At 34.1% G+C, this 71,248-nt stretch overlaps 4 protein-coding genes and 1 long non-coding RNA gene across 12 annotated transcripts; 1 reads left to right on the plus strand and 4 right to left on the minus strand.

Annotated features, from left to right (window-relative positions):
• Nucleotides 1-13,131: 13,131 nt before the first annotated feature.
• Nucleotides 13,132-14,643, minus strand: LOC126666752 (uncharacterized protein At4g14100-like). The gene is made up of 2 exons (XM_050359612.2): nucleotides 14,024-14,643; nucleotides 13,132-13,484 (listed from the first exon to the last, which is right to left on the minus strand). The coding sequence occupies exons 1-2, from the start codon at nucleotides 14,505-14,507 to the stop codon at nucleotides 13,369-13,371; spliced, it is 600 nt and encodes a 199-aa protein (XP_050215569.1). The 5' UTR covers nucleotides 14,508-14,643; the 3' UTR covers nucleotides 13,132-13,368.
• Nucleotides 14,644-17,150: 2,507 nt separating this feature from the next.
• On the plus strand, nucleotides 17,151-19,895 carry LOC126666839 (uncharacterized). 3 transcript variants are annotated; one of them, XM_050359716.2, is made up of 7 exons: nucleotides 17,151-17,308; nucleotides 17,440-17,583; nucleotides 17,694-17,834; nucleotides 18,577-18,689; nucleotides 18,785-18,889; nucleotides 19,027-19,126; nucleotides 19,651-19,895. In XM_050359716.2, the coding sequence occupies exons 2-7, from the start codon at nucleotides 17,500-17,502 to the stop codon at nucleotides 19,825-19,827; spliced, it is 720 nt and encodes a 239-aa protein (XP_050215673.1). In that variant the 5' UTR covers nucleotides 17,151-17,308; nucleotides 17,440-17,499; the 3' UTR covers nucleotides 19,828-19,895. The 3 variants fall into 3 exon arrangements, with proteins under 3 accessions (XP_050215673.1, XP_050215674.1, XP_050215672.1); XM_050359717.2 differs by having other exon boundaries at nucleotides 17,178-17,308; nucleotides 17,407-17,583; XM_050359715.2 differs by having other exon boundaries at nucleotides 17,179-17,308; nucleotides 17,410-17,583.
• A 793-nt stretch (nucleotides 19,896-20,688) lies between these two features.
• Nucleotides 20,689-25,647, minus strand: LOC126669706 (xylose isomerase). Its single transcript, XM_050363247.2, has 21 exons — nucleotides 25,524-25,647; nucleotides 24,765-24,849; nucleotides 24,549-24,656; nucleotides 24,297-24,371; nucleotides 24,091-24,220; nucleotides 23,906-23,997; nucleotides 23,685-23,735; nucleotides 23,472-23,548; nucleotides 23,327-23,381; nucleotides 23,115-23,216; nucleotides 22,919-22,970; nucleotides 22,633-22,678; nucleotides 22,504-22,559; nucleotides 22,286-22,337; nucleotides 22,101-22,180; nucleotides 21,919-21,989; nucleotides 21,784-21,824; nucleotides 21,578-21,677; nucleotides 21,394-21,465; nucleotides 21,237-21,314; nucleotides 20,689-20,977 (listed from the first exon to the last, which is right to left on the minus strand). The coding sequence occupies exons 2-21, from the start codon at nucleotides 24,840-24,842 to the stop codon at nucleotides 20,942-20,944; spliced, it is 1,452 nt and encodes a 483-aa protein (XP_050219204.1). The 5' UTR covers nucleotides 24,843-24,849; nucleotides 25,524-25,647; the 3' UTR covers nucleotides 20,689-20,941.
• Nucleotides 25,648-30,963: 5,316 nt separating this feature from the next.
• LOC126667906 (uncharacterized) lies at nucleotides 30,964-44,936 on the minus strand. 6 transcript variants are annotated; one of them, XR_007638308.1, is made up of 12 exons: nucleotides 44,461-44,936; nucleotides 41,432-41,499; nucleotides 40,879-40,949; nucleotides 40,511-40,786; nucleotides 39,946-40,109; nucleotides 39,795-39,850; nucleotides 39,594-39,688; nucleotides 39,399-39,519; nucleotides 38,067-38,164; nucleotides 32,669-32,756; nucleotides 32,125-32,245; nucleotides 30,964-31,372 (listed from the first exon to the last, which is right to left on the minus strand). XR_007638308.1 is itself a non-coding variant. In XM_050361040.1 (12 exons), exons 1-10 carry the CDS (start codon nucleotides 44,811-44,813, stop codon nucleotides 32,685-32,687), a joined length of 1,374 nt encoding a protein of 457 aa, XP_050216997.1. In that variant the 5' UTR covers nucleotides 44,814-44,936; the 3' UTR covers nucleotides 30,964-31,372; nucleotides 32,215-32,245; nucleotides 32,669-32,684. The 6 variants fall into 6 exon arrangements, 5 of the variants coding, with proteins under 5 accessions (XP_050216997.1, XP_050216998.1, XP_050216999.1 ...); XM_050361040.1 differs by having other exon boundaries at nucleotides 32,215-32,245; XM_050361041.1 differs by lacking the exon at nucleotides 32,125-32,245.
• A 6,348-nt stretch (nucleotides 44,937-51,284) lies between these two features.
• Nucleotides 51,285-54,254, minus strand: LOC126667217 (uncharacterized). The gene is made up of 5 exons (XR_008790137.1): nucleotides 54,170-54,254; nucleotides 53,607-53,682; nucleotides 53,406-53,507; nucleotides 51,957-52,152; nucleotides 51,285-51,726 (listed from the first exon to the last, which is right to left on the minus strand). It is a non-coding gene; the product is annotated as an uncharacterized LOC126667217 (long non-coding RNA).
• Between the last annotated feature and the right edge of the window lie 16,994 nt (nucleotides 54,255-71,248).

Raw genomic sequence — 71,248 nt, forward strand, 5'->3', positions numbered from 1 at the left:
GAGAACCAAACAAGAAACACTAAAGAGGAACAAACTAACAAAATCCCTCGCATACCATTTTCTCTCTTACAGCCTTAGCTTCCACATGTAAACTCTTAGCCATGGCCGAACTTGCTGTGACGACGATGTTCCTGTTTTTGAAATTTGTGTGGAGGATCCGTTAGACAATAGATCAGCTCCCTTTACCTAAAATCTTCCCAGATTCAGCAGTCTCTCGCGTTCATAGCGAGGCGAGATGATGACGAAGGCGATGGGTAGGCTAGGCGGAGGTCACACTGTAATACCCCAAAATATTTTAAGATAATTACGTCGTGCCACGTGTCGTGATTTCCGATAAATTAAATTAAGAAGAATTTAATTTAATTATATCGGGAAATTTGAATAAATTTTAATAAGTCAATTAGCGGGATTTGGGGATTTAACTTCAGAAATTAATATAAAATAATTTATAAATCCCGTAAGGAATTTTATTTCGCCAAAGTCCGCGAAATAATTTATAGTATTTATGGTAAAAGTTTCAAGTCAATCGGAGACTGTTTAAAATTTGGACGCGAATAGGTTTTGGACTAAATTGAAACTTTTGAAAAGTTTCAAGGATCAAAGTGCAAGTTAGCCAGATATATATATAAAAACCCTTCAGATGAAGGATCTAGACACTCCATTCCTTTCATTCCTTTCGCTCGTCAGTTCATCGCCGTTTCCGTCGCTCGATTCCGTTTCTCGTCCATTTTCGACGTTTAATAACTCGAATTGATCGTATTCACGAGGCGAATCACGGTAAGCTTGACGTTTTACCGTTTCGTTGATTATATTTTGAGTTATATTGATTCAAAGTTTTAGGCCACGAAACGATTTTATCGTTTATTCGATTATAGGATCGTATTTGGGTGTTTTGAAGTTAGAAATAGCGTTTTAGTTACGTTTTGAGCGTTTTGGCACGATGGAGCACGTCGGAAAACGATTTCCGGGCAAAAGCCCGTGGCTGTGCGTCCCACAGCCGAGCTGTGCGAACGCACAGCAGGACTGTGCGAACGCACAGTCAATGGACTGTGCGAACGCACAGTCAACTGTGCGAACGCACAGTCAGGTGACTGTGCGAACGCACAGTCATGGACTGTGCGAACGCACAGTCTGCTAGGACTGTGCGAACGCACAGTCACACCGTGCAGACGCACAGTCCCCTGTGCAATCGCACAGGCAGACGTGCGTACGCACAGTGTTTTCGTCTATCGACCTAGTTCTTCGAGAAATTTTATACGCGCATATCGAGACGTGAAATGGGTTAGTAATTGATTAATGTGAGACATTAACCTAATGAAGTTAAAAGTGATATTTTATCCATAAACGAGTTTGATACCGTTTATCGGGATAATCACGTGAGAGGCACGATGGTTAATAAAGCTCAGTGTGTCTAGTCTTGAGTCTAGAGTCAATCTTAGAATAGGATTCTGATGTCAGTCAAATGTTTTGAAATTTGTTTTAGATCCAGCAAGGCAAGAAGGAGCTGGACCAGGAGTTCGGGAAGCTTGACGTTCTAAAGCCCCGACGTATTTTTGGATAAGCGTTTTCTGTGAGTTTATACGATTTGCTTTTAAAGTATTTAAGCAATTATTTTATATTGCTTTGTGTTTGAATTTCATGTTTGGTATGCGAATTCTTTTTATGAATTGCATATGTTTGATTTGAAACCAGTATTGATCCGATGGAACGTGCTACCTATTGGGCGACAATAGGACTGTGTGATCACCAGTTTTGATATGACTCAGCTGGGAGCTGATGATGAATATGAAAGTTACGATTGGGTTATGATTTAGATACGCAGAGTGAACTCGGCTACGGTGTAGCCTGGAAGTCCCCGTATCTAGTGGCTGGGCCACCAGCGAGTTGGACTCGCAATTGATATTTATGATTGGATTGATAGATTGATTATTAGTATGTTTGAGGATTAAGGTTTCAATCGGATCTTATACTTGGCCGCATATGATTGATTGCGATTTTACGTTTTATTTGAATACTTATTAGTAAATGTATGAACTCACTCAGTATATCCCAATATACTGACCCCTCACAGATTTCCTTTCAGGATAAAGACGCTTTGAAGCAACGGACTTCTATCCTACTTCCAGAAGTCTGTATTTTTGAGTATGTAAAGAAACAGTACTTTACTCTTAGAGCTGCAGTAGATAAGTATTTTGTGAGTCAGCTGTAATATATAGTTTTCTGTAAATATTACTCTAACGTTTTAAAGTTTTAAACGTTTTACGCTTGCTGCGTTATTTATATGTGGTGACTGCCAGAGGATATGTGTGCCTGGCATGTGTGCTTCTGTATGACACGTGTTTGCTTATGTCATGCATGACGTTTACATTTATAATTGCGAAAAATTATTTTACGTTTTTAGGCTTGCTACGGGTTTCGGAGCAACCACTCCCATTCCCTAGCGCCGGTCTCGGCCCTGAGATTGGGTCGTGACAAAGTTGGTATCAGAGCATGGTCCAGTTACCATTGCTTATGTTAGAAGAGTGATTGATTTTCATAGGATTCTACTGCAGCACCTAGAACTCGAGTCTTGTCTTGTCTTTGTTACGTATTCGTTTGATTTTCAAACTTTTAGCTTTCCCTCTAGGATGTGAGTCTGTCTTACGTGTGTGTTCGCTTGTGATGAGATGCGCGTTTATTACGGTATGCGTTTGCAATAATATGCGGTTATGTGGCTAAATAACGCTGTTTGTCTTGGTCAGGATGTCTGACCAACGACAAGAACTAGAGCGAGCTGCCGCTGCAGCACGTAACGTTATAGAAGGGGCGCATGACGTCCATCCAGAAGCTCAAGATGAGTCTTCTGTTCAGGGAGGAGGTGGTGGCCAAGAGGCCCAGGCGCAGGCACCTGGAGTGCAAGCGCAAGCCCAGCAACCTAATGTTGTGGGTTTCGATCTGAATCAGTTTCTTACGGGAATTGCGGCTATGCAAGCCAATCAGGCTGAGGTACAGAATATGCATCGTGAGCAACTACAGCAGCAACAGTTACGCAATGTGGCTTTCACTGATCGAGATATCGTTTTGGCCTATATGCGCCTTAAGCCAACTAAGTTCGACAGTACAGGTGATGCTCTTGATTTCCTCGAAGAAGTAGAACGTAATGCTCGACGCCTGCAAGCTAATGAGAGACAGACCATCATTATGGTGGAAATGTCATTGAAAGGACCCGCGAAAGATTGGTTTCAGCAGCACATTTAGCCAACTATGGATACTATGACCTGGGCTGAATTTGCAAACCACTTTAGGGAATACTTTTTACCATATGCAGTGACAGAGAGTTATCGTAGCCAGTGGTTGACCCTGAGTAGAGGCAATCGGTCTGTGCAAGAGTATGTGACGGAGTTTACCAGGGTGAGTAGGTTTGCACCAGACCTGACTACAGACCCAGTCAGAGTGAACTCGAGGTTTGTAGAGGGTCTAGGAGCTGAATTTGTGAGTCTGACGTCTGATATCGGAAGAACCCTAGTGCAACTGATTGATAGTGCTAGGCAAATGGAAGTTTCTCTGATTCGTTTTGGAAGAATTCCTGACCCTTCCAATGTTGCACTTGTGAGAGATAATACGTTTCGTAGCGTACAGAGCGCACCTACCCGATCATATGCTGGGAATTATTCTCGACCTCCATCACGTCAGCAGAGAAATAAGAGAGCTCGATATGGAACTAGAGTCAGTACTTTAGGCACTGGATTTAGTGCCAGATCGATGAGTGACATGGGAGGCGGAGTTCCCATATGTCTGAACTGTAATAGGAGGCACTATGGCGCGTGTTACACTGCTAGTGGAGCATGTTTTAACTGTGGTCAACGGGGCCATTTTGCTAGAGATTGTCCAAGGCAGATGCCCCAAGGTTCGATGACTACTGTAGTACAGCCTTCCTATCAACAGCAGAGAACTGCGCAGCAGATAGCGTCAGGATATGATCAAACAGGAAGTACCTTCACTGGCCAGAGAGGCCGTGGCTATGGAAATCGTGGAGGAAGAAATGGCGGAGGACGCGGTACTGGTCAGACTTCGCAGGCTGGCGGGAGTCAGGCCAGAGTCTTTGCACTGAATCCTCAGGAGGCTCAGGCTTCCAATGCGGTGGTGCAAGGTACCTTTTCTATCGCTTCTCAAGACGCTCTAATTTTATTTGATCCGGGCGCTACGCATTCGTTTGTTTCACCTAGTTTTGCTAGTAAGTTAGGAGTGCAACCAGCGTATCTTAGGAACCCTTTATCTGTAGCTACCCCAGTTGGCGAGAGTGTGGAAGTTAGTATCGTTTATCCGTCCTGTCCTGTGAGAGTTCAAGGACGAGATTTGTTAGTTGACTTGATTTTACTCGAAGTATTAGCTTTTGATGTCATATTAGGAATGGATTGGCTAGCTCAGCACTACGCCAATGTGGATTGTCGAAAGAAGACGGTGACGTTTAACACGCCTGGAATTGAAGCAGTTTCAATTCAGGGTGATAGAATGGAATCTTCTGCAAGTATCATTTCAGCTATTAAAGCTTGTAGTATGTTGAAGAAGGGATGTCAAGGATTTTTAGCGATAGTACGAGACACAGAGAAGAAAAGTATAAATTTAAGTGACGTGCCAGTTGTGTCAGAGTATACAGACGTTTTTCCAGAAGAATTACCTGGATTACCCCCAGACCGCGAGATTGAGTTCTGTATCGAATTGGCTCCTGGCACGAAGCCAATATCGATACCACCTTATCGAATGGCGCCAGCAGAGCTCAAAGAACTTAAGGATCAATTAGAAGAATTGTTTGATCGTGGTTTTATCAGACCGAGTGTATCCCCATGGGGTGAACCAGTGCTATTTGTGAAAAAGAAGGATGGATCGCTTCGATTATGTATTGACTATCGACAACTGAACAAGGTGACGATTAAGAATAGGTATCCGTTACCTAGGATCGACGATTTGTTCGACCAGTTACAAGGAGCGAAATACTTTTCCAAGATTGATTTGAGATCAGGTTATCATCAGCTAAAGATTCGCGATGACGATGTTCAGAAGACTGCTTTCCGAACTCGATATGGACATTACGAATTCCTCGTTATGTCATTCGGATTGACGAACGCCCCAGCAGCCTTCATGGATTTGATGAATAGAATATTCAAACCGTACTTGGATCAGTTCGTGATCGTGTTCATCGACGACATTTTAATCTATTCGAGTACAAAAGAAGAGCACGCACAACATTTGCGGATGGTACTACAGACGCTAAGAGAGCATCAGCTTTACGCCAAATTCTCTAAATGTGAATTTTGGCTAACGGAAGTGGCTTTCTTAGGTCATGTGGTTTCACAAAGCGGCATTAAGGTTGACCCAAAAAAGATTGAAGCTGTGATAGAATGGAAACGACCTGAATCAGTTACGGAAGTTAGAAGCTTCCTTGGTTTAGCGGGATATTATAGACGATTTGTACAGGACTTTTCGAAGATCGTTGTACCTTTGACGAAGTTAACTCAGAAGAACGTGAAATTCAACTGGACGGACCAGTGTGAACTCAGTTTTCTGAAATTGAAGGAGTGTTTAACGACGGCACCAGTCCTAACGTTACCAGAAGGAACGGAAGGATTCACAGTTTACTGTGACGCGTCAAGAGTTGGGCTAGGATGTGTCCTTATGCAACACGGTCGAGTGATTGCATACGCTTCGCGACAGCTCAAGAAGCACGAAACGAACTATCCCACGCATGATCTAGAGCTAGCAGCGGTGATTTTTGCATTAAAGATTTGGAGACATTATTTGTACGGCGCTACGTGCGAAATCTTTACAGATCATAAGAGTCTCAAGTACATTTTTGACCAACGAGAGTTAAACCTCAGACAGCGGAGATGGATGGAGCTACTGAAAGATTACGACTGCACGATACAATACCATCCAGGCAAGGCCAACGTAGTGGCAGATGCCTTAAGCAGGAAGTCAGCTGGAAGTCTCGCGCACGTTACAACGACATGGCGGAGGCCATTAATCAACGAGATACATACGATGTCTAGCCAAGGAGTGGAGATCGAGATCTCATCTCTCGGAAACCTAATGGCTCAGTTAACGGTACGATCGACGTTGATTGATCAGATCAAAGAGTTGCAAGCAGACGACCCTCAATTGACGCATCTAATCGAGGAAGTTCAACAAGGAAAGAGTCAAGATTTCAGTATCGTCAACGGAATCTTGAAATACGGCAGTCGAATGTGCGTTCCAGATGTGGAAGACTTAAGACAGAAGATCATGGAAGAGACTCATGGAACGATTTATAGCGTTCATCCTGGTTCCACGAAGATGTACCATGACATCAAATCAACGTATTGGTGGAGCGGAATGAAGAAGGATATCGCAGAGTTCGTGGCGAAATGCCCGACTTGTCAACAAGTCAAGTTGGAGCATCAACGGCCTTACGGATTTCTTCAACCATTACCCATTCCGGAGTGGAAGTGGGAGCAGATCACGATGGATTTCATAATCGGACTACCCAAGACACAGAAAGGTTTTGACTCTATTTGGGTAATCGTGGATCGTTTGACGAAGTCAGCGCACTTCATTCCTATCAAGACGACTTATTCTGTAGCAAAGTTAGCGGAGATTTATATCACTAAGATTGTGAGCCTACACGGAGTTCCCGTGTCAATCGTTTCCGACAGAGGTTCCGTATTTACCTCTCATTTCTGGAAGAGCTTACAAGACGCGCTGGGAACGCGATTGAATTTCAGCACTGCGTTTCACCCTCAGACAGACGGTCAGTCTGAACGGACGATTCAAACGTTAGAAGATATGCTTCGACTTTGCGTATTAGACTTTGGAGGTAGTTGGGATACGTACCTACCCCTAGTCGAGTTTGCCTACAACAACAGCTATCATTCAAGCATCGAGATGGCTCCTTACGAAGCATTGTATGGGCGAAAATGTCGATCTCCTATTTGTTGGGACGAAGTCGGTGAACGAAAGCTCACTGGAGCAGAGATCATCCAGATTACGTCAGAGAAAGTTCCGTTGATAAAGCAGCGTTTGAATACTGCTTCCAGTCGACAGAAGAGTTACGCGGACCCCAAGAGGAAGGATATCGAATTTCAGCTCGGAGACTACGTGTTTCTTAAAGTGTCACCGATGAAGGGAATAATTCGTTTCGGAAAGAAGGGTAAATTGGCTCCGAGATATGTCGGACCATATCAGATCGTGGAGCGTATAGGCTCAGTTGCCTATAAGCTAGACTTGCCACAGGAGATGTCGCAAGTTCATCCTGTCTTTCATATTTCCATGCTTCGGAAATATGTACCAGATCCTTCTCGAATAATTCAACCGCAAGTGGTGGACGTGAGCAAGGAACTAACATACGAAGAACGACCAGTGCAGATTGTCGATACCCAGATACGACAACTGCGAACGAAGAGAATCCCTATGGTGAAAGTTCTTTGGAGAAGTCAATCTGTAGAAGAGTGCACGTGGGAGACAGAGGAGGATATGAGGCAAAAGTACCCATATCTATTTACGCAAGGTACGTGGCTAACTTTTAAATTCGAGGACGAATTTATTTTAAGGGGGGGTGAATGTAATACCCCAAAATATTTTAAGATAATTACGTCGTGCCACATGTCGTGATTTCCGATAAATTAAATTAAGAAGAATTTAATTTAATTATATCGGGAAATTTGAATAAATTTTAATAAGTCAATTAGCGGGATTTGGGGATTTAACTTCAGAAATTAATATAAAATAATTTATAAATCCCGTAAGGAATTTTATTTCGCCAAAGTCCGCGAAATAATTTATAGTATTTATGGTAAAAGTTTCAAGTCAATCGGAGACTGTTTAAAATTTGGACGCGAATAGGTTTTGGACTAAATTGAAACTTTTGAAAAGTTTCAAGGATCAAAGTGCAAGTTAGCCAGATATATATATAAAAACCCTTCAGATGAAGGATCTAGACACTCCATTCCTTTCATTCCTTTCGCTCGTCAGTTCATCGCCGTTTCCGTCGCTCGATTCCGTTTCTCGTCCATTTTCGACGTTTAATAACTCGAATTGATCGTATTCACGAGGCGAATCACGGTAAGCTTGACGTTTTACCGTTTCGTTGATTATATTTTGAGTTATATTGATTCAAAGTTTTAGGCCACGAAACGATTTTATCGTTTATTCGATTATAGGATCGTATTTGGGTGTTTTGAAGTTAGAAATAGCGTTTTAGTTACGTTTTGAGCGTTTTGGCACGATGGAGCACGTCGGAAAACGATTTCCGGGCAAAAGCCCGTGGCTGTGCGTCCCACAGCCGAGCTGTGCGAACGCACAGCAGGACTGTGCGAACGCACAGTCAATGGACTGTGCGAACGCACAGTCAACTGTGCGAACGCACAGTCAGGTGACTGTGCGAACGCACAGTCATGGACTGTGCGAACGCACAGTCTGCTAGGACTGTGCGAACGCACAGTCACACCGTGGAGACGCACAGTCCCCTGTGCAATCGCACAGGCAGACGTGCGTACGCACAGTGTTTTCGTCTATCGACCTAGTTCTTCGAGAAATTTTATACGCGCATATCGAGACGTGAAATGGGTTAGTAATTGATTAATGTGAGACATTAACCTAATGAAGTTAAAAGTGATATTTTATCCATAAACGAGTTTGATACCGTTTATCGGGATAATCACGTGAGAGGCACGATGGTTAATAAAGCTCAGTGTGTCTAGTCTTGAGTCTAGAGTCAATCTTAGAATAGGATTCTGATGTCAGTCAAATGTTTTGAAATTTGTTTTAGATCCAGCAAGGCAAGAAGGAGCTGGACCAGGAGTTCGGGAAGCTTGACGTTCTAAAGCCCCGACGTATTTTTGGATAAGCGTTTTCTGTGAGTTTATACGATTTGCTTTTAAAGTATTTAAGCAATTATTTTATATTGCTTTGTGTTTGAATTTCATGTTTGGTATGCGAATTCTTTTTATGAATTGCATATGTTTGATTTGAAACCAGTATTGATCCGATGGAACGTGCTACCTATTGGGCGACAATAGGACTGTGTGATCACCAGTTTTGATATGACTCAGCTGGGAGCTGATGATGAATATGAAAGTTACGATTGGGTTATGATTTAGATACGCAGAGTGAACTCGGCTACGGTGTAGCCTGGAAGTCCCCGTATCTAGTGGCTGGGCCACCAGCGAGTTGGACTCGCAATTGATATTTATGATTGGATTGATAGATTGATTATTAGTATGTTTGAGGATTAAGGTTTCAATCGGATCTTATACTTGGCCGCATATGATTGATTGCGATTTTACGTTTTATTTGAATACTTATTAGTAAATGTATGAACTCACTCAGTATATCCCAATATACTGACCCCTCACAGATTTCCTTTCAGGATAAAGACGCTTTGAAGCAACGGACTTCTATCCTACTTCCAGAAGTCTGTATTTTTGAGTATGTAAAGAAACAGTACTTTACTCTTAGAGCTGCAGTAGATAAGTATTTTGTGAGTCAGCTGTAATATATAGTTTTCTGTAAATATTACTCTAACGTTTTAAAGTTTTAAACGTTTTACGCTTGCTGCGTTATTTATATGTGGTGACTGCCAGAGGATATGTGTGCCTGGCATGTGTGCTTCTGTATGACACGTGTTTGCTTATGTCATGCATGACGTTTACATTTATAATTGCGAAAAATTATTTTACGTTTTTAGGCTTGCTACGGGTTTCGGAGCAACCACTCCCATTCCCTAGCGCCGGTCTCGGCCCTGAGATTGGGTCGTGACACACACGTTGATGGAGATGGATATGCGGTGAACGAAAATAAAAGTAAGTAGAGAGGTGCTTAATTAATGGCTTTTTTGGTCCTTTTTTATGCAAGGGCCTTTTTATGCGAGGTCTTTTTTTGGTTCTTTTTATGCTTTTCTCTTTATTGTATAGGACTCATGTATCAGACACGTGGTGAATTAAAAGGAAGGTGGTGTTGGTTGAAAAGTAAAATGGAAGTTGGTATTTTATGAAAAGAAAATTGTAATAAAGTAAACAAATCAATTAATATTGCATTATGTGAAATAGTGAGTCATTAATGTTGTTTTTTTGTTATTTTCTCAAAAAAATAATTATTATTTAAATATTCATCATTAAAAATTCCACATGACTAACGAATTATTAGTTTATTGCACGAATAATATTACACAACAGTTGCGTTATATAATTTTCCATTAGTGACGATATTTAAGAGTTGATACAATGCTTTGTACAATTTTCCATACTTCAATTTGATTAAAAGTAGTGATAAATACACAATTTTCATACTGCAATTTGGTAAAAAAGAAGTAAGAGTAAATTATTATGAGACTCCTAACATATGTCGTAATCTTCAATTTGGACCTACTCTTTAAAAATCAAACGATTTGCTGCCTTATTTTCAATTATGCAAACAACTATACACTTTTGTTAGATTTTTGTACTAAATCGTTAATAAAATTGAATATGAGGTACCAAATCGTTTGAATATGAGGTACCAAATTTTCAACGGAATTGAAAGTGAAGTACCAAGTTGTTTAACCAAATCATTAACAGAATTAGTAGAAGCCCTTAATTGTTAACGAAAGTGAAAGTGAGTTATTAAATCGTTTGATTTTTAAAAAAGAGGTACTAAATAATATGATTTTCAAACATGAGGTAAGAAATTATAACATATGCGAGGGACATTACAGTAATTTAGCAAAAAATAATAATCCACAAATTTTCATACTTTTAATTTAGTAAAAAGTTGTAATAGACAACTTTTCATACTTTGATTTAGTAAAACAAATGGTTAATTACTTTAAAACCCCCATTTTAGATTTTTTTTTGTTTATATCCTGACCTTATAAAACAGTCATTTGTACCCAATTTTGTGTTTTTATGTTAGGCTTTTTTACTCAAATAACCAACATTCAGATTTAATTTACTTTTATACTAATCCATATTTGACATTTCAAAACTAGCATGCAAGGAAGAATTTATTACTTTTATACCATTCATATAAATAGAATTCTAATAACACAAACTCTCATAATTATAATTATTTTCTCTCTCCTCAGATTTCTCTCTCCTTTCTCACTCTCAACTCACCTTTTGTTCTTCACACCAATCCGCCTCCGCCGTTCCGTTTCTATCGTTTCGCTTCTGTTGTTCCGCCTCCGTCGTTCCGCCGTTCCGCCTTCGTCTCGCCGTCATCTTTCTTTTATCGTTTTGATTTCAGATCTGAAATTTTTTGTTCTTTTTTTCATTTTCAAATCTGTAATTTGTTAATTGTTTACTGTTTTTTTTTTCACCATTAAACATGTATAAAAAGTATCTTTAAAGAATCTAATACTCACTTCATGTTATGTATAATAATTTTGTGATTTTATGAAATAAAATTATGTTATTTCTGCATTTTTCTTGTGTTTCTGCGTTTTTTTTAATTTTGCAGATCGATTTGTTGATGATGATTTGATTGCTGAATTATTATAATGTCACAGTGTTATTAATTTTATGTTGACTTTATGTTGATATCAACTGATTTTTTTTATTTTAACATTGGCAAATAAGATAATATTAGCTGTGAAATAAACTAAAAAATTAAATTAAATTAAACTGAGACTAGATAATGATATGGTAGCATCGGCGAAGAAGACAAATAATGAAGTTGAATTATTGTAATGATATAGTGTTGACATTGTGTTGATTTTTGGTTCATATTTTGTTGATTTTAGCATTAGTGAAGAAGAAAATAATGATGTTAAATTATTATAATGTTATAATGTTGATCTTATGTTGATATTGTGTTGATATTATGTTGATATTTAGTTGATTTATCATTAACAAAAAAAGAATACATTATATGTGAAATAAAATAAAAAAATAAAAATTAAATTGAAAAAATGTTGAAAAAATAAAAATTAGTGTAAAAAAGATTGAAAAAATTAAATTAGTTAGTTTATTACATATGTTGATTTTGTGTTGATTGCATGTTGATATTAAAACTGACGAAAAACATCAACAGTAAAAAAAAGTCAAAATCTAAAAAAAATAAAAAACAATTAAAATATGTGATAAATATTAAGTGCAGAAATATAATGGTGAAAAAAAAATTAAAAATGATGAAAAAAAATGTTGGAAAATAAGAGTTAATATAAAAAATAAAGTTTTTTCAAAAAGTTTTATAAAAGAAAAGAAAGTTGGTATGAAATGTAAAGATTTAGAAGGAATGTTAAAAAAGTAAATGTTGGAGAAAAAACAATATTTCATATAAAAAGCCCTTTTATGTTTCGTCGCTATCTAAAAGTACTAAAATTGTCTCTTTTCACTTAAAAAAAAGTTTAAGATAATCCTTCAATTTATTTTACTAGTTTCGCATTACGTGCTATGCACGTGTCTCGTAACGTAACTCCTCACTGAACATATTAGTAAATCTATTATAATTATATCAATTTTGTATTTATAATTAATATTAAATTAGTTAAGACTTTTTGTAAAAGTAAATTTAATATATTCGGTTATTAAATTTTTTCCATACTGAATTTATTTTTCTTTTGATTTTATAATAATCATAATTAAATAATTAACTTTATTTTATTAATAATATCTTTAAAAATAATAAGATAGAAATTTAAATTATAATATATTGACCAAATACAGTATTTTAATTTTGTAGTTTAATCAAACTAAAAAATAGGTATTCCTACTAATTTGTAGACAATTTAGTTATTGTTTACATACTAAAAATTAAATTGGAGATAATTTAGCTACCTATTCTAATTACAATAGTGATTAATTAAACAACTAATTAGTTAATGACCATAAAACCTTTATTTATTAGTAAACTAAAAAGGATTATTCAGTAAATTTGCCTGTTCCCCCCCATCCGTGCTTTTATATATAGTATAGATATACTAATTAGACGTATGATATAACCTTTTATTTATTTATTTTTAATTTTTTTATCCTTTAATTCATTAAAATTATGAATTATATCCTTATATTGGGTAGAGATGAAATCTAAAAACCTAAAATTGGGTGCAAATGATTTTTTTAAAAGGTCAGGGTATAAACGAAAAAAAAGTTCAAGGTGAGGATTTTTTAAGTAATTAAGCCTAAAACAAAATACACAAAGTGATATTGTTAAAATTTTCAGTATAAAACCAGAACTAAAAACCAACAGTTCCGGCCGAATCAAAACCAGTTCCCTCATAATTTGGGGCCGGTTCAGGCCTCGTTCTGAACTTGATCGATTTCGGGCCGGTTTTAACCCATCCTGTTTCGGATCCGAACCGGCTCATAGCCAGCTTTATTTACAGCAGTGAATAAAAAAGAGAGTAGCTAGGTAGCATCTGATTATAAAGTGATGGCGTGATTACACATTTGTGTTGGATTTGTGTGGGGTTTGAAGGAAGCAGTATGCAGGAGCTTGAGTGGATGAATCATCTAACACAGCACCAACCTCAAATGTCATCACATGTGATGATATACCTGCAATTCTCATTCATATACAACTCTTCTTCAGTAGTCTACAAGTTAATATATGAATAATCAACCAAATTCAAACTTTATCATAGTAATGTAAATGAAAAGAAAACAGTACATTAGTAAGGCTAAATATTTTAAAAATTTCCATATTAAAATCTCCTTGTGTTATGCCAATTATGGTCATTTTTCAAAATAATTTTAAATTTTACAATATGTCAGTCATGCGACAACTGAATCAAAATATTTTAATCATAAATAGTGACATGCCATCCGAAAATCGAACAGTTTAGTCACTTAAAAATCAATTGACCAGTTTTAGTTTTGAAATAAGTGTTATAAATAGTTTGGTTCGGATTTTGTCATTATCTTAACTTAAATTTATCGAGTCTGCATTGACACAACTGACATAAAACGAAATTTTAAAAAATACCAATGTTCTTCGGGTTTGAGCCGACCATCTATCCCTAATAAATCATTTAAAACAACTAGAGAAGCAAAAAATTTAACCACAAATGTAAAAAAGTAAGCAACTAACTACATACCATCATAGAAATCCCATCTAACAGGCCTTTGAGTAGCAACATCTTCATAATACCAAATAAAATCAACCTTCTCCCACACATTACACAACAATCCATCAGTAACTCTGGTCCCCAAATACTCAGCTCCCTCAAGAAAATCAGGCTTAGGAATTCCAACTCCAAATTCCATAATCTCACAACTAAAGGGCTCTTTAAGTGTATAATAAAAAGAAGTCCCATTATTCCACTCTATATCATACTGAATTATGGATAGTTGTTTTTGAAATATATTCACATTTCTTCCTTTAGGCCAATCATACCATAAATCACTCATTTGAAGGTTTCCTTTGCTCAAGTTCATGTACAGAAGTGCATGGAATTGTGGAGGCCATGGAGTCGGAGTCGGAGTCGGAGTTATGTTGTTTATGTCTGGCCTTTGTTGTGAAGAGTTTATAAGGTGTAGAGCTAGAATAGAGGCTATAGTTAAGGTAAGCATAAGCTTCATTTTCTTTTCTTTGATCTTTTCTTTACTTTTTTTTTCCTTGTGTGTTTGCTTTTGGTTATAGAGGGTTTTGTGCACTTTCTTATCTCAAAATGTCTGGCTGTGGATATCATATGTTAAAGGAACATTGTTTGCCTTTGAGTTGGGTTCTTTAGTCCTTCCTAGACCTGTTTATAGGCCGGATTTGCACGGGTTCTGGCCGAGTCCAATCAGACTTGACTATTTTATTGCAAGTCCGAGTTCATTACAAGCCCTAGGACCTCATATTTATTATCCTAACTTCAACTTGTATATTATAATAGTAAGTTTACAATAGAAAGAAAGGTTATTTATTAGAAATAAAGTTAATAAATAATTTAAAATAATATTAAGTTTAAAATAGAAAAAAGTGTTATAATTCATTAATTTATTATAATAAATATGGGCGCCACTTGTCAACCATAGAAAAACATATTCTACTTTATATATCGTAGATAAATGTCCACTGTAATTATTAGCAGAGGAATTTGCACAAAACACTCCTTTTTTTAGCTTATTTGTTCTAAATACCTCAATTTCAAAAATTTACTTTTTTACTCTATTTTTCTATTGTTTTTAGTTGTACCTCAATTAGCAAAATAACTTATTTGTATTTTTATTCTCCTACTTTTAAACACATGCATATCTCATTTTTCCTTTTTTTTCTCTATCCTTTTTCTCTTTCCTCTTTCTCCTTTTTTTTCGTTTTTTTCTTTTCTCTCTCCTTTTTCTCTTTTTTCCTTCTCATTTTTCTTTTTTTTCTCTCTCTTCCTTTTCTCTCTCTTCTTCTTCTTTCATCTGCAATTTTTTTCTTCTTCGTTTTTTTCGAATCTGCTTTTTCTATTTTCCACATTATACAAATGAACTCTAAGACAAAGAAATTTGAATAAAAAAAGAGTTTAAAAGATAATATGACGGTGATAGATGAGAAAGTTCTTCTTCTTCTTCTCTTCTTTTTCTTCTTTTTCTTCTTCTTCTTCTTCTTCTTCTTCTACTTTTTTCTTTCTATGTTGTTTTAAATTATTGTAGCATCGTTTTTTTGAAATTTTTTACAACTTTTTTTGAAAAAATCGTAATGTTCTTCATTAATGATATTTTGATCTGTTTTTCAAATGTTTTAAATTAATTTTAGAAATCGTTTGAAACTGTTTTCTCGAAACTGTTTTATACTGTTCGAAACCTTTGTAAACTGTTTGAAACTGTTTTATACTGTTTGAAACTGTTATTTTTTAAACTGTTTGAAAGTATTTTTTAGAAACTGTTTTAGACTGCTTGAGATCTTTGGAAACGGTTTGCAATTGTTTTATACTGTTTGAAATCTTTGTAAACGGTTTGAAACTGTTATTTTTTTTATGTAAACGGTTTGAAACTGTTTGATACTATTTGAAACTGTTATTTTATAAACTATTGAAAAGTATTTTTTAGAATCTGTTTTAGACAGGTTGAGACCTTTGTAAACGGTTTGAAACTGTTTTATACTGTTCGAAACTGTTTTTTGAAACTGTTTGAAACTGTTATTTTTAGATTCTTTAAAAGCGTTTTTTAGAAACTGTTTTAGACTGTTTGAAACCTTTGTAAACGGTTTGAAACCGTAATTGAAACTGTATTTGAAACCGTAATTGAATTTAAGCGAATAAAACAGTTTGCAACTGTTATATAATTTTTATTACGTTTTAAACTATTTAAACATCTCAAAAATCTTTGAAACCTAATTAAACATACTAAAACTGTAAAATAATTCGATTGAACAATTCTATATCCTTTTTTTCACTGAATCCACAGTTTTTATTGATCGTAATGTATGAATTTGAATAATGAAGCATTAATTCGAAAATATCTGACAGAATATTGAAGAAAAAATAGTGAAATTTGAGAAAATTTGAGATCTGAAAAAGAAAAGAAAAGATGAGATGAAAATTTTGAGGAGAAAGAAGAAATTTGTTATGATAAAAACAGGTGGAGTAATTTTTAGATATAAAAACAAATAGAATAGGGTATAAAAATAAATGGCTGACACAGATAGGTATGTAACTCAAGTCCAAACTTTATGGTAGGTAATTGCTAATACTTTTCTTATTTAGGTAATTCTCTAATTCTCTCTTATTAGTATACTAGGCATAAGCCCGCGCATTTGCGCGAATCAAATTAATATTCAATTTAAATAATAATTTTTTTTAAAAAAATTAACATTAAAAATGTCAAAATTCTATAATTCATTATCTTTTAACGAATAAAATAAAATAAAAATCAATTCTAATCATTCAAATAATAAATTGTTGTTAAAATATTTAATATTTATGATACATTTTTTTGCATTTTATATTTTTACAATTTTTTGTGCCGGAATTCTGTTTACTAATTAGGAAGTTTTGGTTGATTAAAAACACACCTCTTAAAAAAAAATATATATCCTGTTTTTGTAATGGATAAATTTATTTTTTCAGTTACAATGCAGAGAAAACACAAAAAAAAATATTACTATAATTTTAGGTCAAATAATCAAAAAGATTAAACGTTTAAAGAAAGTTTCATAAAAATACAAACCAATATATGATTTCATTTTAATAATATCCAATCCTTAATTTTCAATTCATTTTGCATATATGACGCTTTCGTGATGCTGACAAGACACGCCACATATATGCCCCATGGCAAATATAAAATAAAAAGTGCAATCAAACAACATATGTGGCGCCTAATTCAAAAAAAAAACCTTCTCTGTCCTTTCAATTTCCCCTGATCTCGACGCCAGCTAATCCGCTCCAACTCCAACCGTTGCCGATGATGTAAGTAGTGGATGCATTTGTCGTTGTTAAAATTTAGTTGATTTTCTTACCCTTTCCTTTTCAATGACGAAGCCACACAAAATTTACTACTTTGTTAGCAGTCTAATGATGTCAGTTTGTGTAATGAAAAGCATCCGTTGAAACAACTCAACTGTACTAATAATAAAACGGAGCAGAGGATCAATCTTCTAATGGGAATGAGTAAAACAACTATAAACTTGCGAAGATTGCTCGCAACTGCTCCTCGACAACAAAATCAAGCCAAATTAATACATGTACGTATGTAGTTTGAAATGATTGTTTCCTTTTTTTTTAATTAAAATGAAGCTATCTTCAGCTTCTAATAGCTTAGTGATAATTATATCGATTACGGACTATTTTGCAGTATGTTGCTACCTTAAGGGAACAATTGGAACAATTAGCTGAAGAGAGAACTCCACACGGCTTATCTAGAGTTTCAAAGGCCAAGGTGAATGAATATTCTGAGAAGATTGAAGCCATTGCTTCCAGCATAGCTGCTTCATTGGTATGTTACATGAACAGTTAAAATAGATATTAGATGGATGGTAATTATTGGTCCATCATTTTTTCTGCCGTTACAACTTACATGTGTGATTTGGTAGCTTATAATGCATATTTGATTACGATTATGCTATTTCTCACCTGTCATCCAATCGTAATAATCGTATATATATTTTGGCTGTAGTGAACAGTTTAGTGGATGTTTTAGTTGTTGGATATGTCGAATATGTTTCATATGTGCATTGATAGTATTTTTCTACTTTATGTTGACGGTTTTAAAGTATTCTATGTTTTTCATGAATAAGGTTCATCTATTTGTTATGTTCTGAGTTCTGGTTGTAATATACCATGGTCCTGAACTTAAGACTCCGAAAGGGGAGTTCATAGTCCGCGTCTTCCCCTTCTTTTTCTTTCACTATTCCCACCTAGATCCCTTTTGTCCCTTGGCCGGGATAGAACCAGTGGTTAGTAAGCAGGGGCTGTCGCCCAATTCCCCAATACTGCATCTTTTTGTTTATGTCCTCATCGCCGAGGAACATGTACTAGGGTGTATGTGCGACTTGTTCAAAGCCGTCAGAGAGCTGGTTAGGGGTAAACTCAGAAGTTATTTTCTCTATTCCTAAATGTCAAATAAATAATATTTGTGTCCTTGATGATGATGTTTTCATCTGTTTATCTTAGCACTTTTGCTTGTTGCTGTGCTCGATGTTTAATTTGTGAGCCATGCTTATAATGTTAATTCTCAGCCTCATATTAGGATATCTGAAAAGACTTTGGGTCAGAGTCCTAAAAAAGAAAGTCCTAGTACCGTTGAAGAAACTAATTTTCCTTCCTCTCCTGGCTTGAGAAGAAGATTTGTGTAAGTTTATTAGGATTTATGTGATTTATGGAATCTCCCAGTTATTCTTTCATTTTCCCCAAGTATTTTGAGCTCAAAATGGGTTGATTATATAGGGGAGCGTCAAACATTGATGACAGAACTCGTGAGAGTACTCATGTTGATACATCAACACCTCTCAAATTGGACACTCCAGCAAAAGCTCGTATTGAAAAGCACAGGTACTTTGTAACTTTTCAGATATTAGTTTGTTTCTTAATCTGTTTCTGCAATGGATCTCAACTCTCAGACCTGAAAATGACTTGTTCGACGTGTTGTTTATAACTTATTTTTATATTGTCTTCCTATGCTATTTTAGAAATCTCCAAGAAAACTTAACTGATGAAATGGTTGGTTTGGCACAACTTCTTAAAGAGAGTAGTCTTCTAATGAGTCAATCCCTGCAAAATACTGAGAAGGTAACAATTTCTAATTTTATTGGGTATCAATATTAGCACTGCAATCACTTGTCTAGCTGTTCAATTCACATAATTGAGCTGGTCGATCGTATTTTGGTTGTAAGAGTTGAATTCCATCACATTAGAAGTTCAAGCATATGCATTTAAAAGCCAGTTTTGGCCATACCCAGTGCCTCCGACACATGCACAAACTTCTCGACTTCTACACTTCAGTGTTTTGTTTCTGTATTCTATCTGTTCCATATTTTGGCATTTCTATTTTCAAGCTTTCCATTTCCGGGGTACTTAGATCACGATCTTCTAAATTTAACATGAGATTATGAACATTGTTATGCAAAATGTTAATCTTGCACTAATTTGCCTGATTTTTCTTTTCTTATATATTTATCTATTGTCAGAGAAATCTTTTTTTTATATATATTTCATGCTTGATGTAGTTGCACACAGCCTTGGGGGGCGCTGTATTTTGCGCAGGATACATTCTTTTAGCGACTCTTAGAACCTTGTTGTTTGTTTGAATGCAGATACTTGATTCTACGGAGAAGGCCGTTGAGCAAAGCTTGGCTGGCACTGGGCATGCCAATGTTCGAGCCCTCGACATATATTCAAAAAGTTCAAAGACGACATGTTTTACATGGCTTGTGTTGTTTCTAATGACATGTATTTTCATCATGGTTGTACTCCTAATTCATGTCACTTAAAAGTTTTTATTTGTTACTTCATTATATGTTTCTGTTTTGATAGATAACCAGTGACCAGTTTTTATTTAGGTCCTTCATCTCTTAAAATATTTTAAGTAGCATTAACACTAAGGGTTTGTTTGGTTCAAATGAATTTCACAATTTTTATGGAATTCAATTAAATTTCTACAAAATATGTGTTTGGTTCAAATGAACTTTCACAATTTAAATTTACATTTACATTCGAAATACAATTTTCAATTTATTTTACTTTATTTAAAAGTAAATTCATATTTAAAATTCGGAAAACCAAACACAAAGATTCATTTTCAAATTATTTACAAATAGAATTCATTTAGAAATGAAACGAAATGAAATGAATTCTATACTAGAATTGATTCAAAGAGCCCTAATAGAAACTCTCTAGAGAATGTATGCTATTTACTTTTTAGAGAATGTAGAAATGTGCTCTTTTTGAACGTTTTCAAATAATTAGGGCTGTGTATTGGGTTCAAATTGTGTCGAACCAAAATTTGTTAAGCTACACATTAACAATCAAGCACCTAATTATCAAGAATTCAACTGGGTACCTTAATTGAATTGGAAAATAAAATAAATTTGTGATGTTTTTAATTTTAGTTTCAAAATCAAAGATAATTTTTGTCAAAAATTAACATATACTAATAAGAAAAATGACCACTCTACCACACTTGAACATCCCAGTTGTTGTTAACTGTGTTGTAGGTAAACAAAAATAATAAAATATTGAAATGAAAAACAGTGAATGAGTGAAATAGAAAACGACTGAAGAATGTTTGTTTCTATTAGAATACCAGAATATGCTATAAATTTAAAAAATTAAAATATTTCTGTAAACAAAAATTAAATACTAAAATATAAAATTCCATTAAATATAAGTTGTGCCTAAAGCATAAAATAATAGATAAAAAAACTTTTGCTCATAAATCATCCTGCATTTAACTCGAAAGCCGCATTACCTACATTTAACGGTTTCTGTTACGGATAAGCTCTAGTATGTATTATTCCTACTGAATATGATTATTACAAACGAGGGAGATCTGGAAGCATTGTAGGCAAAGCCCTATTGCTGCTACTATGTTATCTGCCTTACACCTTATAGGGCAGACTGGAAAATCATCTCTGCAAGTTCCTGCAATACCACGAAAACGAAAAATTAATATACATTAGTTGCAATCTTATAAATCCTATGTTGCACGGAAATTTCTTGAGTGCTATATTTTGGTATTTAGTTTCCATTTCCAAAAATGCTTTGAAACTCCAATACTCGGTATCTATAACCTATTCTTTTAAAGATTGTTGTTTCACAGGATTTTTTGTTTTAGCATTTCTATTTTCATGCTACATAGTATAAAACCAGCAGCATGTAGAGAACAGGTTGATGAAGTTACCTGCTTGGCAGAAGGAACCTTTGGTTCACCCCATTCGATGGCTTTCTTCTCGAGCATGTCAAAATCAGCCTTACCAGCCTATTAATAGATGCATGAACTTGCAGTTAAATTCACAAGAAATTAAAAATAAACTGCAAAGAGGTATTAAATTGACTACCTCTATTTGTGCTCCGATTTCTGTGTCAAAACTCTGATAGCGCTTGCGTACAAGGTCAGCCAACGAACCGTCCTTCAGTGTACAGCAAGAAAAGTCACTTGGTGTCAAAATCAGGTTAAGAAAAAAATTCTGAATTATATGCAAAAGAAATTTAAATTAGAGAAAAGGTAATAGAAAAGTTCACCTCAATTAACTTAACAGCATTTCGAAGTCCACGAGCCAAGGTATCCATTCCACCGATATGAGCAATAAATATGTCCTCAACATCGGTACTCTCTCTTCGCCTAATCATCAACTCAGATATAGTTAATATATTATAATCAAACTATATAGAGAAATCCTATTATGCTTGTGAATAAGAATAAGTTGATCTAAAATCAAGAAACTAACAATTTTGCATCAAAATTGAATCCTCCTGGTGCCAATCCTCCCTGTGCCAAGCAAAAGTTAAAACTAATTAATTTATTTCCATCTGAAACAGCAAGTTCTTCAAAAAAATTCAACACGTTATAATATTGTACTTACATTTTTAATTACACTCGTCATAACCAGAGTTGCCTCGGCAATATCTGTCATGAACTGATCGGTATCCCATCCTGTAGAATGGCAATAACACTATTACTTTCCAAATTCTCAATCATTTTAGAGCTTTTCTATACTAAAGCTGCCAAATTTGGAGAAGTCGAAGGTTTCTAAGTATCTTTTACCAATCTGAGGGTCACCGGTGTTGGCATCAATATTTCCGAGTAAACCATTGATTCTTGCAGTTTCAAGCTCATGGTGACAGCTGTTTAACACCAAAGTCTCAGAGGTAAGAGAATTTTTTCAAACTTGTATGCATTTGGTAACTAATGTCTCATGGACCAAAGAAGGGTAAGATAAGGACATGTACCTATGACCAGAAAGAGTTGCATGATTGCACTCGATGTTGAGCTTGAATTCATCTGCAAACAAAAATAAGGGTCATGAGGTTTATCGTAAGATAAAACTACTGATACAATATACTATTCAAGCTCAAGAGAGATGCGAACTATATTTAGAGACTAAGAATTTGTTTAATCTGAATGTCAACTGTACAAGAAATGTAAGGAAAGAAGTTTCGATGATCACCTATGAGCCCGTATTTTCGTAAGAAATTAGCTGCAGTAGCAGCATCCCAATCATACCTGAGAAAAATACCATCATAGGTTAACATAGGATACACTTAACAGAGACAAATAAATAAGATACGAGTCATACTGGTGTTTAGTAGGTTCTTGGGGCTTGGGTTCAATTAGCAGAGTCCCTGCAATAAAAAAGACTAGCTTCAGCAATTCAACATAATAGAATAGCATAAGATAGAGATGATAAAATATTTAAAAATCCTTTATTTACTAAGGAGACCATTTTTAAAACAATGAGCAATTAGATGTATAAAAATCAAACGTTAACAAATTGGCTAATAAAAGTACTCTTTTTAAGATTAAATGGACAAAATCACACTTGTAAAATATGAAGCACGGGTTATAAAATGAAGAGCATGTACCATTGAATCCAATCTTCTTCTTGTAGGCAACAGCCGCTTCCATAAATCTTGCCTACAGGTAGCCATAGCATCAATTAGTTTAAAAGACCAGATGCCTCGGAGTGGAAATTTCAACTTTTTCACTAAACAAGGATCAATCTGTAATTTGAATTTTTGAAAATATACACAGCAGTATTTTAGTAAGAGTTCATAATACCATATGATTTAGCTCCCTTTCCATATCTGTGTTCAAAAGAGTTTGGTAACCTTCGCGACCACCCCAAAAAACATAATTTTCTCCGCCTAAATAATGTGTGACCTATGGCAAAACATTAATTGTAAAACACTTGGCATCAAATCAGAAGTAGCAACAACATGAATGTACACTATATTCACAACCAACGTCCTATATTCAGATTATGCACAAACCTCCATTGCTTTCTTAACCTGAGCTGCGGCATATGCATATACACCTACTTCAGAACTGCAAGAAAGGTTGCAGTCTTGAGTCAGCGAGCGCAAAATATATCAACACCACAGGCACAAAACTTAACAAACGACGAGTTTACAGTACCTAGTAGCACCACCATGCATGTAACGAGGATGTACAAACAACTGAGATGTACCCCACAAAGGACGGATCTTGCTTCCCTGCACAGTTACATGACTAAATTGATTAAAAGGAAAAGTTACTGCATAAAGCCCATTAACGGAACAAGAAACACTTTCGGCACATGATCAAAGAAGTTTCATTCTTCTTCAGACCAATGCATGCATGGTTAATTACCTGAAGCTCTTTAGCAAGGGCCACCACTTCATCAAAATTTGCATTACTTTCCTGCAACATAAACAAATTGATATCAAGTAGCCTCCATGGGCAGAGTTATGATCAATGGAAATGCCCGTCATCTGAAACTGAACAGCTATTTTAAATTTCAAAAACATTAAAAATTGAAAACCATAAGAAAACCATTCTTCTAAAGTTCTTACGCCAACTAATGAATTTACCTCAATAGTATTTCCAGCAGGCGCTATATCCCTATCATGGAAACACCACCTATCAACTCCAAGTTTATCCAGCAACTCAAAATTGGCCCTCACTGCATCGTTTTTCAAAGGAAAAATAAGTAAGAAGACAGCGTTGTTTATACACCACACCATAGAGAAATCCCTCATAACTTCATCAATCTTACTTCTTCGTTTGGCCATAGCCACTGAATCAGTCCCATCCTCCCAAGGCCAATATTTAGTTGGAGCACCAAATGGGTCACCTCCTGTCCCACGGAATGTATGCCAAAACGCAATGCTGAATCTCATCCAATCCTATGAGCGTAAAATACTTTTCAGATAGTTGACATAAATAGCACATCAATAATGAAATATAAGAATGAAATATCACCTTCATTTTCTTCCCAAGAATCTCTTCTTCTGCATTATACCATTTGTATGCTAGCGGATTCTTGCTAGAAGGCCCCTGCAAATAACAGTGCCAATAATCACTATTTGAGCAAACCATCCATCGTAGAGAAACAACTTTAAATGTCAACTTTACTTAATAAGACTTTCAATGGCAGATCAAATTGAGATAACAAATATAAAAGACATCAAGATAACATAAATAAACGACTAGATTAGATTAAAAATTCATTACCTCATACTTAATTTTGGGAATTTCAGGGAAGAATTCTCCTGTCCATTCGTCTGAATCAGCACATTTACCACCAAGGTCAGCAGGGCATGTTTGTGCACTACCAGCAATCTGAGATCAAGGTAATGAAACCAAAAAGATGAACACCCAGAATCCGATAAAAGAAAATAAACAACAATGTTGAACTGGAATAAACTCCTTATAAAAGGTTACTCTTACCACTTTGGAAGTGAATATATTCAAGTAAAGAAGAATTAGCAATGCTCCCCCACCCTTCATCCTGCTCATTTTACTCATACTAACTCTGCACCAAACATACCACAAAACAATTATTACTTCCAAAACCATAGATAGAAACACCATAAATTGAAACATAATTAAATTAGAAACTAAAAAAAATCATGGATCCTAATGTCCCTAATCAATAGAAAAAGAACCCAACTTTAAAGCCATATGAACAGGGGCAGAACCACCCTTAGACTAGGGTAGGATCCCGCGGGTTGGGAATTTTTTAAAAATAGAGGAAATATTTGTAGCGAATTCAGGGCCAAAGGGAGGTTAAACTCGGGCTGCTGGAAGATCAAAGAGAACTAAAATTAAGTCCGGGTTAAAAAAAACCTTGAATCCGCCACGGATGCAGATCAAATTCTGAAAACAAAATTGTAATAATAACAGCAATCTTTAACATAAAACAGGGACAGCTTAAAAGACATATTTTTTATCAAAAAAACTAATCCTTTCTGTCTTTTAATAAAATTGGTCAGCCCCAATACAGTGATCAGCAATACAACAGGTACCTCCGATCATCAACAAACAACAACACATAAAAATTAAGAAAACAATTGAAACAAAAAAATCTGATCACTTCAAAAAAATAAACAATGCAATGAGATAAACTTATCTCTAGAATATCAAACAAAAATTCTATAATTGTCGCGTAAAAATAGAAAGTTTTGATTAAAAAGGGAGAGACTTTACCAATAATAACACTGAATTATTGCAATGGAAACTGAGTGATTATGCACTTTTCACTGAATATAGAGGTTTTGGTATTTATGTTGTTGTGTTCTTGATGTTGAGCTGCATTATATTTATATACTGAGAGAGATGCATAGTTAATGTGTTAATGGATAATGATAAAATATGATTTATTAATTTAATTGGAAACAATTTCTTCAAAAATAGTAATTTTGTTTGATTTGACTACTAACTAAAAAGATTTGTTTAACTAAGAACAAGGGTGACAGAATAATGATTCAATGCTTCTTTCTTCTTTTTTAACCCTTTGGATGAATGTCTTTATGGTAATCTAATTTTTATTACAATTCAGAGGTAGAAATAATTTATTTGATTATCACATTTTTACCGCTGAATTGTGCTCTTTTTGTTTTAATTTAATTATTCACTTTATTATTTTTATGTACTTTAAAATAAAAATTAATATTTTAAATTTTTATAAATTGATTCACTTGCTTGGATGATAATATTCACTTTATTATTTTTACGTACTTTAAAATAAAAATTAATATTTTAAATTTTTATAAATTGATTCACTTGCTTGGATGATAATAAATAGTGAATTTTAAATATAAATAATATATATAAAAAATTAGTTTAAAAATCATACTCCCTCTATTTTCAATAGAGATGTCCATTTTAAAAAAATTAAAAAAAATATTTATATTTTCTTAAACTGTGTGATAAAGATGAAGACATGATAAAAGAAATAGAGAAAAAATTATAAAATTCATAACAATAATTATGTTTTCTTACACTGTGTGATAAAAATAAAATGGGCAATTTTATTAGAACGGAGAGAGTAATGTAATAGAGATATATAAATATATTAAAAAAAGATAATTATATCGTGACGAATGAAGTATAACATAATTTTTTATTATTATAATTAATTGTAGTAAATAAATTTTTAAATTTTAAATTTAAATAATACTAATATATCAGTAAATTATAGATTAGATTAAGTAATATTTGACCATAGATCAAGTTAAAGATCAGATATATTTATCAAAAAAAGATCAGATATAACATAATTTATTATTGGGATTAGAAGAAAAGAAGTAAAGATGAGGTGGCGACCCTTTTTCTAGATAGCATTTAAATAAAATGAGTCAGCGGTGACACCGCTCAAGAAACATCATTATCAATCTCAAAATAAAAGAAAAAGGTTAAAATATGCCCCTTATATTTAACTTGGAGTTCGAATTAACTCCTCATGAAAAATTAGGCAAAAACACACCCTTGATGTTTTAAAAGGTCCTAATTTTACCCTTCTAATTAAAGGGTACTTGAAGGAAGCATCTATCTAAAGATAAAGGATGACACCAAGTAGATCAATGAAGAGTAGTAAGAAGATGGAGTAGATGAAAAAATTTGATAAGCAAAGATTTTTTTTTTTTGGCAAAGACCATTTTATTGAATGAAAGGAATCGACTACAATAGTCTCGTTTTTAGCCACAATAATTGAGTCAGAGGATTAGAACAAAAAAAGAGATCTCTTAAGGCTTCTTTGGCAACATCGTGTGCCACCCTATTACAACAGCGCTTTATAAAATTGAAGGAGAACGAGTTTAATTTCCTGCAAATGACTCTGCAGTCCTGTAAAATCACTTTGCGGTTCAAATCAACAGCCCCACCTCCTAGCATAGCATCTATCAAGCTTTTAGCATCCCCCTCAATAATAATTGAATTCAGTATAAGTCTCACAGCTAAAGTAATGGCTTCTCTAAGCGCAAGAGCCTCAACCAACATAGGAGAAGCGACATGGTAATACTGTCGAGCCATAAGAGCAACAATATAGTTCCAGAAATGGTAATACTGGGAGAGAGCAACAATATAGTGGGACATGGTAATACTGGGAGAAAGCAACAATATAGTTCCAGAAATCTTTCACTGAGGCAAAAGATGACGGTCCTCAATCGAAATTAGTAGACGGTTGACTCTTTAATATTCAATAATATAAAAAGGTAAGAAAATTAAAAGTTTAATTTCGATAATTTTTCTAAAATATTATAAAAATATGTAGGTGTGGTTGAACCGACCGGTCCAATCCGATTTCGGCTCACCGATTCAGTCCGGTCCAAACCGATTGGACCGGATTTCCGGTTCTCAAAACTTAAAAAACTGAACACTTGACCAACTCCTGGTTTAACCGGTCTAACCAGTCAGTCTGATCCGATTTTCAAAACACTGGCTAATAGGATGAGAGAAAAATGAAATGCTTATGATGACAACTTGGTCTCTTTTTGAATAACAAGTTCTTGATATTCATTTTAGGTATAATTTCCAAAACGATATGAGGTTAAGAAACCTCGAAGACTCTTTAGATCTCACGATTACTTCCATCTCGCTTAATAAAATTATTTTATTCGACGAACATTTTTTTGCTGGTCTTAGACTTTCTTTAGATCCTTTTATTATTTAAGTATGTCTTGATTTAGATATTGCACCTGGGCAAGGCTATTTGACTTCTTTTCTATTTCTTATAGTCATATAGGCTTTGGGAAAAAGATCCTTTAATGAATTTCTTTAATCATTTTTGTTTCTTTACTCAGCATAAGAGTGAGGTATTTGTTTATACTACTAGTAGGTTAGGGCGATTCATGTTTAAACTTTTTGATTCTCTAAAAAATTGGACTTCGAAATTTTTCTTGGTCTGGTATGATTTTTCTTTTGTTAATTTTTTTAAGGGATTTTTTAAAAAAAATACAAATTTCTCCTTTTCCCATGACCATTGATGAGTCTAATTTCGCTGGCGACTCCATGCTTAAATGTAAGACGGCGAGATCTCTGATATTTGTTTTAGTAAGCAATACCTTGGGCATTGAATGTTGCTTCCGGCGGATCCTCCTAGGGGTCTTGCTAACCTCTCACACGAAAATGTTACCAAAGGTATTTTTCTAACTTGCTTTTTTCTTTTTATTTTGTAGGATAAATACTGATCTTGACCAAATTCTTTCTAGTTTAGAAGTAGACTTATCTACTCATATAAGTTATCAGTTCTACTCCTCTGGAGGATAATCTTGGTGCTTCAGGCACAAATATAGCCTGATGTTCAGCTACAATCTTCGGAGATTGTTGTAGTTGGTAATTGTGGCAAAGTCATGCTTGCTAATGATGGCTTAATTTTTTTGGCTTCTGCTAATGAAGAGGAGCTTCCTAAGAAGAAACGTATGGTCTAATAAAAAAGAAAAGTCCTTTAGAAAATATACCAAATATGGCGAGACGGTTAAGAATCAAAATCCTTATAAGCTCTCTATCTAATTTTGATACTTATCGATTTTATGGAAAGTTTATCTATCACCGAGGACGTTAAGGCTTTTAGGCAAGAGACTGGCGAGGACTTTGTTCACATGGCTTGCCTCAATAATCTTTCGGTACTTTTTTTACCTTCTTTTTTATTTTCTTTTTCAGCTAATTTTCTGATTAGTTTTACTTTTTCAAAATCATACAGATCATTCTGGTTTTAGATGAGCGTTGTCGGGTTGATGTCGAAGAGCTAGCGTATTGATCTTCTTATTTGTTCATTTTTCAACTCCACCATTACTGTTAAGGCCACTACTCCTAGAGGGTTGATCAGTGGTCCTCTCATGCTGAGAGTGGTATGAGGACTCTGCGGAGTTTGGCTACCGTTCCTCCATGCTATTTATAAGACGCATCAGTCATTAGGTTCAGCGTAAGAAATTGAAGAAATCAGAGGCATGAAAAACGTTCGAGCAACTAGTTATGGAATCATGATGATTTTCAGCTCGAGCTAAATTTTATCTTACCATCTAGTTCATTTTTATTCTCTCGACAACTTAGACTTACCTTTCATCTCACCTTAATATAACTATAAATTCCATCTCCTTCCATTTAAAATGTTCAATTTTTTGTTGAGAACTTCCAAGAACATTTGACAGCAGCCCAGGCTTAAGGTTGGTCTACCCCTGCCAACAACTAATAGATGCTGTTGCGTACTGTTATAATAGAGGAGTTTATTACAGAGATCTCAAGGTCTATTAAATATTACTACAAGCTAATTTCTAGGAGTAAATTGGACTAACTAAATGATCTTGCTTGCAGCCTGAAACTTGCTTCTCGACAGTAATAGAAAACTTAAAGTGCCCGACTTTGGACTAAGTGCATTCCGCAATAGCCTTGCAATTTTTCTTCTAAACACGCCATTTTCCGGCATAAAATTTTCAGTTCATAAAATTCAGACGGATGTTCACTAACAGAATCATTGATTGACAACACGGTAATACTTGAACTCATAACTCAAATGTGGATGACACAGCACCCTCCCCCTTAATGCATCCACTATTTCTTTTTTGTCTTTCAAAATTTGATTCCAGTTATAACATGTTATGAAAGGAAGAATCAAAATTTGAAAATACAGGCTAGCTTGGCTGATACGGTAACTCATACCAGAATTCCCCAGTACTAATGCTGATGCCTTCTGCTGAACAGCTTCTGGCAATTAAGTATTATCATGAGGCAAAAGCAGATGTTTGGTCATGTGAAGTAATCCTTTTTAAACTACCTGTTGGCTATCAATTTTCCAATGATCACAATCTTATCATGTTATATAAGAAAGTATTCTTATATGAAACTCTCATATATGTGAACAAAACGGAAAAATCACTTTATTGACAATCAAGTATATGTCAAGATATCTCCGGCATAACATATGTATCCAGCATACCGGAAAGCAAAAGCAGCTAATATCAAGGATACTTGACCCAAGTCCTATAACGGTATTATTAACATAATGTTCAATGCTTTACACATTCAAACAACATCATAAGTTCATAACCAAGAAAATAAAGCAGTAAATCATCATCACAAAGAATAACAATACCACAGATTATAGAACAGTCATGGTTTCAAACATATTATATGAATTCCTGTGGATATGAAACTGATGAGAAAATCTACCTGGATGATGCTAATGTAGCGTTTGATGCAATTGAGGCAAGAACTGAAACAGAGTAGCAAGAGATTAAAAATGTGTTATATGGTTTCATATGTAACACCAAAATATTTTGGGCAGGATATTGCTGTAGATGCACAAATCCACAAATCCTCGAGTTCTATAAATGCATTCCAGATAACAGAGATGTCGCATGACCTTGATTTATCAGGTCCATTCGAAGAGGTAAGTCTGAATAATCAGATTTTGAAGTTATTATTCTTAACCTTCCTGATTCAATGTATCACTAAGCTATTCTTACCATATATCAGGACAATAAGAAGCAGAGGACAAGGCTAGGATCCAAGCATACAGCAGCTTAACCATAACTGAAGCTACTTCCATATGCAAGTCTACCAATCGGAATGGAGGTCTACTACAAAAGTAAATCTTGTTAGAATACCTAAATCTTCCTCAGACGGGATTCACTTGTAGAACATTGTTACATTTACATAAGAACTATTGACTATATAACATTATAACATATGAAAATGCATCCAACACAAAAGATGACTAGCTGCACCAGGTCATATTATGATCTATCAGCAGAGGTGATAAATTGTAATATTCTTCCCACTGTATGTTTGTTTAAACTTTTCCTACTACATGTTGAGAGTATAAAATGCTCCACGTCTATTGTGAGGTAGGGGAGGGCGAGAAATCCCTATGCAACCTAGCATTTAAATTTTGCGAAAAAAAGCTATTTCCAAGCTGATCTTATGACCAACAAGTCACCAAAGGAACAACTTTACCACTGTGCTAAAGCTCTCCCTCCAATATGTAGAAAATGTAAACATAAAAAAGAATCTCAACCTTGTTTGTAAAATGGTCAGGTGACTGAAGTCGCTCCAACCAACTGCGTTGTAGAAATTTCAAAATCAGCAGGAGAGCTAAAATTGTATGCAGATGTAATATTTGTTAAAGTTAATAACTGGAGCTCAGTAAAAAACACAAAACAAAAAACAATTACTAATAGTCTGTGGATTAGAAGTAACCCTGAAGCTTATATCATAAGCTATTTTATACTCAGTTCTGCAAAAGGTTGTCAAGTTTGCTAACAGAGAATTCAAGTGCACCATTGCAGATGAAGAGCCAGAAGAAGTAAGCATTAGAAGCTGAAATATCGAAGAAACAAAAAAGTAATGCTTAACCAGAGTTCAAGTGAGCATAGTATAGATTGCAAAAGCCAGTTCACTGAAGACTTTGAGTTATGCATCTCTGGAAAGAACAACTACACAGAAAATTGACATCTGAGGCTATTTATCCATTTTCTATCATTAGTTAGAATTTAAATTGATTTTCACTTTATCCCCATAATAACATCAAGTTAAAGCTAGACCATAATGCTAACAGTTTCTATCAACCAATGACAAGTCCAAGTGGCCAATTAAATAAGTCAGCAATGATACAATGGCGACCGGCGACTCATGCATTTCACAGCTAGTTAAGAAATTATACATCATTACATGATTATGTTATGGAGTAAATTCATAGAACTGCACTCTGTGAAAATAATGGTTACAATAAGTGCAAATTCAGTTAATTATTACAGACTAAAAATAGTATCACAACCAGTAAGACTAGTTTAGTGAAGAAGCAGTTACATACTTGTCAAATTTCAAACCGATTGGTTAAAAATCTGAAAACATCTCACAGATCAATTAATAGAATTTCATCAGTGCCAGAGGAAAGTCTCACCAATTTAATGCCATGTGACATGGTTCCTTACCTGAAATGAGACCAGAAAGAGAGAAGTACAGAAAAGCCACAAGACCAGCTTAATCTTAATGATATTTTCATAACATAAGATGATAAAGGGGTGAAAGAATTCGGTAAGATAATTTTGAAAAAGTGGGACATAGACCTTACACCATGTGATAGGAAAGAAATTACATTTAAATCGCTTGAAGTTCAAAAATTGGCAAACTAAGAACATATTAAATGTTCAGAACTTTAATATTTCAAACTGATGAGAATATACATAATATAAAGAAACAAAAGTACAGAACCCCTATAAGGGTAAAGATTCCAACAATGTCAAAAGAGCCCATTATATCGCACTGAAATCAAGATAGAAGCTGCAAATTGTTCATTTGTGAAATGTTTGAATTACAAAAAAAAATAAAGGAACCAATCCATTAAATCAAATTACCAACTGTAGCGGACAGTTAGGGAAGGAAGTTATCTATCATATGGAAGACCACATCAGCACCATCTGAATTTAACCAGTATATCTTCACCTGAATGCATCAGCAATATGATGAAACATGAGAAGAAACACAAAGAGTTGAGCATTTATTGAGCTTGCACTAATATTTAAAAACCACTAAAGGCAGATTACTGGAAACAATGGTTTAGAACAACTACTAGAACATAATTTAATGGATCAGACATCAAAATCACGAACCAGAACACTATTAGGCCGCATTTCTAGCAAAACATTAGTTAGGCATTAAATTGTGGACAATTAATGCTCTAATTAACAAGGTTGTTCCATTAAATATCAGTTCAAAAGCAAATTTTGGTTATTTATAAGAGGAACAATAGGAGAAATCCTATTTGACTGATTTGAGTAGCAAAACAGTAAAAGTGACATAGCGGAAGCAAATAAAGTAACGAAATAAGAACCAGATAAAAGGCTGTTGACTGCAAGTGATAGTAATACCAGCAATTAAACTTCTAAAACCTATTGATTCTAATAAAAACTAGGAAATAGGCATCCAAAACCTATTGATTCTAGTGAATACTAGGAATTAGGCATCCAACAATCGTTGATTCACAAAGAATTCCGAATTCGAAAAAAAGAAACGAGAAAACCTTCTCTACAATTTTTATGCAATCAACAACTCAACAACTACATCAATAAAGTTTAAGGCTTACAAAATATTAAAACCCTAATTCTATACTGAAAAGAAAACCCTAACAATAACTAATAACATTAAATATACTAATTTAAAACATAAAAACAAAATTTCGAAGGCCCAAATGACCGAATTCGGCCCAAAATCGACTAGAAAAGCTGACGAATCTTCTTTATTGGCCCGTTTCCACTCAAATTAGACCTAGAAATTGCCTCATTCGCACGCTTTTTGTATTCCGGCAGATTTCTGAAAATTCCATATTTGGAATTATCCAATTTTTCCATGAATTGCAGATCCGCATCAGAAAGCAGCCTTAAGTTTAGAATTTCAGGTCTTGAAATTTTAAGAAAATAAAGATTAACCTTCTAAGAATCACACCTAGAAGGATTTAGGCAACCACACCTAAAATGTCCAAGGCATTGGCACCTTAAGTTGTGATAAATTAACACAAGTGAAATCCTAATTCTATTGGAACTAGGAATCTTTAACTAAGAAAAGATAGACTAGTAAGATCTGTCAACAGTTACAATTTTTGTTTGCAATTTTTTCCCAGTAGGCAATTGTTAGGACCAGTTGATATGGATCGAGTCACAGGGCGATGACCTTCTATTGAAGGCTGTCCTGTTCTTGATTTGTTACGTTTTGCGAGCTATGGTGATTGTTGGAGCTCAAACGGAGAGCTGCCTATCCGGGAACTCGTTAGAGAGAGTTGCCTATCTGACTTTGTTTGGAATTTTCCATTCTTTTATTAATAAGCTGAAACAGCTATATATAATACAATATTCTTGGGTAGCAAGACTCCTAATAGGACTAGGAAATATAATACTAAATAAGAAAGATTCCTAATTAGAATATAACTAGGAAACATAATACTACTAAATAAGAAATCAACTAAATAAGAAAGTATCTAATTAAGATAATAACTCTTAAAATTAAATTGCCAGCCAGGCATCTTTATTGCCAGATTCTTCTTCATACTTTTGGAATATGACTTACCATAGAGCAAGTCCATAACAGCAATGCATTATGGCTGTTGCACTTCTTTTGCTGCAAGTTGCCTATATATTTCTGCATGTAACACTACTGTTTTGACTTGCTGTTTTGATTTTTCTTCTCCATCTTTTGGAGCATAGGCTCCAGATTTTGCAATATTGTTCAGTTCACGTCATGCACAGACTATTTTCACTTGAAATTTAAACCCTCATTCATTACCTCTCTTAAAATCAAGGCAAATCATAAGTTTCAAAACAACAGAGATCTTACTAGTTGGCAATGGCATTTAATAAGTGTTATCCACAGTTTTATGATGCACATCTTGCTTATAGAGCTAGGATTGACCCAAAAGAATGCGACTTACTAATTGTATAAGAACGATGTCATATCACTATAACCACCATGTTTAATGCTAATAAGGGGACGATGCATCACCCAAATAATGCGATTGTTGACCCATCAATTTTATATGGGTGCAGATATGGTTACATTGGAAGATTAAGTAAGAGTGTGAATTCCGTCCTAATTGAACCAAAATTGTGATTTTTTTCAAAATCGAACCGAATCGGTGTATAAGAATTTTAAATATTTCAAACCGAAGGGTTCAGTTCATTTTTCAGTTTGGCTTGCACCAAATGTAAACTGAAATTTGTTTAACCTTAAATCGAACATTGGAAAACGAAAAAAAATTATTTATAATTCCAAACAAACCAAACTGGGATTGTCGGTTTAGTGTTATTCGATTTGGTTCAGTTTTTGAACAACCCTAGATGTAAGGGTTCAACAATTGATTCGATACTACATTCATGCAATTGATTACCACTATGGATCACAGTTTGAAATATGGAAGCATGTCGGTAATCTTCGTCTATGGCTTTAAAGGCAGCACAAACACATTTTACAACAGACATAAGAGAAGTATCAATAGTATACCTAGCATATATTTTTCTTGAAGCCCTCTCTTCATCTCTTCTCGATTATTGATTGTGGCTCTCTCAATTTTCCTATGTCGCGCTCAACAAAATCCAGCATTTTTTTTGCATGTCCATTCAAATTCATTTTACCAAACCTGAACCTCATCATTGAAGTTGTACCAATCAAATAAAGATTTAGATGAATCAATTCAATTACAAATTCTGTAGGAACACCTCCTTGAAATCGTGGAATATATTTATCACATGACCTCATCGTTGAAAATATTAAATCATTGAACTAGGAAGATTTGAGCTGGTTATTGCAGAATTTTAGTACTCCAAGGATCTTAGTTGCTCTGATATCAAAATTGATGTAGGACAGATTTTTTTAAGATTTCTTATGAGTATGTTTGAGTAGCAAATTGAGTAGCAAAAAAGTGGAAGCAATCATAAGTTTAGAATTTCAGGCCTAGAGATTATGATAAAATAAAGAAATGAAAAATAAATTTTCTAAAACTCACACCTACAAGGGTTTAGGCAATCACGCTAACAAGGTCCAAGTCAATTGCATCTAGGGTTGTGAACTGAATCAACACAATTCAGAATAGCATAAAGCTGAAATTTTATTAATCCTCCAAGTCACTCTATTTAAATAATATAAGACCAAATATTTATGAATGTAAAAGATATCCTAATACTATTGAACTAGGAATCTTTTAACTAGGAAAACTTAAATTAACACAAACTAAGGAAATAGTAAACCAATAAGAACTCCTTTATAGGACTTTAAATAATACATAGATTCTTAAAAATAATAATTAATGAATATTCGAGCAAATTTGAAATTATAAAAATAACCCTGGGGTATCGAAGTTTTTAATTCTAAACCAAAAATCTAATTTTGTTGAAAAAAAATTCCTTGACTTCTTTCTTTTCTACATGAAACCTATTAGTATAGACTCAAAAAGGAACAGATAACACATAAATAGCTGATTTTTTTTAGTTTTCTTTATTGTGATTATTTCCCTATTGTACTTGGATAAATCGTTTAATTGTTGCATACACCAATTTATTTTAAAGAACGAGAGAGAGCAATTAGGCTTAACCGAAATTTAAATGATTGTAACCATACAATATACGGATACACATTCACTATGAGAGGTAAGACTTAAAATAAATGTGTTGTTCAAATCTCTTCATTTGTAAAGTTAAAAATCCATAAAGTTTTTGGCTCTAAATCATCTTAATTAAAATCATTTTGCATTCTATTCATGCAGTTTTTAATTTGGGACATTTACTGCAAGTGAATACAATTTTATTGACTCTGGAAAAATAAATGAAAATTGATATACAACTTGATAGTGACATCCATCGCATCATTCAACATTAGGCATGGCACAGATATGGTTTGTTTGAAGTTTTAAATTATTATTTATACAGAAAAAAAGGATCAAATTGAGAACAAAATTTTGTTTTATTCTTTTTCCAAAAAGAATTGACCATTTAATACTTTATAAAAAATAAAAGATATCATATACTTATGTTTAATATAATTCATAAAAATTGCAATTTATTGATGTGATTGTTCATGCCATCACTAAGTTAGATATTGATTTTTGACTGATTTTATCTACTCATCAAAACTGGACTGGGTAACACCAAATCAATAATTTCAAGAGTTCAACGAAGGAGAGCCTCAATGAAATATCTTAATAACAATGACATCAATAGGGGTATTAATTATGAGCAATACATTTTTGAAATATTCAAGACTACTAATTTTCATGTGCAATACAAATAACAATACGGTGAATCACTAAAATACACTTGCTCTAGTTGGCAAGGTTGTCCTCAAAACCCTAGCACATAGAGTATTTTTCTGACCGTATGAGAGGCATACACTCCTTCCGCCACATATTGATTGGCAGTTTAAAACAAACACAAGTAATAAAATATTTAGTTTACTTACCCATATTTAGTGTAGTAGTACTTCCTGTTTTTAATATCTTTTGTTTTCTTTTTAATGCCTTCTATTAGTTAATCGAAGTACATACGACAATTAATCATTCAAGTAATAATTGAATACCTATACTTTGGGACAAAAAATCTTAAATTAGTGCCTACCAATTTTGGACGGAGGAATTAATATACGTTCCTTCTTAAGCTTATTATATCTTAGCACGTCTAGTTTCTATTTGCAACCATCTTTCTAAACTATTCCGTAGAAATTATGTCAGACAACTTGCAGATGCAAAGTACTAACACAAGGTTCTTCACTGATACTAGAAATGCCTTTTAAATTTTTTAGGTATCCCTAGTTTTCAGTACATACACATGCCAGCAACATACCATCTTAGAGTCTGTTTGGCATTGTAGTAGCTGTATGTATTTGTATTGAATAAAAGTACTCTTAAAGGAAACATTAAAAAGACATGCTTTCTCAATACCTGTTTTTTGAAAGTCCTAATCTAAAACTTCCCTTAGAAACTTTTACCAAACAGTTGCAAAATCACGTTTAAACTTTTAAGTAACTTAATAGGGTGCAGTACAAAATCAAACAAACACTTGATCAATTATAAGTTACAAAATCCCCTCCAATATTTTTCACTCAGCACCAAATTATGATATAGGAAAACTTAAAAAAGAAAATGAGAAATGTCCAGCCAACAGAAACATCTATGGCCAAAGATAGGTGTGGCGCAAATAAATCAATCAATCAAATTCTAAACAGGAAGCAGTAACAGTTACGAGTAATTTAAAACCATTGAGCTGTAGAACTTGCCTGAATGGTACTATGAGCAATATACCGTTGTCTGCTTTTGTGAAAGCTAACATCTATACGTTCCCAAGGTACTTGAGTCAGACCTTTTATCATCTCCTCTACAAGGGAAGTATACTTACATAAGCTGGAAGAATAATTAAATGGAGAAAGGAAAATTTACAACACAAAATGAAGATGGGGCAAAAAGAAGTGGCCACGCATATGAAGATGAACTGCCACGGTAATGAAATTTATCAGATATAGAGAAAGCATGTGACGAGCAGAAGAGAAGCTCTAACAAAAGCAAGATAAGAGAACAAATTAGCCCATAAGCTTTGTCTAAATTACTTAGGCATCCCATGAAATCTTTTCCAGTAGCAAGTTAGTTTTATACTTATAATCATTCACATTACCTAGCAGACAGTAAAGTGTGTTCTTCTGTTTTCGGACATAAGTTAACCTTATCGCCATGGTTTTAGATAAAGGCATTTTAAAGGTTTTTAAACTTGCCTTTGCCATTTTTACCACTATCTAACTGTTATTATATTTTGCATAGACAATTGCTGTTATGGCCGTAATCTAAAGGTAACAGATATTATTGAAGCCGTTAACTTTAAATAATAGTGCTACAAATGAAAAAAAAAACATTTTTGATATTTCATTTTATTTTCAAAGTTTGTATTATGAAAATATTATATTATAAATTTACTTACATTTATATTTTAATGTCTTGTATTTCCATTATGAGCATATTTTATGTTATGGCCGTGATTGCAGCCTTACCGCGATTTACATCTATGATTGCCACCAAATTTTAAGAGATTTGGACTTATGATTCAATAATAATATAAGTTCTAGCTAACTGGATCAGGCTTGGTTCTAGTTTTTTTAGTCTTAAATTGTATTATATTCTAAGTCTATCCAGTCTATAATTCCAATAAATGTCATCAATAATATCAATTTCATACTCTATAGATCCCTCAACTTCGTAATACTTTTCTAATCCATTTCTTTCAGTACATAAAATTTCATAATTTCTTGTATCCTACATAAGCATGTGCAAAGATACTATGTAACACCATGATAGTTTTTTTTATCCAAAACGCATGTTGGAACCAATACAATCTAGCTATCAATCAAATCCATGCTTTAGATTTCAATATTTTGAACATAGAAAATTATCAACTCGTGTGACAACTTTTTTTCAACTTTATAGCATTATCATTTAAATTTTAAGCTTTTATCTCACAATCAAGTCCCAATTAAGGTCTCAAGTACAATAAGCCTCAGCCATGAAAAGATTAAGCCATTTACCGAAGCGTGAGCAATGTTTGCAAGAAAGAAGAGACAAACCTTCCAAATCAGTTGGTTGTTCTGCAGTGACTGCAGACGCTTTATCACGGTGTTCGTCCTTAGTTTCCACCTCAATGTGTACAATATGTGGATATTTCTGATCTGTTGCAAGTAGGTTGGGCTGGAGAAAATCTCAAGTTAGTTCTTCATTTGGAAAAAAGAAAAACAAACTCAGTCGCCATATAAATGTTATACCAAAGTGATTAAAAAAAAAGAGGGTCTTTTCTTATAAGCAACCTTCGGAAGTTCAGCTTGACGTCTAATTGATGAAGTCCTCCACCCAACCATATCTTAATGTAAATTAAGATAAACAGATATATGAAAGACACAGAACAGATAATCATGTATTAAAAGAAGTCATAATTCAAAAGATAACTTCAATAGAGAAAAGGATACGGTCATAATTTGCATTTGCATATGCAGCACGGCGCTTAAATGCACGTAAAGCTGATCTATAAAGGCCATATCTTATGTTACCATACAATTGTTTTTTAAGTGTTTTATCATTGAGCAACTGAAGGCAGACTGTCAGATAATAAATACTAACATGAATTTTAGGTCATTCGAATCATTAACCATTTGAAGTAGAAGAGGAGGTTTCCCATCATCATTGTCAGTGAGAAAGAGATGCTTTCCAGTCCTCCCAACAATTAAATGAGCAGTCTGACAAGCTCTTCTCTCCAGAAAAGAGAGACCACAAAGAAATGGCAGCTGTAGGATCAAAAACAAACCATTTTTTAAATTAAAGTATAAAGAATATATTGAAACAACGTAGATAATAATAAGATTCTAGAATTTCTACCAGTTGCTTTCACACTTTAACTCAAAAATTATTTCACTTCTTATCATGATACTTATCATATCAAGAATGCAAGCCTTTTTCGGTAAATTAGAGGCAGCTGCCCATTCTAGCCAAGTAAAGTCTCTTAACAATGATTATCTCATTTTGCAACCTCTTATTCCATAAAAATATGAATTAGCTCGATAGATTAACCTAATCGATACACATAAAAGAATTCCAAAATCAAGGGAACATTGCAACACAGCAACATAATTATTGCAATAATGTCTCATAGTTGAGGTAAAGCAAGTGTATAAGTAGATCACTGGACCTGTTTATTTCCTCTTGAACCAAGATGTGGTGTTGCAAATGTTATAAAGTTCATGGGTTCTAATCCAGCAATTCTAGCTTCACAAGCCGGCTCAGCGCATTCCATTGAATTATCACGTTCTTCATTTAAGGAATTACCAGAAACACTTGCGAGGCCTAATTTTGGTAAATTTTCATACAGCCTCGCAATAGCATACCTTGCAATAAGACCCCCTAATGAGTGAGCCACAAAGGAGATCTTCTTCATATCAGGCTTGTGTTTGACAACAGCCAATACCTAATCAGATCAGATCAGATCAGAAACATTAGCCAACTCAAAAGCCATTTAAAATGGCTCTAAAGATATACTAAATGTATTGTTGAACCTACCTCTTTAGCTAGCCTTTCACCCATCAAATCTACACCATCAAATGTCAGTTTGGAGTAGTTGCATTCGCTGCCTGCTCGTAATGTATTAAGTCAGAAACCACATAGATGACATATATCCAACTCTTCGTCCCCTAAGAAAATCCAACGTAGAGACTAGCAATGTGTAATAAGATGCAAATGAAATTCAAAATTTGAAATCATAATTAAATATATGACAAATAGTTTAACTATTTGAATGATAAATGAACAATTAACAGATCAATATAGAACAGCAATTCATATAAATACAAGTTTACAGTCTACTAATTGAAAATTGCAACTGGTATTCCCTACGACTCGCACTTCTTGAATTAAGAGTTCAAATAAAACTTATATCAACCTATCTGGCATATAGACGACAATAAAGAAAAATTAACGATGCCAAGATAACACAAGTACCATCTAAAATTCTGAAGAAGAGAATATTGTGTTACGATGTTATCTTATAAGAAAATAAAGAAACTCCAATCATACAAGCAAAGAGGTTAAGCTGAGGAAAGTCTAAAGCACTTACAATGCACTAATACTTTATCAGGAAGTTTTTTCACAAATTGCTCTGCAGCATACTTCCAATCTGTAGAACTGCATGCAAAAAAATTCCATTTCAGGGTTTCCTATCCTTACAATTCATCATTATCTGAGGTGTTAATATGCTATGCCAATCTTCCTGTCTTTTATATAGAAACGCTATAATCAAACCTGATGACTAGTAAGAGCCACGGGATAAAAAAAGCATACAGATACATCTGCAAATTACAATTATTTCAATACTGGTCGCAGGAGATGGCAAACAAACTAACCAAAAAAACAATTCAGCTGTCCTTTTATTAAGACTAAGATTATATTGAAAGCATTGATCTGAATAACACCATTATAAAGGTAAAGGCAAAAGGTATTGATAAGCCCTTATGGTGATTACTAATTAGCGGTGTGACTCAGCCCCTAAACTTACACAAATAGTACAAACTGACCCTCTCAACTCAACTCCATCAGTCATTCCGTTAGTTGTAGAATCCATAAAATACAAGAGCCAATCACGTAACTGCAAGAGCACCATCCCACCACATCTCACTACAATGTTCTTGAGAGTGTTTACCTACGATTCATAAGTTTATGCAACCTGTTTCATATGGTCTTGGAGTTTTGAATCATTTTGATGCTATGTAATGAGGTGGCTAAGGTGCTTGATGATGGTGTTCGCAGTGATGTTGGTGTATCTGGTGATTGTAGTAGCTACGGTGGATGATAAAACTGTAGGTTTTTAATTATATATGTTTATTAAATATAATTGTAACTTAATATTTTACTTAATTATAATTTAACTGTTCATATTATATGAATTTAGTATTAATACAATGAATTAATTTTTAATTATAAAAATATAAAATAATAATAAATAAGTGGATTATAAGAATATAAATTAGATTTTATTACTAATTAACTAAATGACACATGTAAGTATTTTATTGGATTTGTATTGAAGTTGTAGAAGCTGTTAATGAGAATATTAACAATGTTAGTTTACGGGATTAATTTGCACCAACTTTGTTCACTTTAAGAGTCCTGATGTTAGAATAAACATACATGTAAGACTTTAGAAGGACTGTAAAGTATTCTCATAATATCCCAAATACACCTTGCATCGCATCAATAACAAAAATATAAATTCTTCGATCTATAAATTCTTAGTTTATTGTCAATATCATTTGGCTTTAAAAAAACAAGCATCAGTTTTACCAATTTCAAATTGTCTAAGGAACTACACATGAGGTGAAAAGTGTGGACAAAAGGTCAAATTTCAGAAACCATAGTATTTCTTTATACATTAAACAAATTAGCAACAGTTTGAATAACAAAAAAATCATTATCATTTGGAAGGTGAAAGTACAATGTTATAGGTCTTTTCTCCTAGTTTATCGTTAGGTTGCAAAGGAATCAAATAACTGTTTCGGTTACATTTTCCTGTTCAGATCATCAAGTGGAGGTTACCACGTATTTTCTACAAGTTATTTGTTCTGCTTGATAAAATAATTTCTTTTCTACCAAATAAAATATTACGAAACAAAAATCAAATGGTTACTCAGAAGACCAATTTATCATAATTCTCCACCTAGATCTATACATAAATATTTCATATGATCTTAAAATTTCATTTCCTTTACTCTGCGTTAACAATCAATAAACACTTCCAAAACATGGAGAATAACTTTATGTGCTAACAATAGCTAATTAAACATAACCACACAGAGCACTAGATTCCAAATCAAACCGAGAACCACATAATATAGATTCCCATTCCTGATCAACACTAATCACACTCTTTTGTGCATTAAAAAACTTTAGATCTAACATGACTTGACAGAATCCAACTAACTGTAAAATCCTAACCTTGCCATTTTCTCTCAAAAAATTTTCAACCCAAAATTTCTAATGGTTTAAAACCTCCACTTATTACTCTAAAGAATAACATAAGAAAAAGAACAGCTGCATGAAAAACGCTCCTATAATCCTATTATATATAACGTAAGTTTCCAATTATATCCTCAGCAGCATCCGTTTCTTATTATCCGTTGAGCATATAAACTTCATAAAACAGCTTGATGCTTTTTGAGCTGAAATTTCCAATTGGAAATCAGAGTTGCCTAGGGGTCCAAACTAAAAGTACTTGACAATCAAACAACAATACACAGAATATAATAAAAATTTCACACCAGCAGAGGGTATCTAATTAGAAAAAGATATATACGGACATAAAGAATAAAGAGAATATTCACTCTATAGCAGCATCATTTTTTTCATAAGCCATTTAATTATCCATAATCTGTAGCAAAAGAATTCACAAAATTGCATACCCTTAGATAAGATGGTCTCTTTTTTACAAGACCTTGTTTGTAATCTGGCTATAGGTCTTTCCAATCTGAAAAGGAATCATTCTAGTAGGCTATATCTTTAAAAATTGAATTTGTAACTTTTTGACCGATTTTTTCCGGCACTGAAACTTATTTTTACTCGGATTAACCAGTAACTACTCGCAAATAGTTAAACCCAAATTAAGCAGCACATAAAAGAAAACACAACTAATGAAAACTAAAATCATAAAGGAATGTAGAACTAAACATAGCTACTGACTGCCTAGTTGCTTACACATGAACAAAGAATGCTCAACTTTCTGAATCTAACTAAATTCACAGCATACATAAAGCATGACCCTAGATTATAATGTAGCTGCACTGTATCAGCCTGAAAGAGCTTCAGTGAAGTGTTATAAATGTCAAAGTTACTTCTATTATAATAAAAGAAAAATAGTTTTAAATTAAATTTGAGTAACTTATGGATGTTCAATTGTCCTAAGCTATATTCAGTTAGTGAAAAGCTTGATCAGCCATTTCAATCATTCAAATCTCAATTATGTAATGTCTGGCATAAAAGTTGGATCTATGTTAAATGTGTCTAATTTAGAATTCATATTCACACAATTTCTAGACTTTTCCAACAATAAAAATATTACAGATTCTATTAAAACATAAAAATTAATTTTAGAACCTGCCAGCTATGCCGTTAACCATAATAACGAGATGATTAGGCGGAACCCTTGAATCAACAGCGGTTGCATCAAAAACATCGTCCCCGCCGCTATCAGCTTCAATTTTCAACGCTTTACCATCATCACCTGCATCTCCGCCTCCTTTAAAACAGCCACCGTCGCCGCCGCGGATAACTGCCCGTATCAACTCCATTTTCCTCAAAGAAACACGGTCTCCGCCGCCTCTAAAACTCAATTTCGATGGTCCGTCACCAGCGGCAGCAGCACCGTCGCCAGAGGAATAGAGACGGCGATAGAAATTGAATGGAACGATGCGCTTTGGAGACGGGAATAGAGTAGTAGTGGCGATCATACGGAACAGTGAATCATTTAAATTGAGTTCAAATGAAATAAAGAAAGAGTAGGCGAGTGATAAAGGATGCACTGCGTCGATCGCTAGTAACTAAGCGGCAAAATGTACCATGAGGCCACTGAATTATACTCCCTCCGTCCCAATAGAGTTGTCCACTTTGCCTTTATCACATAGTTTAAGAAAAACAATCATTGTTTATAGTTTTTGTAAAATTTTCCTTACTTTTCTTGTCATACCCCTATTTAATGTAGGGTCCACTTACAATTTACTTTTATTAGTGGACTTTAAATAGGGGTAATGTAGGAAAATTAAGTGTAAAGTTAGTTACTTTTTGAAAGTGGACAAGAGTTTTGGGACAAAAAAAAATTTCAAAGTGGACAACTCTATTGGGACGGAGGGAGTAGAAGTTTCTTTTGAGGTCAATGTATATTGAAAAAAATCTCCTTGAAATATAGGCTAATAATCACCTATGGCCCTGACTTTAGGGTTAACTTACAACAAACCTCCTGATCTAAAAAAACGATCAGTAAACCCCCTGATCTTTGTGGCGGCGCCACCTAAACCCGAAATATGATGAAAATACCCCTTGCGCTGTCTTTTTCAGTCAACTGTCATTCTTAAAAAAAATCTGACAGCGCCACGTTAGCGAAATACTTTAAAAATTTCAAACACCCAAAATACCCCTAATTTAATTTAGAAAAAGACAAAAACAAAACAAATCAACCCAATTTAAACCATTTGATTATCACAATAACCAGCCCAACCACCAGCATCCAACCACTGTCGGAAAATTTTTCGGTCATGCTCAGATCTATTCTTGGAACATATTCTTGGAACAGATCCACGAAGGATCAGTTCCATGAACAGATCCACCATGGATCTGTTCCAAGAGCAGATCTGAGCATGACCGGAAAAATTCCGACGGTGGTCAGGTGGCGGGTTGGTCGGGTGGCGATGGTTGGGTCGGTTGTGGATGGGTTGATTGAGTGGTTTGGGTTAGATAGAGTTGGGTTGAGTTTTTATTTATTTTTTTCAATTAAATTTAGGGGTATTTTAGGTGTTTTAATTTTTTAGGGTTTCTTGATGACGTGTCAGTTGACGTGGAGCGTTCAGATTTTTTTTTTGAAGGTCAGTTGACCAAAAAAGACGGCGCAAGGGGTATTTTCGTCCAAAAGGGGTTTAGCGAGCGCCGCCACAAAGATCAGGGGGTTTACTGATCGTTTTTTTAGATCAGGAGATTTGTTGTAAGGTACCCTTCAAGTCAGGGGTCATGGGTGATTATTAGCCTGAAATATATTAAAATACATCGACTCATCCGTCGGTTTTCATAAATATATTATATCATCCCTCATGTTTTGTTCTGTTATACAATTAAGCTCATTTGTCAAAATTCAATGTATATTCCGGATAAAATAATTTATGTGTATTTCGTCATTACGTCGCGTGAACCCTAGCTCCTCCATCTCCGCAACCTACCATCACCGACCCAAACCTTTTGCTCGTTTACCCAACTCAACTATCACACAATGTACTTTATTTTGAAAAGTATCTGGGAAATTGGTTTTTTAATGATATTCAAAAGGAATTTGTTAAATTCGATATTCATGGCGTTGTTACCTTGGGAGGAAAGACATGTTAAATAGAAAATTCGGCTTTTTCCGTCTAGATCATATGCCTATAATGTTACTGAGAATTTGAGAAAATTGCACTAGGTTAATATCAGTTCTTATCGTATTAGAGCTTTCCTGTCGAAATACCTTACATAAACATACTCCTGCCATGCAACGTACTCAGCCTCGACCTAAGCTTTATCACTTCAATCCTTACTCTAGTTCTTTCAAAGAATTTGTACGTGATTCCCCTTCATATACCTACGTGGTTTCTCATAAATCTCTTATCTTTAACACCCCTAAGGATTCGCCTAAATTGTTCCAGAATTTTCTGATTATTTCTGTAAATAAAATTGACAATCTCCCGCAAGTTCATACTTCTTTAAAAGTTATTGATGAATTAATTTCTTTCTTTGGATATGTAAATTGAAGAGACCTATTTTCCGGATAGGTAAAAAGTAATAAGAGAAGCGTCTCATGATGATTTCTAGAGAAATTTGTCCGGGTGACGAGCTATCGATCTATTTGTTTGAATTCAAGCAGGCATGATTAATGCACAGCTGCGAACTTGAGGGGTTAAAGCGTAATTAGTCGTAAATAGCCTATAAAAATATAAAGAGACTGTAGTTTAAGTCTAAGAAATTGGACTAATTGTAATATGTTAGAAATTTATGAGCCAATTTGCAAATTTGACGGACTAAAATTGACCATACTCAAACCCATAGGGTTCCAAGAGCCTTTTTTAATACTTTTGCGCACTAAAAATAACTTTTAACCATAGTTTACTTAGCGTACAAGACTATATACGAAATTAGTTAACTAAATCTTAAAGATAAATGTAAAAGCTAATTTTAATCCTAAAACTCTTATCACTTTTCAGAACTTCAATACATCTCTAACTCTAACTGAACACACTCCTAACATAATTTAGATTCTAACTAGCACCACCCCTAACCTAACCACTATAAATAGACCCCTGTGATATCCTAATTAAAGGTCAAATCAATATGCAATTAATCACCCCAAAAAAGCACAATTAAACCCTAAATTAAGAGTCGTAGACGAATCGAACACGCACACAGACACATACCAGTCTAGAAAACAAGCTAGAAACGCTTTAATTACTCAAGAACGTCATGCTGCACACTGATCCAAAGTTGGATTCTACATTTGGATCAACAAAAAACGAGCCAAGAACTCAGTATAACTGTCACGAATTGGCATAAACTGATATAATTGCCATAACTGCTGATTTCAATATTCCTGCCATAATTGCCATGCAAACTGATTAGAAAATATGTTATTAGGCTGTTTTAACAGTTTTATAAGCCATATCATGTTTTGGTTTGATTTTGATGCTTAGAATGCATGTTAGGATATGTTTTACGCTTTAATTCCATGAACGTGTTCTTGCTAAAATTACCATAATTCTATGTCAAAAATACATTCCTTAGCTAATTTAGGATGTTTTATCAACTGTATTGATTGTATTACATGTCAATGTACTTTTCTGTTCGATTTTACGTGTTTTTTAGTGTTTTTTGCACGAAAATCAAACTGAAACGACAAGTTGATGCCCCTTGGAAAGGAGTGGCGCTGACACCACTATGCTCTGGAGACGCCGCCACTATGGAGTGGCTCCGCCGCACTCTCTTTGATGGCGAGCTCCTCTTTTTTCCCCAATCCAAAACACTTTCCATATCCTCCAAACTTCAATCCGACCTTGTTTTCGTGTTTCCGGATTCGTTTGAACTAAAAATTGGACCCCGTTTAAGCCCACAGATTTGCAATTAGTTGTAGAATTAATGAATTATAATATCTGCTATAATGGGTCAAACCCATTTTAATTCACGCCTTAAAACCCAAACTTGTAATCTACCTAAAAGCAATACTAACTTTCGTCTCAAAATAATTGTCCATTTTTTCCTTTTTTTATTCTAAATTTCTAATAAATCATAATTTTTTATATTAATCTTTTAATTAAATTTTGTTATTTATTTTATAATCTCAAAAAGTGAATTGGTTCATAATATTTAATAAATATATAGCTGAAAAATAAATATAAATTTATAAAAATATTAAAAAACAAATTAAGTAATTTTCTAAAACTATGTAAAAATGGTAAAATAACTCTTTTAGAATAGAGGGAGAGTCGGTATCTTTTAAATTAGGCCTAATCGTTTAAAAGCCGCCCATGTTGAATATTTTCTCGTTTACACCCCGACGTAGGACAAAATATTGTTTGCACCCTTTTTCGGATTTTCATGTTTCACCTCTATCTAAAAAGTTAAATTGACCTCGTTTCATTTAAAAAGAAAGTTCAAAATAATCCTTCATTTTTAACCTATATTTTAATTAAACATTAATGTTATTAACACTATAAAAACACATTATTCAAATCAAATAATAATAATAGTAATTTATTTATTTAATTTATATTAATTATCAATAATTGTTTTAAAATTCAAAACTGTAAAAAAAACACCCTTTACGAAAAATAGAAAATTAAACGTGTTTGCGGCTCACTGGAGCAGCTCCCTCTCCACTGGAGAAGGAGCTTCTCGGAGAAGGAGCGAGTTGCTCCTTCGGCTCCTTCTCCGATTTGGAGAAGGAGCGAGAGTGCTACTTCTAGATAAGCTTGTTCTTCAGATCGAGAAGGAGCGCATCAGAGAAGAGATGAGAAGGAGCAACAACTTCTTGCTTTTTCTCATCGAAAAAGAAGCAGCTCGGTCTTTCTCTGAGAAGGATTTGCTGATGTTCTTTATCATCGGAGAAGCAGGAACAACTCCTTCTCTGGTGGGCCGATGAGTTCATCAATTGGATGGTTGGTGGGGTCGGTCAAAAATGTTTTTTATTTTTTTCATAATTTTTATAATATTAAGAAATTATTAAAATTTATTTGCATGTTTTTAAAGTTGAAGGACTTGTTTGTATTTTTTAAAATAAAAAATATGACATAACCTTTCTATTTAGTTGTTTTTAATTTTTTTTCATCCTTTAATTAATTAAATTATCATTATCTTTTAATTTGGGATAGAGGTGAAACATGAAAATTCAAAAAATGGTGCAATTGATTTTTTTTCTTGCGTCGGGTTGTAAACAAAAAAAAATTAAAGTGGGTAGTTTTTAAATAATTAAACTTTTAAGCTATGAAAAAAATTGTAATGATGCTTTGAAAAATTTAAAATTATTCTCTCTGGATGTAATGTAATGATTTAAGAAACAAAGAAGAAAAATTGCGCACCGAGAGGGGATAAAATGAATTATGAATTCATAGTCATTTGATAAGGATTTAAAAGGTTAAAAGAACCGGTGTAGATAAACAAATGTTTAATTTTAGTTGAATTAATCTACAAAATTCATTTTATAATTAATAATTTAAATTAGTGAACATAACCTTTCAGTTCATTTGAGGGAATCCCAATTCAAAAGAATTTGCGATAATTAAGCTGTATATTTTCTATAATGGTCTTCTTTGTTTTATTTGTGTTATTTGATAATTGGAGTTCTTATTTAATTCAACGGAAAATTACTATAGCACTTCAGATTAAAAGTGACGACCAAAAGTCATGTATCCAAATCCAATAAAAAATTTAAGGTTAATTTCATAAAAAATCATGATTTTTATATGAATTTATGATTTAATCAAGACATTTAAAAGTTGGCATTTAAAGACACGACCTTTCATTTTGTTTTGAATCTATCACCAAAGTAAAATTCTGCGTAATTTTTCTAACTAAAAATTACTAATCCTATATACTCTAACTGAAAAATAATGATATGCGGTGTCGATTTATAATTTGAGGTTTTAATTAATGGTTTAATGAAGAATTTAGTCAACAAACTAAAATAATAAATTTGAAAAAAAAATGAACGGTCATAGTTTTATATGGCGACTTATAAAGGTTATGATTAAAATGAAATTTCGCGTAAAGTTCGTGACTATTTATGAAATAAATCCGAAATCTATTGTTTATTAATGGCCTAATGCTTCACAAAAAACCCCCGACCTTTTAGCCCCTTCCCAATCATACCTCGACTATGAAAAAAACACCAATTTTACGCTATTTCGCATTTTCGTGTTTCAATTGTACTCTGAAATATTAAATTGGCGTCTTTTTCATTTGAAAAAAATTCACAAATGTTCTCCATGTCTAGCATATATCAATTGTATGTGTTTAAAATTTATTTAAATTTAGTTAAATTAATTAAGAATTTAAATTAGTTTTAATTTGATTACGATTTTTAGTTATTTTTTAAAAATAAAAGATTTATTTGTATTTTTTTGAACGGAAATAAATTTAATTTTATCTTTATATTTAGTTAATTGAATGATTTCATCATTTAAGTAAAAAAATTGACAAAAATTAAAAAATTACAATTGAAACGATAAAATGCGAAATAGGATAAAATTAAACAGTTTTCAATATTAGGACAGAATTGAAAAAGGGTTAAAAGGTTGGAAATTTTTAAGGTATTAGGCTTTTATTAATCGCATAAATTTGAGATTTATTGGTTGATGAGTTGATGCCATATATCTGCAGTATCAAACATGTGTGCTGTGTGCAGAAGATGATGGTAGTATTTGCACATTATCTTTTACCCCCATCTAAATATCAAAAAAATTATGGTTACAAAATGAAATAAAAGGACTTCATAAAGAATAGATAAAATGTCAGGGGCTGAGTGAAAAATATTCAATATTAGTTTTAGTGCATTAATTAGTTATGACAAACAGAAAATCATGTAGTTTTTGCAACCATTTCAGCTTATTCATGCTTAAGGGCTCATAAGATTTGATGATCTCTGTTATATAAAAAATTTAAGCTAATTCCTATTATTCACATAAAACCATTTCAAATATATTCAAACATATAAATTTCTATTTCCATGTCTGTTTTTCCGCAACATGGGAAATCATCATTTGGTGTGCATATGAGAGATCTCAACATTAGATTCAGAAGCATCTAAAATTGCTCAATTTTAAACTCAAGTACACAACAAGGGAAAACAAAATTGAAACAGTCATTGTTGTACCAACCAGAGAAAACTTAATACAAACATCCTATAAATGCAACTTGGAAAAAAATCGATATCGGTTTAACTAATCGGACTAATAGCAAAGAACGTCGAAAAGATTGGCAGCTTAACGCTTTCCACCACCACCACCGAGTTTGGGACCCTTTGGTGCAGCACCCTTGGGCATGGTACCTCTTCCTCCTGCTTTCTGTGACTTGGCTGTCACTTCGGCCTTCTTCGCCTTCTTTTCATCTTTGGTCTTCTTGATCCTATCCTTAATTTCCCTACATCATAGGACAAAAAAACTCAATTTCAGAAAATTAGGAACTCAATAAAGAAAATGAATCATATATGTAACTATTTAAGATACAACCTCATGAGCAGATACAATTATGTAGTAAGGTGCCATATCAAGAATACTACTTATTTTGGAGGCACTGAATCATCATTTATACATTTTAACAATTTCTGTGCAAATTGTGCAATTAGCAAACAATGAAAACACAAGATATACACATCGGAGAGCAGCTTCCCTGGCAGCATCTCGAACTTCTGGCTTCTCGGCTTTTTTCTTCCGGATAACCTCCAAGGTAGCACCGACGATAGACTTAGAGTAAGGCTTCTTGGTGGCACGTCTCTTCTTCTTTACAGCCTCTTGCGAGATATCATGTATCAGAAGCATTGTTTAATTAAATGTTAGCCGAGAGCTACTACTCCACAAACAAAAGAGCAAAGAAAACATTGTTAAAAAGGTATAACTTATAAACCACATTACTGTTACAAGCTGGAACCATCAGCATTCATGAATTACATAAATAATTATGTACAACTAAATAACAGAAAAACATGATTACGCCCTATTTTTCAGAATTAGCGAACTCAGACACAATCGATTTCTCTTTACATCTTACTCAATTATGTACAACTAAATAACAGAAAAACATGATTATGCCCTATTTTTCAGAATTAGTGAACTCAGACACAACCGATTTCTTTTTACATCTTACTCTATAAAAATGTTTTCACAGTATCATATGAAACCGCCTATTCTTTATTGCCCATCCATTATATCTATATCTATACTATAGATAAAAGCACGGATGGGGGGATAGACAAATTTACTGAATAATTCTTTCAGTTTATTACTAAATTAAGGTTTTATAGTCATTAACTAATTAGTTATTTAATTAATCACTATTGTAATTAAAGTACTAATTAGAATAGGTAGGTAAATTATCTTTAATTTAGTTTTAGATATGTAAAAAAATAACTAAATTGTCTCCAAATTAGTAGGAATACCTATCTTTTAGTTTGATTTAACTACAAAATTAAAATACTGTATTTGGTCAATATATTATTATTTAAATTTCTATCTTATCATTTTTAAAGATATTATTAATAAATTTAAGTTAATTATTTAATTATGGTTATTATAAAACCAAAATAAGAATAAATTCAGTATTGAAAAAAAATTAATAACTGAATATATTATATTTACTTTTACAAAAATTCTTAACTAATTTAATATTAATATAAATAAAAAAAATTGATATAATTATAATAAATTTACTAATATGTACATTGATGAGTTACGTTACGAGCCACGTGCATAGCACGTGATGCGAAACTAGTTGTATCAGCATTCATGAATTACATAAATAATTATGTATAACTAAATAACAAAAAAACATGATTACGCCCTATTTTTCAGAATTAGCGAACTCAGACACAATCGATTTCTTTTTACATCTTACTCAATTATGTACAACTAAATAAAAGAAAAACATGATTACACCCTATTTTTCAAAGTTAGTGAACTCAGACACAACCGATTTCTTTTTACATCTTACTCTATAGAAATGTTTTCACGCTATCATATGAAACCGCCTATTCTTTATTGCCCATCCATTATATTGTATCTATAATCTCTACCAAATATGAGCAATGCCATAATAAATTTTACCTTCTTATGTTGCTTCCTAAACATGGCTGTCCATGTAAGCTTAGATGGCTTCAACTTGTTGTGAAAATATCTCTTGCATTTTGAATTAGCAAAAAGAAACACCTGATACAAATTAAACAAAAAACCACAAAAGAATCTCAGATTCTCATATCAACACATAGTCGCTAACAACCCGATGACAGAAGGGGGTGAAGACATTACCTGAGAATCAGAGCGAATAAATCTGATTCCTTTACCAGGATAAATCTTGGCTCCACTAAAACGACATAGCTCAGTCCTGACATACCAAAACTAAAGAATCAAACCATCTTTACCATATATTACCAAGCTCATACCCTATTGCTTCAATAAAAGATAATCATACAGACTCAGATAAAAGTTAAGTATATCCAAATATCTAAATCTTTTTCACACTCCATGAAAGAATATGTGAAATTGAACAACAATAAATGCAAACAGACAAATTAAAAAAAAAACTACCAACCTAAGTTTACATGCTTTAATCATTTCTGAAATGGAAATCTATACAAAAAAATAAAAAATTTATGAATAACATCGAATTGACTAATTAATCAGATGTTCATTTAACTGCTAAATCTCATTTTTAACATAACAACACAGTTGATTATTTCATAATTTCATATCTTGAAACCCTAAAACACAAAATCCATTGCAACATTTTAACCAAAGTTCATGATCAGATCTATGTTTCTTCTGCCACAATAGATAAAATGGAAAGATTGTTGTAATAGAAATAGAATTACTTGAGAACCATGGCTGTGACTTGTGCTCCTACTGCTGGTGTTTATTATAGTAAACCCTAGAAATCTATATATCACGAGTACGATGGTTTATAATATTGAGATAATTACACCAAATCACTCAAAATCTCAAAAGTTTATGTTAGTGACCCAGCTTTTTTTTTCTTGCAAAAATCCCTCAATTTTATGAAATGATTTTCATGCCTACCTTTTTATATTTACATCTACTATTTTATCCCCATTGTATATTTTATAGTGTGTCTGTTACTATGAATCATTTCCTGCACTTCATCTTTCTTCTTCGATTTTTCATTATTCTCTCATTTTTACTCCACAACATCTCAACTGCTCAACTGCTCAACATCTTAATTAATGTTAGAATATGGATGTGATTGATTGCTGGTTAAACCATCGGCCGTCGGACATGGCTATGGTCGGCTGCGGCGGTGGTCGGACTTGACGGTGGTGGCTTTGCTAAAACTCTTGGACTTACAAGTAGTGGAGCAACGCAGAGATTGGTTAAGAGAAGAACTCGAATGATTCTTTTATTTCTTTGGCTTTGTTCATATTTTTTGACATCGCAACAAGATCTACTTCTGATGAAACTCCGATCATGGCAGCGGAGGCTGCGGCGGTGAAATTTTGAAAAAGGAATTTGTATAAGAGTTTATCAGCGAATGCGAAAAATTGACGTTCAGGTGGTTAATATTGATATCTGTAAGAAGTAGTACTTCAGATTCTTAAAAGTAGAAGAGAAATAAAAACGAACCTTGAAAACATTGTTTAATAGATTGCTCATGGTGAAAAGAATGGTGTTTTTGGTGGAAAATAATGAACCTTGTGATGATGCAGCAAAAACTGCAAATGGAACTAATAACGACATGCAGTTCCTGAACACTACACTTTTTTCAATTTATTCAAGTAATTTTTAGTTTTTTTCATATGGTAATTGATATTCTTGTGCTTTTCGAGCTCCTTCCAAATTATATGGGGTAGAAACTAGAAAAACAAAATACAGATTAAAATATAATAACAACACTTAGCTTGTCATTTTTAAATTTCTATCATATTCAACACCTCAGATCTTTAACGTTAAATCTCATCTTGTAGAAGATGACACTTGGAGAGTAAGAAAATTGCAATTAAAAAAGAGAAATGCTTTTAATTTTTCTCGAAAAAGAGTGAACATAAAAAGTGAGTCTATAATTTAAATCAACCTGATGTTAATCTGATGTGAACCTATATCAACTGAACCATTTTAATTCATCTTTTTATAAAATTTATCTTACTGCTCTTTACAATTTTAACTGACATTTTATATAGATAAATTTTTGAGATTTAGTGTAATGTACAAATTGAATATCGGTAGTCTATAAAACTAAAAATCAACCTGATGTGAACCGGATATGAACGTATATTAACTGAACTATGCTAATTCATTTTTTATAAAATTTGTATTGGTGATCTTTACGATCTTATCCGATCTTTCACATAGAGAATTTTGAGATATAGTCTATTATAAGAATTGGATAACTGTTTTTAAGTGAAATATAACTGAAAACAACCTGATGTGAACTTATCAAATGAACTAGTTTAGTTCAATTTTTAATAAAATTTATTTTGCTGCTTTTTAAAATCTTAAATGACATTTTATATAGAGAGAATTTTGAGATTTAGTGTAATATACAAATTGAATATCTCTTTTAAGTTAAACGTATTTGACAATCTATAAAAACGAAAATCAACTTGATGTAAGCCTGATGTGAACCTATATTAACTGAACTACCTTAATTCAATTTTTAATAAAACTTGTCTTGCTGCTTTTTACAATCTTAACTGATATTGAAAGAATTTTTGAGATTTAGTGTAATATACAAATTGAATCTCTTTTAAGTGAAATATATTTGATAGTTTATAAAACCAAAAATCAATCTCATGTGAACCTTATGTGAACGTGATGTGAACCTATATTAACTGAACTATCTTAATTCAAATTTTAATAAAATTTGTCTTGCTGCTTTTTACAATCTTAACTGATATTTTATATTGAGAGAATTTTTGAGATTTAGTGTAATGTACAAATTGAATCTCTTTTAAGTGAAATATATTTGATAGTCTATAAAACAAAAAATCAACCTGATGTAAACCTATATCAACTGAACTACTTTAATTTAATTTTTAATAAATTTTATTTTATTACTTTTTAAAATCTTATCTGATATTTTATATTGAAATAATTTAAAGATATAGTCTATTATAAGAATTAAATAACTGCTTTTAAGTGAAATGTAATTGAGAATCTATAAAACTGAAAAGCAACCTGATGTGAACCGATATGAACCTGAAATAATACCATATACTGAACTATTTTTATTAGGCATACTGCTGCAATTCTTCACATTACAAAGCATATATAAAAAAAAGTTGATTTTAAAGAACAATCTAACAATAAGCAAAAGTATATCTAAGCAAAAGTATTAATTCTTGCAAACATTCAAATCAATAAACAATTGGCTTAACAAATATGATTCTCACTACCATTCTTTAATGAATTAAAATATTATGAGTCTTTCAATAACCAATAGTTTGTAATGTGTGGGAATAGCATCACTAAGCACCCAAGTCTGAAGATCAAGTATCTCCATTAGCGCAAGAATAATGACCAATAATAGCACCAGTTAGAGCTGTAACCATTCTTGATTCTTTCGAATCCAAACAATACTCTTCCCCACCATTCCACCGTTGGACAACACTTGTATCCTTACACAAATCAAGACTGTATCAGTTTTATAGCATTTAATTAGCAATTTAAGAGAAAAAAATAAAAGTTAATTACTAATTTCTCTGGCAGCCTTCTTTTGAAATCAGCATCAATTCATCTCTTCCTTTCTTCTCCGACTTTCATAAGTTTGGATGATGTGAGAAAAAACTGCAAGGATCATACCTTCAAACCTGTAATTAAATTAATTATAAGGATAATGATTATTAATCTATACAAGAAGAGGAAAAAATGAAATAAAAATAGAGTAAAGATGTCACGACCCAAAACTATTGAGCCGCAGCCGGCGCTAGGGAACGGGAGTGGTAGCTCCGGAACCCGTAGCAAGCCTAAAATCACAATTACTTTTTTCGCAAATAATAAATGAATACATTAAACATTTAACATTAAACAACGGAAGCAACACATTTATATATATCATATAATCAAACATGTACACTAACTGTTTCAAAACCTCGCGGGCTCTAGTTACCGTACCCTGTACGAACTGGCCCCGCGGTACTATATACATCAGTTAGTGTTTCAAACATCTCACTGGCATCTGGGGCCGTGGATTATATACAACGTACGTAGCCTATCAAAAAGCATATAAACAAAGACAGCAGTTAATATATACAATCAAAATAAACTGCTGACTAGGCTACTATTCTGTCGACACAGGACCACTACTGCAGCATTCACAGAAGTCAGGAACTAACATATACCGCTGACTTCTGGACTTCAAAATTGGCTTCTAGCTAGGTTCACAAACTAAGCACCTGAAAGACATCAAAGGTGAGGGATCAGTATTTGGGGAAATACTGAGTGAGTTGACATTTACTAACAGTATTAATATAGAAACATAGCATCGCATCTCAGGAAAATATTAATATAAAACATATAAACATGTATTTGATCCGTGTGAAACTAATATCCTAGCATGCGACACATTTCTCGAATAATCATTATCATTCAACCCAATCGTAAATATCAATCGCGAGTCCAACTCGCTGGTGGCCCAGCCACTAGATACGGGGACTCCAGACTACACCGTAGCCGAGTGTTCACTCGTATCGAAATCATAAACCCAATCGTAAATTTCATAATTGTCACGACCCAAATTATTGAGCCGAGACCGGCGCTAGGGAATGGGAGTGGTAACTCCGAAACCCGTAGCAAGCCTAAAACCATTAATAATTTTTCGCAATTGAAAACATATTATTATATATAAAACGTTTTCAGAAAACTCTTTAAATAATATAATATAGATATTAAAATATCATATTAGAGTTTACATTCAAAACTAACTATTTGAAATCAATTTACCAATCTTAGATTGACAACTACTGACTACTGCAGCTCATGTAACTCATATTTGTGCAAGTCCAATGACTTCTGGCACAATGGAGATGGTTTGTCTGATCCGACTTCTACTACCTGCAAACATCAAAGTGAGGGGTCAGTATTTGGGAAAATACTGAGTGAGTTTGCAAGTTACTTATAGTATTATCAAAATATAGCGTCACACGCTTAATACGTATGCAAATTCCATACATAATATAAGCACACAGTAAACGTTCCTAATTAACAGACTCTATCAAAACTCTAATCCTTGATTCGGTAAACTTGTATAATCGAATCAACTTGATCCAAATGGTCCAACCCGGGAGTGTTCACACTCGACCACGTCAGTCGCAACCAATCTCTTAATCCCAAAGTGTGAGTCCAACTCACTGGTGGGTCCAACCCACTAGATACGGGGCTCAGGTTACTTAACCGAGTTCACTCTCGTGGGGCTCAGGTTATTTTAACCGAGTTCACTCTCGTATCGCACTCTTATCGTATGCGCATTTCGTAATCTCATAGACAATCTAGACACGCTAGAATGACTTACTGATAATCTCATAGCCTATTGACACTCAATAGGTATTGACTTCTATAGATCTCATACTAGCTATTCATATTTAAACAATGAATACAAGAACGTGCATAATCAAACTCATCAAGCACAATATCTTATATGAACAAATCATATAGATACAATGTATATAATAATAACATTCATAATATAAGAAAATGACTTTTATAATAATACGTGAAAGTAAATTGCCACTCACAGTGACCGCTATCCAAAAACTGCATTATTATAATTCCACAAGCGTAAGCTCCTTTCGTTGTCCAATCACATAACCACTCCAGCTAACTGGCTTGGTAGCTCGTCGGTACGTCAGTTACTTAATCGAGTTACCTATACGTTTAATCCATAAACGTGGGCTTAGTATTCAAATTCCTAAGTTATAAACTTAGGTTAACATAATCGTATTTCAAATACGATTCTTAACTTTGATAGTATTCTAATACTTACTCGAGATATTCGTCATATCTCTTATTCATCAATTCTTAAACTTAGGTTCCTTATATCTCGGAACCTTAATCGAACTCATTATGTTCGATATCCAAATTTCTTATTTTCGGGGTCCGTGATACACTTTTAATGTCCGACGTACTTAAAGTCGGAAAACGGGGTCATAGCGGGGCGAAAATATCGTATAAGTGCTTCACGTAAACTATGCGCCCGCATAGTCTACTTGCGCGCCCGCGCAAAGTACTTGCGCGCCCGCGCAAGTTTGTTACGCGCCCGCGTAACATTGTTACGCGCCCGCGTAACTATGTTACGCGCCCGCGTAACTTTGTTACGCGCCCGCGTAACTTTGTTACGCGCCCGCGTAACTTTGTTACGCGCCCGCGTAACTTTGTTACGCGCCCGCGTAACACTCGTTCTTGGCCATTCCGACGTGCTTCCGGCGTGAAAACGTCCCAAACACATCCGAAACGCTTAATCTAAGCTCAAAACACTAAAATCCAATTCTAATATCGATTAAAACGATATAATCGTTTCGTGGCCTAAAACTTTGAATCGATATAACTTAAAATATATCCGTTTAAACGGTAAAACGACTAGCTTACCGCGATTCGCCTCTTGAATACGATCAATTCGAGCTATTAAACGTCGGAAACGGACGAGAAACGGAGATCGAGCGACGGATCGAAACGATCGCTCTTTTCTTTCTTTTCTCCTTCTGGAGATTTCTTTCTTCTCTGATTCCTTATGATTAAGGAAAGGTGTATATATAGTTTGGCAAATTTGCCAGTTCAATCCTTCATTTCTTTAACTTAAACCATTTCTCTTTTAAACTTTAATAATTAACCAAATGGTTAAATTATCCTTCTAACTCAATTACTTACGTATTATTTATATCCAAATAAATAATACTAACCAAAATTATTATTTCCATCAATAATCTTCTAATTGCTATTTCCGAGGCTTAATTGGCTAATTTGCACTTTGGCCCTTAAAACTTTTCAAAAGTTACAATTTAGCCCAAACGCATCCGCGTCCAAATTTTAAAAGGTCTCCGATTGACCCGAAACTTTTACCACATATACTATAAAACATTTCGCGGACCTTGGCGAAATAATTTCCATTTTAAGCCGTAGTGGCTAAATTACCACTTTAGTCCCTGTATCTTATTTCGAGCTTTTCTTGATATTTCTCCTTCTAATTCCAATTCTAACTTTAGAATTGAAATATAATATTAAGTTTCTCGAAATAATTTTTTTTAAAACCGTCCTGCTAATATTTTATACTTATCTTAATTTCTCGGAAATCCTTCCGATATCGCTACTCTGGCGATGCAACACTGGACACGTGGTCCAATTAAATACTTAAATATTTTGGGGCATTACATTCTTCCCCCCTTATAAAAATTCGTCCTCGAATTTTCATATACTCTTCTTACTTACTTTAATCCTTTTTTACATCTAGAATTGTATTCATAGTAGGAATACCGTGTTCGTCTTTTAATGCTGGTCAGCGCAAGGAATCGTCATTCCAATTTCTGTACTTCTTGCACTTTGATGTCAGTTATCACTGACAGCCTCACTTTTGATTTCATCTCTTTGAACTTTTAGTTTCTTACTGCAATCCAATGGCAGTTCGTCTTAATGACATCTTATTACTAAAGACAATAATCTTTGTCATTCAACATCTCCCTTTTATGACGACATTAGTCGTATTCATATGTATCTACGATTCGCCGTTCTTAATTCTTTACTTTTGTAGTCTCTTCCACATGGCCGTCATCACGGTCTGGTTCTTATTTGTCATTATGTTGGGATTTTTATCCCATTATCCACTATTCTCTTTTTGTCTCGTCACTTTACTTCTCATATGAAGATTCTCTCGTTATCGTCGTTAATCATGGTTATCCATGAGGTGAATCCTCAGGACATATCCTTATGAGGTCTTCACCTTTCTTGTAAAGCATACTTAACCTTCTTCTTGCATCTTGATATCTCGTATACCTCTTTATTTGTTTGCATATCCATTGATCTATTTTCTTTTTCTTAAGCATGACGTACTATTCTTTGAAATTCCTCGTCTCTTCTTATCTCACGTCGATCTGTTTCATCAATCTGGTCTTCAATCAGATAGGATTCTCATATTAGTCACTGACTTCTTATTTTAATAAGATAGTGCGTGACCAATACTCAGATAAGCTTTCTTTGCTTATAATCCCTAAATGAGGATCTTTATCCTTTTCCAATCTTATACTTGCATCAGAATGTCCTCTGATGACATTGTTACTTGCTCCATATTTGATCTTTTTATTCATCATAATCTAACTCTTTCTTATCGATTCGTTCCTTCCAATTCTCAATCTTAATTGGCTCTTAGCTTACAAACCATTGTTCTTTACTATCACGTAGTGTTAAACTTACTTCTCACTACTATTCATGATCTTGCTACTTCACTTGTTATTCCTACTTTTGCTCATACTGCAGACGTACTTCTCCGTAACTTTCTTTGACTTCTCGTCCTTTGTTAATCAATAGGATTAATAGTCTAAATGCTATGATCCTATGGTATTCTTCTTGCGTTCTCTATTCACGCTTTTATCGTGTTTCTTGATCATTTTCTATTGCATTCTTTGTTTTCCTTCTCAGCGCATCTTTTACATCGTGTACTACTTGCTTTTATTATCCACAACATCGATCATTAATAGAGAGTTGTGGCCTTCTTCGTCTAATTTTCTCGATGTAGTGCGTTCTTAATCGTATATATATCATCTTGTCGTATTGTACTATCATCATGGTCGTCTGTAAAGCCGATCATATGCGGGTATCACCTCTATCGCATCTTGTATTCTTAATATTTCTTGTTTCGGCACTCTGAACGTCGATTACTAATTAAATAATGGGTCACAATTCTTTTGCCTGAATTATCGATGTAGTGCATTCTCGATCATTTACATATCGTCCTATTGTGCCCTTACTGACATCTTAACTATCAGTGGATCCTTTCATATGACTCTATCATCTTTATCCCTTTTTGTTTCTATTCGTTGACGACTACATAGAATTTAATCCATATGATCCTCTCGTCATCTTTCCACGTGACTTTCTCTTTTTCATTTCTCAATAATTCTTATCAAGTTCCCTTGCAATATACGCAAGTTATTCGTACTTTTTCAACTCTTATTATTTGAACTAACTTCTTAGTGTTCTTAAATCTATCTTAGAATCCTTATACTATATCATACAAGTCATATACTTTTGGCACTTCTCTGACCATACGCAGAAAGTCAGTGGAATATTGTCCCACTGGTAGTGTTCCTTGTAATAAGGAGCGCATTCGCCTTCTATTCTGATCCAGAGTCACTTATGTCCAACTGTTGGCTATCTCTGTATCCTTCCTCAAATTGCGACATTTCCGTATATTGGACCAGAAATACTCGCTCTGGTACTTCTCTACATCGAGCTCGTCTGATAATCTTTATTTTAATGACCAATAGCCTTCATTAGACATTCTTTATCTAATGATACTTTACTGTATCCTGATTTTATTCTTTGCATCGCTATACTCCTATCTCGTTAACCATCTTGTGGTTCTCGAACTCTCTTGATTCGATCCTTCATACAATTCATTAATCCCGAAGTGTATCAAGTTTAACTAATTAAACTTGATTATCCTCTTAACTATCATTTTTAATAGATACTATACTTCTTTCTGTATACATCCTTAACAACTCGTTCTACGTTGGTCTATAAATCCGTAGATAACTTATACTTGGAGTTTTTGAGGTAATGTCTTTAGATTTCTATAATAACTCTTCTTCCTCGAAGTCCTCTTCCTGAGGATCTTTTTCTAGGAATGTATCAAACAAATTTGATCGTGCCTAATACATCTTAATCCTTTAAGGATCATAATCAATCTTCTATACTGATCACATCACTCTTTATTTGATTTAACTTGAAGTTTAAGGCTAACACTTCACAAACATCCATTACGTTTGTACCTTTCACAACTTACTATTCCGCTTCATAACCAAAATCTTAAGGTGGAAGTTTCAACTCTCAATCCACCGATTACAGTTCTTGTTGTTTGTCTCTTGATCTAAGTACCTTGATCTTTCCCGATTATCCTTAACTGGAACTAATAGTTGAAAGAATTTCCCAAATCGGGTCACAAACTTAGTTCATGTTATTTGGTCTTTCACCGCTCTAATTGCATGTCGGAACTAATCATAGGTTGAACCTTTCATCGACATCTTCATCGACATTACTGTTTGTCCTTCATCCGCTTGATGTGTACGAGCATCTTACTTTACTTTCCTAGTGGATTTAGCATACCACTTGATCCATCAAACTCTTTTAGTCTTAACTTAAGTATACTAACATCAAATCTCTATAGGTGTTCCTTTCTTCACGTTGATACTATCTTTATATCCATCGTCCTATTATTGGCACACAATTCCTTATATCAGTTACTTTTACTGCTAACTGATTCTTAATGTCGTTGGGTTATTGCGGTACTTCTGATGCCTGTATATTCCCACTTTACCTTGTTAGGTTCCCGTTGACCTTCATCGCATTTCTGACCTTTGCAGGCCTTGGACTAGGTTGCATTCGCCTTTGTCACCTCGATCTTCCTTCTTACGCCTCATATACTTGCTGTGCAACAGCACGCGTTCACGCAATTCTACGTTCCTAATATAGCGATTATATAAAGGAATACTAATAAATTCCTTAAAATATAATCCTTACTAATTATCACGTCTAATCGCTGTCCACGTACGCTGGACTCTAGGGACGTCTCCTTCCTTTAGACTTTCTAGGGTTACGTCTCTTATTGCAAGTCTTGTGGGTGTTCTGACTCATCGTATACTGGCCAATTATCTAAACACATACTCGCGTTGTATATGTTAAACGCATAATACTATCGTAGATATAAGCATCTATGTTGGCCGAATTCAAGAAAATCAGTGTCCCCTAGATTTTCTTGGTTACTTAACGCATCTTAAGTCTTGCGAGTATTCCGCTCACATGGACTTAATCAAACATCATCAGGATCAAATCACATCATACATGTTCTATACATTATTAATCGAACACATATATCATTCTAACTGTGTCCTAGCCTTTTTAGTCAAGGCTAAGTTTATTAACTAGAGACACAAATCCTATGTTCTCACAATTATACTTATTCATTCGCCTCGTGGCCTTGATCACAGCTTGCTCGCGAGCACTTCACTTCCATCACAGAGTTCTGGTCTAGGTATACTCACATTAAAAACAAAACTCTTTCAAAACTCTTTCAAATAAAACGACTCATTTGAAAATTTCATTTAAATCTTAGCAAAATTGTGCACTAGGGTGATGACGTCTCTCATCCCCAAAGAGTTGCCACATCTCACCTCTTCGTCTGAACATAATGCATATGATGCATGTCCTATTAATGCATGTATTGATGTATGTAGTGATGCATTTTCTATCGATATCGTGGCAATTATCAATGGCTATTACGGGTCTAGGCACAATTATGCTTTCAGAATCGTTAAACAAATAACTTTTAAAAGTTATAAACTTTACGTTTTGTAAGTTCTCTAGACCTTTAAACTCTGTACCTGGAAAGTTCTTCAACTTCTGGAACTTTCCATTCCTTCTTCTCACTCTTTCTAAAATTTCGATCGATCGAATTCTATAGCATCTATCACGTTATCTGATGCTAAGAACACATATATATGACATCAAATCACAATCATACCAATAGTATTCTATTTATAGGAGGCAATACCTCTCCTAAAAGCTTCATCTCAAAAAGCATATCATGTATGTCTGTCTCATCGAAACAACATATACGTATATACCTCGTATATAAGTGTCACAAAAACAAATAAGCATTTCACAAATCAATCTGTCATACCGATCACAAAGTAAATCACACTAACAACTTGGATCAGACAAACCTCAACTCTAAAGCTGCAGTAGTTCCTAGGTTACTTAACTGACAAACACATCTTAGCAGAGGTAACTGGACCAACTGCTCTGATACCACAATTGTCACGACCCAAATTATTGAGCCGAGACCGGCGCTAGGGAATGGGAGTGGTAACTCCGAAACCCGTAGCAAGCCTAAAACCATTAATAATTTTTCGCAATTGAAAACATATTATTATATATAAAACGTTTTCAGAAAACTCTTTAAATAATATAATATAGATATTAAAATATCATATTAGAGTTTACATTCAAAACTAACTATTTGAAATCAATTTACCAATCTTAGATTGACAACTACTGACTACTGCAGCTCATGTAACTCATATTTGTGCAAGTCCAATGACTTCTGGCACAATGGAGATGGTTTGTCTGATCCGACTTCTACTACCTGCAAACATCAAAGTGAGGGGTCAGTATTTGGGAAAATACTGAGTGAGTTTGCAAGTTACTTATAGTATTATCAAAATATAGCGTCACACGCTTAATACGTATGCAAATTCCATACATAATATAAGCACACAGTAAACGTTCCTAATTAACAGACTCTATCAAAACTCTAATCCTTGATTCGGTAAACTTGTATAATCGAATCAACTTGATCCAAATGGTCCAACCCGGGAGTGTTCACACTCGACCACGTCAGTCGCAACCAATCTCTTAATCCCAAAGTGTGAGTCCAACTCACTGGTGGGTCCAACCCACTAGATACGGGGCTCAGGTTACTTAACCGAGTTCACTCTCGTGGGGCTCAGGTTATTTTAACCGAGTTCACTCTCGTATCGCACTCTTATCGTATGCGCATTTCGTAATCTCATAGACAATCTAGACACGCTAGAATGACTTACTGATAATCTCATAGCCTATTGACACTCAATAGGTATTGACTTCTATAGATCTCATACTAGCTATTCATATTTAAACAATGAATACAAGAACGTGCATAATCAAACTCATCAAGCACAATATCTTATATGAACAAATCATATAGATACAATGTATATAATAATAACATTCATAATATAAGAAAATGACTTTTATAATAATACGTGAAAGTAAATTGCCACTCACAGTGACCGCTATCCAAAAACTGCATTATTATAATTCCGCAAGCGTAAGCTCCTTTCGTTGTCCAATCACATAACCACTCCAGCTAACTGGCTTGGTAGCTCGTCGGTACGTCAGTTACTTAATCGAGTTACCTATACGTTTAATCCATAAACGTGGGCTTAGTATTCAAATTCCTAAGTTATAAACTTAGGTTAACATGATCGTATTTCAAATACGATTCTTAACTTTGATAGTATTCTAATACTTACTCGAGATATTCGTCATATCTCTTATTCATCAATTCTTAAACTTAGGTTCCTTATATCTCGGAACCTTAATCGAACTCATTATGTTCGATATCCAAATTTCTTATTTTCGGGGTCCGTGATACACTTTTAATGTCCGACGTACTTAAAGTCGGAAAACGGGGTCATAGCGGGGCGAAAATATCGTATAAGTGCTTCACGTAAACTATGCGCCCGCATAGTCTACTTGCGCGCCCGCGCAAAGTACTTGCGCGCCCGCGCAAAGTACTTGCGCGCCCGCGCAAAGTACTTGCGCGCCCGCGCAAAGTACTTGCGCGCCCGCGCAAAGTACTTGCGCGCCCGCGCAAGTTTGTTACGCGCCCGCGTAACATTGTTACGCGCCCGCGTAACTATGTTACGCGCCCGCGTAACTTTGTTACGCGCCCGCGTAACTTTGTTACGCGCCCGCGTAACTTTGTTACGCGCCCGCGTAACACTCGTTCTTGGCCATTCCGACGTGCTTCCGGCGTGAAAACGTCCCAAACACATCCGAAACGCTTAATCTAAGCTCAAAACACTAAAATCCAATTCTAATATCGATTAAAACGATATAATCGTTTCGTGGCCTAAAACTTTGAATCGATATAACTTAAAATATATCCGTTTAAACGGTAAAACGACTAGCTTACCGCGATTCGCCTCTTGAATACGATCAATTCGAGCTATTAAACGTCGGAAACGGACGAGAAACGGAGATCGAGCGACGGATCGAAACGATCGCTCTTTTCTTTCTTTTCTCCTTCTGGAGATTTCTTTCTTCTCTTATTCCTTATGATTAAGGAAAGGTGTATATATAGTTTGGCAAATTTGCCAGTTCAATCCTTCATTTCTTTAACTTAAACCATTTCTCTTTTAAACTTTAATAATTAACCAAATGGTTAAATTATCCTTCTAACTCAATTACTTACGTATTATTTATATCCAAATAAATAATACTAACCCAAAATTATTATTTCCATCAATAATCTTCTAATTGCTATTTCCGAGGCTTAATTGGCTAATTTGCACTTTGGCCCTTAAAACTTTTCAAAAGTTACAATTTAGCCCAAACGCATCCGCGTCCAAATTTTAAAAGGTCTCCGATTGACCCGAAACTTTTACCACATATACTATAAAACATTTCGCGGACCTTGGCGAAATAATTTCCATTTTAAGCCGTAGTGGCTAAATTACCACTTTAGTCCCTGTATCTTATTTCGAGCTTTTCTTGATATTTCTCCTTCTAATTCCAATTCTAACTTTAGAATTGAAATATAATATTAAGTTTCTCGAAATAATTTTTTTTAAAACCATCCTGCTAATATTTTATACTTATCTTAATTTCTCGGAAATCCTTCCGATATCGCTACTCTGGCGATGCAACACTGGACACGTGGTCCAATTAAATACTTAAATATTTTGGGGCATTACAATAATCATCATCAGCTCCCAGCTGAGTCACATCATTTCTCAAATGCAAACATACTAAACTGACTCGATACTGGTGATCACACAGCCTATTGACACCCAATAGGTAGCTAGTTTCTTCGGATCGCATACTAGTTCTCATATATAGAAATTAAATAAACATATAACATTTCAATCAATTATATATAGTGCGATGCGTGAAAACAGTATATATATATATCAAATAGTTTTAATACATGAAAGTAAAAGTACAACTCACAGTGACCGCAATCCAAGTAATGATATGATCGATCTGATAGTACGCTCTCGCTAGTCCGCTTCTACTGACTCCACTACTCGCTGACACGTCTGATAAATCGTTTAATAGTTAGACGTGAAGCTTATACTTTAATATATATAATACTTCTAAGCTTTAGGGTTTAGTTTCATCTTATACTTATTTACGTATTCAATAACTTTAGTCGTATAAACGACTTAGCAAATACTATTTCTCATAATTGAGAATTGCTTAACGTCCTTGACGTTTTCCATTATTATTATTCATTTAAAATGTCGAGATAATCTCGAGATTAATAACTTTCAAAGTCCGAAATCCGTCCTCTCGCGTCCAATTACTCTAAACGTCAAACACCTAGGTCAATTACAACTTGTATTCGCGTGGGGGCGAGTTGGGGTGCACGGGTGTGCGTTTTGGTGGGTGCACAATCGTGCAACCAAGTACACGTTCGTGCACCTCAGGGGTACACGTTCGTGTACTTATTGTACACGTTCGTGCACCATGAAAAGTGCACGTTCGTGTACTTCAGTACACGATCGTGTACCTTGCTAGGTGCACGTTCGTGTACTTCCAGTACACGTTCGTGCACCCGTGGTGCACGGTCGTGCACCACGTGCACAGCCCCGGAAATCAGATTTTCCGGGGTTTCGCCACAATCCCGACGTGCTAAACACTTCCCTAATCAATACCCATATCTCGGTTTCTTCAAAAACGCCATGATAAACTCAAAAACGTCAAATTTCAACCTAAACTCAATCCTAACCCAAAACAGCCAACAATTCATCATTTTCATTCCAAAACCCGACCTCTTACCTTAATTTAATGGCCGGAGATGATAGAGCTTTCAATTCTGAAGAAATCGCCGCTTGAATCGCTCGAATCGGACGTCGAATGGAGAAACGGCGGCGAAACGACGGAAATCGGCGATGGCTTTCCGTTTTCTCTCGATCCTTCTCTGATCTTCTTTCTTCTTTCTGATTCAATTCCAAAACCTTATATGTTAAGGTTAAAAGCTCACTTTGGTCCTTATTCTTTTTCTTTATTGTCATTTATCTTTTAAACTTTTCTTTTATACGATTTAGTCCATAGCTAACTCGATAACCTCTTTTATTACGACTTATACGTATTATTTTTACCCGATAAATAATACGAAACTCAATATTAATACTTTCCCGTCAAAATCTAAAATTTCTATTTTCGACACAAAGTGGTTAAATTACCACTTTAGTCCCTATACCATATTTTGGACTTTTCTCGCCATTTTTCCATTTAATTCCAATTCTAACTTTAGAATTGAAATATAATATAAATTTTCTTCGTAACAATCTTTTCTAAAACCGTCCTGCTAGGACTTATTTATCGGAAAACTTTCCGATATCGTCATTTCTGCGACTCAAAACTGGACACGTGGTCCAATTAGCTAATTAAATATTTTGGGGTATTACATTCTTCCCCCCTTATAAAAATTCGTCCTCGAATTTTCATAAAACTTGTTGGGACCTTACAGTTATTCTTATACCTTCCTTGACATTCATTACTACGCGTCAGTCATATCTTTTTCTTTTACTTAGCTCTTAGCTCTCCACGTATAGCTGTGACTTTGTACCTATCATTAATCGATTATTTATCTTGCTCATAGTAGTCTCTTGTCGTAGCATAGCTGAGAATCTTCTTATTGTTACCTTTGTTTCATCTATCGTCTTTAGTGTGACCTTAGATGTACTTCTGATACCATAATCCTTGCGTTAACAATACCTAATCAAGACTTTCCTTTTTGGCCATCATTAAGCATTGCTTAATGTCCTTTCGATTCATAATTTCATTCTTAGTAGTCACTGGAGTTGCTACTCGTCTTCTTTATATTTGAGTAGTCATGACGTGTTAATTTCATCTTAATGATGTACTTACCTTAGGCATATTCCTATGAATATTTTCTCTTGTAATCATAACTTGTAGTTATGATCGTTATTATCATATGTAATTATCACTTTCCTTTCTTACTGGTTCTTGTCATTTCTTACTCCTTTCTTTCATTGTCTGACACTTCGTTCTTTCTCAATCAATTTTCTTCAATTTACTTTACATCTAACACATTTACTGTCTTTTAACATAGCTAAGCCTGTTACATCCTTTACTATCTTTGATTTCTCCTTCCTTTTCTTTTCTGATCTATCGTGAATTTCATGTCACTTGTTGACTATGATCTTTCATTCCTTTTTCCGTTACCCTAAACGTTCCACTTCACGTTACCTTTAATCGTGTAACTTGTACAGCCGTTTTCTTTGACCGATACTATTCGTATTCTTATCTTCCTTGACTTTCTGTAGTTAGTCCTTGAAGATCCTCTCGAGTCATTAATTGAATGGTCAGTCAAAGATGTCTTTCCTTTACATTCTAATTCCTTATTCTTGTTGACTTCTTAAGAATCCTATAGGCTTCTTTAACCGTTAACCTTCTCGAGAACTTTTCTCGTAAATTAGCCTTTGTTTAACTTCTTTCTTATCTTTAACTTCTAACTAACTTCATCTTTAACAGATCCATTAGATTCTTAATAACTTAATTTCTTTATACTAACACCACCTCTCGTTCGTATGTCATCGTGGCTCCTTAGATACAATTCACTCCCATCTGTCCAATAACGATAAAGTATCACTTTATTCTTTACTTACTGTATTCATTACATCTTTCTTCTATCTACAATAGCTCTGGTATTGCTGCTGTTCTATTCTGACAATCCTTATGACGTATTTCTGAAACTTTCACTTCTCTAATCACCCTACTAAGTTCTGAGGGTATTTGAATTTTTACCCTTACACTTTTCTTCACATCATCCACCATTCTTACATCGACTGACACGTACGTCTATATGTGTGCTTTTCTTCTTTCTGTTAACGCAACTTATAACTCTTAATGCCGATATTAGTAACTTTACTCAATATCAGTCA

This window comes from Mercurialis annua, linkage group LG2 (genome assembly GCF_937616625.2).
Source record: "Mercurialis annua linkage group LG2, ddMerAnnu1.2, whole genome shotgun sequence".
Taxonomy (NCBI): Eukaryota; Viridiplantae; Streptophyta; class Magnoliopsida; order Malpighiales; family Euphorbiaceae; genus Mercurialis; species Mercurialis annua.

Bases quoted from the DNA above. Each gene is read 5' to 3' on its own strand.
- LOC126666752 (XM_050359612.2), bottom strand. From the start codon at position 14,507: ATGAAGCTTATGCTTACCTTAACTATAGCCTCTATTCTAGCTCTACAC. The intron at 13,485-14,023 runs GTATGTAGTTAG...TGAGAATTGCAG, and splicing joins TAGATGGGATTTCTATGATG to GTATATCATCACATGTGATG.
- LOC126666839 (XM_050359716.2), top strand. From the start codon at position 17,500: ATGGGAATGAGTAAAACAACTATAAACTTGCGAAGATTGCTCGCAACT. The intron at 18,890-19,026 runs GTACTTTGTAAC...ATGCTATTTTAG, and splicing joins GCTCGTATTGAAAAGCACAG to AAATCTCCAAGAAAACTTAA. The intron at 19,127-19,650 runs GTAACAATTTCT...GTTTGAATGCAG, and splicing joins CCCTGCAAAATACTGAGAAG to ATACTTGATTCTACGGAGAA.
- LOC126669706 (XM_050363247.2), bottom strand. From the start codon at position 24,842: ATGAGTAAAATGAGCAGGATGAAGGGTGGGGGAGCATTGCTAATTCTT. The intron at 24,657-24,764 runs GTAAGAGTAACC...CCTTGATCTCAG, and splicing joins ATATATTCACTTCCAAAGTG to ATTGCTGGTAGTGCACAAAC. The intron at 21,466-21,577 runs GTGAACTTTTCT...TGTACACTGAAG, and splicing joins ATGCTGTTAAGTTAATTGAG to GACGGTTCGTTGGCTGACCT.
- LOC126667906 (XM_050361041.1), bottom strand. From the start codon at position 44,813: ATGATCGCCACTACTACTCTATTCCCGTCTCCAAAGCGCATCGTTCCA. The intron at 40,950-41,431 runs GTAAGTGCTTTA...CATTACGAGCAG, and splicing joins TGATAAAGTATTAGTGCATT to GCAGCGAATGCAACTACTCC. The intron at 32,757-38,066 runs GCAAGTTCTACA...TGATGCATTCAG, and splicing joins TTGCTCATAGTACCATTCAG to GTGAAGATATACTGGTTAAA.